General features: G+C 45.2%; 3 protein-coding genes across 7 annotated transcripts; 1 reads left to right on the forward strand and 2 right to left on the reverse strand.

Annotated features, from left to right (window-relative positions):
• The first annotated feature begins 14,890 nt into the window (after positions 1-14,890).
• Positions 14,891-29,314, forward strand: LOC149350989 (transmembrane protein 231-like). Of its 4 annotated transcripts, none has more exons than XR_016290482.1 (8): positions 14,891-15,030; positions 15,304-15,461; positions 16,038-16,166; positions 19,005-19,148; positions 21,353-21,434; positions 21,494-21,596; positions 23,852-24,065; positions 27,631-29,314. XR_016290482.1 is itself a non-coding variant. In XM_089580173.1 (7 exons), exons 1-7 carry the CDS (start codon positions 14,892-14,894, stop codon positions 23,991-23,993), a joined length of 897 nt encoding a protein of 298 aa, XP_089436299.1. In that variant the 5' UTR covers position 14,891; the 3' UTR covers positions 23,994-25,741. The 4 variants fall into 4 exon arrangements, 1 of the variants encoding a protein (XP_089436299.1); XR_016290481.1 differs by having other exon boundaries at positions 27,658-29,314; XR_016290483.1 differs by lacking the exon at positions 27,631-29,314 and adding an exon at positions 24,380-25,741.
• Dysb (dystrobrevin binding protein dysbindin) lies at positions 28,366-50,170 on the reverse strand. 2 transcript variants are annotated; one of them, XM_089580176.1, is made up of 9 exons: positions 49,852-50,170; positions 49,535-49,573; positions 49,390-49,446; positions 49,228-49,288; positions 47,710-47,842; positions 46,636-46,791; positions 44,536-44,676; positions 33,700-33,813; positions 28,366-28,712 (listed from the first exon to the last, which is right to left on the reverse strand). In XM_089580176.1, exons 1-9 carry the CDS (start codon positions 49,905-49,907, stop codon positions 28,663-28,665), a joined length of 807 nt encoding a protein of 268 aa, XP_089436302.1. In that variant the 5' UTR covers positions 49,908-50,170; the 3' UTR covers positions 28,366-28,662. The 2 variants fall into 2 exon arrangements, with proteins under 2 accessions (XP_089436302.1, XP_089436300.1); XM_089580174.1 differs by having other exon boundaries at positions 49,228-49,306.
• Positions 50,171-51,867: 1,697 nt separating this feature from the next.
• On the reverse strand, positions 51,868-66,294 carry LOC149350991 (uncharacterized). Its single transcript, XM_089580177.1, has 7 exons — positions 65,986-66,294; positions 61,683-61,808; positions 59,541-59,725; positions 58,942-59,142; positions 55,907-56,054; positions 54,912-55,006; positions 51,868-52,071 (listed from the first exon to the last, which is right to left on the reverse strand). The coding sequence occupies exons 1-7, from the start codon at positions 66,161-66,163 to the stop codon at positions 51,970-51,972; spliced, it is 1,035 nt and encodes a 344-aa protein (XP_089436303.1). The 5' UTR covers positions 66,164-66,294; the 3' UTR covers positions 51,868-51,969.
• Between the last annotated feature and the right edge of the window lie 4,823 nt (positions 66,295-71,117).

Here is a 71,117-nt window from a genome sequence, read left to right on the forward strand (position 1 = left end):
TGCTTATATAAAATTTCGCCGGATGAAATTCAACATTCTTCATGCTTTGCCTATTATATATTCAACATGATTTCTCCATGTCAAGTCCTCTCTGAAATACACACCATGGTACTTAATTCGGCAACATTTTCCGAAGGAGTGTAATTTAAACAGTACATGGAGTTTACTGCGTTACGTTTACGCGTGAAAAACATATTTTCACTTCTTTGAGTTCAGGGTCATTTTCCACGAGCTGCCTCATTGCTGGATGCATCCCAGGCAGTGTTGTACAGCACGAACATCGTATTCGCTGATTGAGGGGCTGTACACGACGAAGTCATCTGCGTACAAGCGGATTTTGCGCAAATATTTTGAACAATATGATTAATATAAAAATAAAAACAGCACAGGCCCCCCAAACAGGTCCCTGAGATACACCGGATGTAATAGCTGCTGAGTGGGATGTATCACCATTAATTAGGGCGTACTGAGATTTGCCACAAGGTAGTCTTGGACCCATCTAATCACCATGCGGAATGTATCCCATGGGAAGCTAGTTTATGAAGTAACAGTATGTTTTTGAAGTCCGCAAAAAAAAAAATGCAGTAAACTTGACTTCCACACTCATAATACAACAAAAAATTATGAATGAATTCCAGCATTTGTGTGGTACATGAAAGATCAGACCTGAAACCATGCTGCACTTTTGTAAAGAAATTAATATTTTCCGAATGAAGCCTCATAACGGCATTGTAAATAATGTGTTCTAAAGTATTTTGCAGCTTACGCTTGTGGGGGGAAATTGGTCGGTAATTTGAAAGCTCAGCTTTGGAGCCGCTTTTGTGGATTGGAACGGTGTTTACAACTTTCGATTGTGCACAGAAAAAACCCGAGTCTAACGATTTTGTACACAGTGTAACCAAATAATGGGCTACAACTGCAGCGCATGCTTTCGAAACAAAGGATGGGATACGATTTAATGGTTTGAACCTTAAGTGCTTGCAGTTGCTTTAAAATGTCGTTATATGTAACAGTGATTGATGACATAGGCAGGGCTCAAAGTTAGGTCTCGAGGGATCTCAGACCCTCTACTGAGACACCCCGTGCTAGAACGAGGGGCTCCGTGCATACGAAATCCGAGGCATGCGACCATTTTTATTGTTCTTGTCAGTGGTGGTCGGAACATTTCTCCTGTGTCGTTTCGAAAATTTCCCCGTGACCTTTAGTAAGAATCATTAACATGTTTTCTAAAACCCGAGAGGAAGATAAATAAAAAGTCGGCAGCACAACACAAAGGCTGAAAAAAAAAAAGGGAAGCCCATGCCCTCACACCAAGAGTCAGTCCAGAGCTGTCCACTCAGCTCCAAGGCTACACAGCAACAACACACACTGACAGAGCATGGGGATTGCTTGTTTCAGGTCTATGTCATAAATTGAGCAAACGACGATCTTTAAGAATGATTTATATCTCTCCTTTGTATCGAACGATGTGTAAAACAGGCCGTCAGCCGCTTTCCCTCTCTCCCTCTTTGTTTCCTTCTCCACCTGTGCTCGAATTACTAGAGACCCCCCTTTCGATATAGCCAGAATTTAAGCACTGGCCGCGTAGGTACAGAAGTAATTTGAGTGGGTTCAGGAAGTTCTGCACAAAAATGAGTGCTAGAAACAGATAGAAAACAGCGGTTGAAACAACAAGCCTTGTGATAATCATTAGTCACATCAGCTCCCTCAACTGATAGGTGTGGAACGCCCATTTGTTCTCTTCCGTGCGCTTTTAAAAACTCCCATTGCTGCTTAAGGTTACGTTGAATTTTTCGACTCAAAGATGCCAATAATTCATTTTTTTAGCCTTTACTTTTGATTTGATATCACGTGAGAGTGCTTTCAATGCCTGAAACGTACGCGCACATGCATTTTTTGAATATGAGGTGACAAGACGGTGCTGCTCGTTGACCAGCGCACGGATATCCCGATTGAACCAAGATATCGTTTCGCTCTTTGCGAGACAGCACTTTTGACGGAGCGTGTACGTATGTCAACAAGAGATTTTGATTTGTTCTCAAATAGTATCCAATTGCTTTCAGTGTCCAATGATTGACAGCTGTTTGAAAAAGCAAGTAGGAAGAAAACAAGATCGCGTGATAACGATGCATAGTCACCCTTGCTGAAAAAATAAACTTTCTTTAACTGTTTATGCGCGGTCCGTGCAAGTGACAGCGTGGATTGCGCAACGGCAACGGCAACGAAGCTCCCATGCTTTAAATTAATGCGCTGGCATCAACGGCAAACATGAAAAGAACAGTTAATCATGCGACGTTTGTTATCAGTAGGCCAACGAGCGGCTTATATCAGCCGCGAATTCCCTCTTTCTCCTCAGCCTTGTGAGGCTAAGGAGATTGTACCGGAGATTGTACGGATTCTAAAACTGAAGGGCATGGATTGTTCAGCTACGAAGTTTCTGTGGAAGCTGCATAGATTTCCCTTGTAAGGCGTATGGCTGCGCTTGGGTGGATGCCAAGAAGTACTTACTCCTTTATTACAAATCTACTCCACCTTGGGGGATTCCCTTAAACATTTGGGCAATATTGCGCAGCTGTACTCAAAAGGTTCTTGCTGCGTTGACCACACAAACAGGTATGCCGTTTAGAAAGGCGCGCATTATATATTAATTTTTTTTTTTTTTGCCAAAATGGCCGTTCTTAGGGCCAGAAAATACTGTTTCTTATCGACCTTTTTGCGCAGAGCGTGTATTTGTCCTCGAAAAGGATTGATTTTTCGTTCTTCTTCTCCATTTGCTGCGAAGACGCACAATATACTAACAGCCAAAAGCTGTAAACGGAGAAAACTGCAGTGTGTCGCACTGAAGAATAGGATCCCGGCCCGCGGAGAGCTGAAAGCCGGTAGTGAAAAAAGAAAAGAGCCAATCAGTTAATTTTCCTGTTGAGAAAAGCAAAACAGAAAATTCATTCAGCATAGCGCTTCTGTCAACTCGTATCAGTCATCGCCGTGAACGTTACTGGGCTCCTACACCGAAATACTCAGCAGTACTCGCAGATCGCCAAAATTGTTTCCATCGCACATAACGTGTAGAATGTGCCATAACCCACACTCATTTCACAACGGTCATAGTCGACATAAAATGGCAGGACTACCCTCACGCTGTCAGCTGCCTTGTCAACTTCCGCGGGCGCAGTAAATTGGCTTCACTTCCACAACCGCCCTATACGAATATATACTTTAGGGGAACGTCAATACCCGCACGCCCAGCAATCCGTGAAAGTACACATCCACCACACACCTATCCTCTCTAGGCATCATGACGAGCGGAAAGCAAACCCTTCTAACCGCGCCACATCAGCCAAATGCCAGGGGCTGGGGGTGGGGGGGAGGTCTCGAGGGGTCAGTTCCTCCCAGTACTGACAAGGGATCTGAAACTTCTCTGCTAGAATGTAACGACTGCATGAATCCGAAGCAGACCACCATTTCATTTCCTTCTTGTGAGTGGTGGCTGATTAACATTTCTTCTCTGTCGTTTCAAAAATTTCACTGTGATATTTTTAGTAAAAGTCATGAACATGTTTTCTAAAACCCGAGACAGAGAAAAAAAAAAAACTAACTTGGCGGCACTACACAAAGGCTGGAAGAAAACGGGGAACCCAAGCCTCACACCACGAGTCAGACCAGAGCTGGCCACTCAGCTCCAAGGCTACACAACACCGAGCACACTGGCGGAGCGTGGGAATTGTTTGTTCCAGGTCTGAGTCACAAATTGAGCAAACAACGACCTTTAAAAACGATTTCTTTCTCCTCTTTACATAAAACTATGTACAAAACAGGCCGCCAGCCGCTTTCTCGCTCTCTCCATCTTGATTTCTCTCTCCACCTGTGCTCGAATCTCCAGAGACCCCCTTTCGATGGAGCCGGACACTAATGCCAAACGCGTATCCGTATACACATTCTAGCCAAGATTATGACAATGAAAAAGCTGTTCTCGGAGGTGAAATCACTCCCATAAAACTTCACCTCGTACGTTGTCAATGGCTTCCTCTATGGGAATACACCAGTCCAGAGCCCTAGACGTCCGCCAGCCACGAAACAGTGCGTCTGCTGCAGCCGCGAAACGCCGGCGCCTTTTCCGAGTAGACTGCGATGTTGGCCTCTTTTGATTATATGTCAAGCCTCAAGCATAGCCACCGAAACAGTGAGGTCCTATCTGTCTCCTTTCTCTCCTCCCTGTCTCGTGACTTTCATGGAATGTACCACAGTGTCTCTGAAAGTAGAGTGCGGACATGAGCTAGGGACAGGGAGCACAGGGGTTTGGACGGGGCAGATATCGGGGAATTTAAGAATGTGTTCGGGAACATGGTCTAACTCGGAGGGGAGGGTAAAGTGCATAATGATGTGCTAAATGTACGCTATAACGATTCGCTATGCGGAGTGCCCTTTGTCCTTTACGGAAGGTCGGTCAGTTGCATGCTGTGAGCATGTAAAGCGTGCGGTTGGTCTCCGGCTCATCGTCCGACGTCATGATGTGTCGGGGTATAGAAAGAATAGACTGCTTTGGCTATACGTAACCCCAGTCAGTAGAGAGTTTTAGTCCCATCGTACGGTAAAGACGGTAACTACTCTAACTGCTAACGTACGACAAATATAACGAGGCAAGCCTGGCAACGGTAGCAACTGCAACGCGTTACCGTATTTGCCGTACGGCTGTCCGGCTTCTCTAAAACTGTCTAATGACGCTCAGTGCCTCGGACCTAATGGAGATACCGGACGGACCCTGATGATGCAGAAGCGTTCCGGCTGACGCAAGAACGCGAACAGAAGCGCCGAGCCCGGCAAGATCCAGGGAACCTGCAATCGAGGCTGCAAGCAAGAAAGTGCGAAGACAAGATCAAAATGTACAGTCTTTGTCAAAAGTATACAGCCCAAGGGGTCTGCTTCTGAGCCCTGCAGCGCGGCTTCTCTTACATGCTCAGGGACCTTGATCTCACGAAGGTGGGAGGCCCTTTAGCTTCCCAAGCTTATGACATTCCAATGTGCTTAAGAGTCCCGCTACACTGCTTGGAAGCAAACCCCTTGGGCTGTATATTTTTGACGAAGACTGTACGTGCCGCCGATATCGAAGCAAAACGACGTATACGCGAAGATTCACCATTGCATACTACCGAAGCTGTCGATGAAAGTCGCGCTGCAGGTGGTAATCGTGCTGTGAGCTGTATGGGTAACGCTTGGCGAAATCGCGTCTTCGTCGTCTTCCGCGCATCCATCACAAGCGCATCCACAAGCGGACGCGCACCGGCACTTCCGCGACGAGCGCAGCGAGCCGTGGCCGTGCGAGATCGTGACAGGGACGGTGTGCATAACCGTGTGCCACACCTAACCTACACCCCTACACGCACACCGCAAAAGTTACCACACACTCCGGGTGGCATCAGCATTTGACACCACCGCTGCTGTCGTTGCAATTCGTGTTATACCACAGGGGTCAACGGCCGGTGAATTTTCTTCTCGCGACGCAACGAAAGAGATGACAGTGCTGTTCTGTGCAGCATTGCTGTCGTAAATAGCGCAAATGGGCCTCAGAATCGTGTTCCCAAGCATGAGTATGAGGTGAATAATTTATTTATTGAGACCCTCAGCGCCAGGAGGGTCCTCGGCAGCGGGAAGTTGTGGTCAGGTGCTGCGACTTCAGTAGAGAATATTGTTGAAATAATGTTGAGTGACAGATATGTTGACTGTTGAATGCAGTTGTCGCGCTGGCGGCAGCTGCGTGCGCTTTGAGATGCCTGCTACGTTATTAAATAATTTCATTCCTTGAAGCTAGAGATTCTGACAGCAGAAACTGCAATTCTTATTGTTGAATCTGGTGCTGGGGCGCTCAGTATTAACTGGCGGCTGCGTCTCACGCAAATAGCTCGCGAGCTGGCACATTTCTTGTAGCCTTAATTCAATGTATCACGCGAAAAAAGAATCAAACTGGACTTGAATCTCATTGTCAGTGCGTCAGACAAAATATGTTTGAATAGAATGCGGCCATGTCTCGAAAGAGCGACGACCGCACACAACTGCTGAAAAATTGTTTATTCCTCTCACATATTTATTATCTGAGTTCCAAAAGCAATCCCACTGCCAATTACTGCTCGAGCGCAAAGAGCTGAAGCAGTTGGACTTGTTGTTTATGAAAATTTATGTTTTTGCACTTTGTCTCATTCGGTCATGGTGTACGTACCCAGAAAATCTGGACAAGTGCATTTTTCAACCTGAAATGTTTTATGATTCCAATTTTTTCATATATCGTAAGATTTCATTCTAACAATCAATATATCTGCAGGTCTCCCCTCGGCAGGCTTGAATTTTTTTTTATATTAACGTTTTTGCTATCGTCAGAAATATTCCTCAATGATTTTCTACGGCAGTCTTAACTACTCGATGCGAGCGATGGAAAAACTAAAAAAATAAAGAAGTTTTTGCTACGCACCGGGAGACTGCATCATACTTTCCAATATTTCCATAACAGTACCTTACGATATTCCACAGTTACCTCACTATTAAAAATTGATGTCCAAGAATCCTGGAGTTGCCACGCTCGGCGTTGCAACTAGCGATCAAAATGTTCCTAACACAAGCATCAGTGGTGTCCTTTCTTTTGTTTTTCTTTTTCTTTCGCGGTTGCCACCTTCCAGAGGATGAGGCCCAACCCTGACGACGGCGTCTAAAACATCTCAGTTTCGCGCTGGAGGCGTTCACTCGGTGCGTCGCGAATTCGTCGTCAGAGGCGTCACAAGGGTGAACGGTACCCGGTGCGATTGTAATGGCAGTTCACTTACTGCCCGAGCGGGACGTCGGGAAAGTACCTTGCAGGTCAAAACCAGCGCCTTAAAACGGTTAAGCGCGAATATGGAGGGGATCAAAAGGAAACTTGGGGGGTTCTTTCCTACTCTGGCAGAGGTCGCGGGAGACAAGAACGGTGTGGTGCAAAGAGAAACAAAAAAATTACGGGTGCTCACCTCAACGATCGCTATCCGGTTCGCGGAACGATCCACGAAGCGATGACGAAGTGCATAACAAGGTGATTGACGCGGATGCGCATTATAGTATGGCTCCTGCTTTCATTGGCTCTGTGCCTTTATCGTTTCTTGCCTCCTGATTATTTGCCTGCATTGCAGCCAGGGGAATGCATGCAAATGGTCGGAATCGCTTTTACACTGCAATGCCTGCTAAACTCCAGATCGCTGCACGTGTTTCGTGATGCTGACTGCGTTGGATTGGCTTGCGGAGCAAAGCCCTCTTGTATGCGGCGACGAGGACGAACTGCTTGTGCTTCACGACGTTGAAGTTTGGTTAGGTTTGGTTTACTAGGGATTTAACGTTCCAAAGCGACTCAGGCTATGAGGGACGCCGTAGTGAAAGGCTCCGGAAATTTCGACCACCTGGGGTTTTTTCACGTGCACTGACATCGCACAGCACACGGGCCTCTGGAATTCGCCTCCATCAAAATTCAGCCGCCGCGGCCGGGATCGAACCCGCGTATTTCGGGTCAGCAGCCGAGCGCCGTAACCACTGAGCCACCGCGGCGGGGCACGACGTTGAAGTAGGCAGAAAAGAGGATTGGCGTGGAGTGATGGAAGCCCTCGAGGGTGAACTTGAGGAATTTCAGAATGCTTTTCCGAGAGGCGTTTGGCGTGCCTCGCTCCACGAGGGGCGAGGCACGTGCTGTGTGCACGACGTGGAAAGAGAAGTTTATTTTTTTCGATGGCAACAAAGATACAAAACAAAACGGCTGAACTCAAAGGTCTGATGCACGACGTGCATTCCACACGACGAAGGCAGCGGAAGGCACGGGGCAAACGGGAAGTCGCCGACGAAGACTATGCGCAAGCGGGGAATGAATCAAAGACCGAGCGCTGCAATCGATTTAACAGTGACCAGGCAAAGTGCAAGAAACCATCGGTCCTTTTCTTTTATTATTACAATACCTTCAAGGCTCCAAGGGGGCGTTACAGGAGGGAGTGGAATAAAAAAGAAAAGTCAGAATGCAGCAAAACGAAAACGAAATGTAATACAGCAAAGAAAAAGCGTAAGGTTACGCAAAATGCAAGATGAGATTAAGTAACAAAGCAGATTAGTTAAGCAAACAGTTTTCAGCGGCAGTTTTAAACAAACACGGGTCAGAAATATCGGCAGCCAAGGTGGGCAGTTGGTTCTAATCGCTGGCCGCCTTCGGTATAAATGAGAGTTAAAATATGCGTTAATCCGGCAGTATTTGATGCGTGCCTTATGACGATGATCTTTGCGAGGTGGTATGAATGATGGTGCAGAAAGCACTTTAACTGGTGTTTATGGCAGTAAATCTCGTAAAAAGTTAGCAATCGTGAGAGTTTTCTATGGAAGGAAAGGCTAGGTCAAAGTGTTCTTCATTGCAGTTACGGTATAACGGTTCAGGAAAAGTTAGGCAATATAAATCGGGCGCTACGATTATATACTGATTTTAATTGATTAGTAAGAGTTAAGAGTTCCGGGTCCCACACAGAGAACGCGTGTTCTAATTTCGGCCGCCCTAGCGTTTTGTAGAACATGCTTTAAAGAACATGGAGCCATAGAAAAGTTACGACTCAAGTAACCAAGCATGCGGTAATCATTGTTAACAATATAATTGACATGCAACTGCCACGAAGGCTTAGCAGTTATGTATGAACCCCTAAATATTTATTGGTTGTTACTTGTTCAAGTGCAGAGCCTGAAATATGGTAGGGACGAAGAGAAGGATTAGCAGACCAGTGTGAAACACGCATAACCTTACATTTGTTAGTATTAAATCTCATGAGCCAAGTGGTACACCAACTTTACACCTTATTCATATCAAATTGAAGTATGGATGGGTCTGAAACGCTGAAATGCTGACTGCCCCAAATGTATATTTCCTTCACTAGAATTCAACACGTAATACTAATAATGCTTCTTTCAACTATCCAGCTGTGGACATTTTTATTCCTTATAGATTCAAATGCATGATCTTGTGGCATAGCGCTGAAAAAATTGCTGGCTAAACTAAGCTATTTTTTTCTTGGCTTGGTTTGCTTTAGCGCGAGGATTTCTACAACTATAACGGGCTTCAGTTACACGACAACTGAGGGTGAGCTTCCATAAACGGCTCTCGCCGCATCAAATTGTGGTTGCTGGTACCTCACGCATGTCTGACATCCTCCTATGTTTTTATGGACTGTATCATAGTGCACCACTGCCTAAGCAGAAATGCTTTTTGTTCAGTCCAGGTGTGAGCGTCACACAAAGCGCGCTGTGTTCGGCCTGCCATCTGGAAGGAAACTGGAATTCGAGGGTAATTAAAAAAGAAAACGGACGGGATGAGTACAGTGTGGTAATATGCTGAAGACGAATTGCTGGACTAGTTAGTTCCACATGTTTGAATTCACCGCAGCGCGCGAAAACTAACACATGAACCGAGTGACAGACAGCAAAACCGCGCTGTGTCATATAATACTATGTCGCAACATAAATCGTTCCTATAGTGGACTGGAAAGTATGGCGCTAAGCGACGGTTTCCAAAAATTATTGATAGGCTCCTGAGAGCGGGAGAGCACACTTGTGGAGACCGTCGTCTGTAGCGCTTTCTAGCGCTATAGACGTCTAAAGCCCGGGCGGAAGTTGTCCGTGGTGCTGCAAGCCGGGCTCGTGTAGTTGGCATCTCATCACGATGTGCTCGGTGTCCGGTCGGGAACCTGCATGGAGGGCAGAGGGACTGGGAGGAATGAGCATGAGGATGGTAGTGAAGAGCAGCACTATGATGGGTTGATTGATTGTAAAACATTTTATTCGCCTGAAAGACCTTGGTAAGAGGTCGCGTTAAGGGGTAGAGAGTACATAGCCCTCGACGACTTTGTCAGCCCACTCCACCGCCAAAACTTGCGTTCTGGGGTTAGAGCTAGCCAGTACGGTCTCCCACCGCTCGAGAGAAGGAGCTGTAACTAGATCACCCGAGGTGGCTCTATTTTGCAGTCCCACAGGATGTGATCGTAGGTGGCACGTTGGCCACAGTGTTTGCAGTTTGGGTTGTAAAGATCTGGGTAAATGTGCGCGAGGAGTGATGGGGTGCGTATCGATCTCGTCTGTACACGACGCCACGTAACCTCTTGTTCTTTAGTAAGTCTTTTGTCTGGAGGGGGGAAAATTCTCCTCTCCAGTTTAAAATGATTGGTGAGATCCTGATATGTGATCATGGAGTCCTTCGTGAAATTCACTGAGCCAGACTCATATACTGCCCGGTCGACGAAATCTCGGGCTTTAATGTGGGCTGCCTCGTTCCCCGGATTCCCCGAATGGGCTGGGACCCATATCAGTTCGGAATAATTTGGTGAGAATTTGGTTGCGTTAAGGATTTTAAGAGAGGTGTTTGTAATTCGGTCTTTTGCGAAATTATTGATACCCATTTTGGAGTCACTGAGGATGATGCTCTCTTGGGTATGCGCTAGGGCAAGGGCTATAGCCGCCTCTTCTGCCGTTTCAGAGGATTTCGTTTTGATTGTTGCCGAAACGATGTGGTCACCATCCTCGTTCACAGCCACAATTGCAAATGCATTCGTATGTTTGTATTCTGCCGCATCTACATAAAGTGGTGTTCCAGCGCACTGTCTGTATTTATTATGTAAGGCTTTGGCTCGTGCTTGTCTTCTCAACACATACAAATTTCTTGTTTGAAACGCCCGCGCTTCAACGCTGATGACCTCATTCAGGTACTTAGTGCTGCAGCGCTATTATTTGATATGTGCTTGTAAATAGTTTTGAAAAGCGCAGAACGAGATAACTACAGGTTTTCCCACTGAATTTGATCCTTGTGCCAGTGGAAATAATCTACGCGCTGACTGATATAATCTGCGTGCCATGAATTTAATCCGAGTGCAAAACATTTAATCCACGCGCCAGCGTATTTAATCCAAGCGCCAACTCAAACAATGCGAGCTCCAACGAATTTAATCCCAGTGCCAACGCAAATAATACGTGCGCCAGCTGTTTTAATCCAGGTGCCAACCAATTTAATACACACTCGAAAAACGAATGCTGTAGAAGACTCCGAAGCATAGAACACGAATACCAGGAATAAAGATGAGATAATTTTTCAAACCATGCGATGCCTAAGCGAAGTGTCCACATATTGCATAGCTTTCATCAATATTATAACCAACACTACTTTGATACAAGTGTTTTAAAGCGCCGTTTCAAGCGCACAATATCAGCATTAAAAAGCTGCACAGGGGCTCAGTGCTATGGCTTACTGGCTCTTTATTACGACCATAGAACGGAGGAGGGCACAAATGCACACACTGTTTATAATGGAACATTGAATCCACTGTCTTCAATAAAAGATGCGATTATTTTGTCAGATAGTCAAATAAAGTGTTAATAAACCGTACCTTAGATTAGCCCTACGTAGTTTCGTGTGAAAATAAGGTGCACAGGCAGCACAGCCAATGATGGAAAGTTCCAAAGCAGAAGGCAGGTTTTGCGTCTCCATTTCCTGTGGATTGTCGTCTGCTTTTGCAAAATATGCTAGGACAACAGAAAAAGACATAGATATGTGCACTCGTTATATAAATCTGGGAACTTTCCTTTTCAAGAAATAAGATTTATTTCTCAGGCACGTAAAAAAGCATTGATAAAAACACAGAAGAAAAGAAAGTTTCAAAGCAGACGGCTTTGTGTGTGCCGCATTGTGGCTGCATTTGCACAACGGAGTAGAGCCGGACGGTGGTGGTACGCACTCGTATACTATAAGCAGGTGATAGTGTACGACTTTTCTTACATCTCGCATGGACATTAACGCACAGTATTTTCTTCCATGGAAACCGATGAGCCTTGCTCTTACGTCCTAATTGGACACCGAAAACGAGGACCGCCATTCAAGCCCCCAGATGCACCAAGAAGAAAGAACAGCAAAGTCTCTGAACATGACAGGGCCAAAATTCTCGATGTGTCAAGGCGTGGAGGAGATGTGAAAAAAATGGCAGACGCGCTGGGCATCAATTTAAAGACAGCAAGATCAATTGCAGCTACCGATAGAGAGGTGCTGAAGAAAGGCGGAACGTCGAAGAAATTCGGAAATGAGGTTGTAGCGGCTCTCAAAAATATTGTGGACAACAACCCTGCTTTCACGCTAAAGCAAATAAAGCAGGCGGCGGAAGAAGAATTGCCCGGAATTTCCATCAGCACAAGTACCGTATTTTCCGGTGTATAAGACGCGGCTTTTTTTCGAAAATTTTGCTGGTGCGTCCTATACAAGGGTGCGTCTTATATGCGAATTTTTCATCTTTTTTTGCGCGTTCATCGATTACTCCAGTTCATGCTCAAGCTTTTTTCACCTAAAAAATATCACTACCAATAACGCGGTTGTAACACGGTTAATACTTCAATACCGGGACCGCCGTGCGCGACATTCTAGGTGATCTATATTATGAAACGGCGGGGATGACGACTTCCGGGATCACAAACGCGCGGCTGTTTCGGAGGCCCCAAGCAAAAGTAATGAGAAGCGCCAAAAGATGGTGACAATCGCGCTTCTCGCCATTGTCAAGACAAGCCGGCGTTCTTTTTTAGTCACCCTTTGCAACTTTTTTTTGCTCCGTGTACGTAGTGCATGTTTCAGCCGAGTTGCTTCCAGAAATGGGTGAACCTTTTGATAGCGCATCTGAAGATGAAGACTTCGAAGGTTTCAAGTAGAATAAAATGTTATGGACATATGGGGAGCTGTATCGTTTTTCCGTTCTTTTTTGCTAGAACGTGGACGAGTATGGCATGAGTGTTGCCTTTTTCGATCACTTAGCGTTGCTTAAGAATTGCTCACAGGTACGGTGCATTTCGCGATAGTCGCGCAAGCGTATTTAATTAAGCCTCACTGGCCTAACTGGGTAAACTGGGGTGCGTCTTATACACGGGTGCGTCTTATATACGAACTTTTCCAGTGACAGCTTGCATATATGGCAAGTGCGTCTTATACAAGGGTGCGTCTTATACACCGGAAAATACGGTAGCATCAATCGCCTACTGGATGCGCATGGCTACTCTATGAAGTTGGTGACTCAGAGGCCGATCGACCGCAACAGAGATGATGTGAAACGCACCCGCAAAGCATATTCGCAGTGGCTGCAGTGTGAAGGACCCCGCTTGTGCAGGTTTTACGTTGATGATACCAACTATAACATATGGTGTTCAAGTAGCTTCGGCCGTGCGATTAAGGGGCAACCTGCTGTGCAGACGACGACTGGCACCAGAGGCGCAAACCTTAACATTATCGCCTGTTTGTCAGCAAATGGTGTCATACATTGGACGGCTATCGACAAGGTTCACTGGGTCGTGTTCAACGAATTTTTGAGCGATATATCAGCCCGTGTCGAAAGTGAAGAGCCTGGTTCAGAAGCCGTTTTTATTTTTGATAATGCTCCCGCTCACAGCCATGAGGAACAAGCAATCCTGGCCAGTCAGCTGCACTCAATCAAGAGGCTGCCTCCTTACAGCCCGTTTTTTAACCCTATAGAGGAAGTGTTTTCGAAGTTCAAGTCTGAAGTCAAAGCTTTCCTCAGCGAGCGGAGAGACTTGGCGCTCACCACTCCGCCCAGACTGACTAAAAGGGAGCATCGGCGCAGTTCGTTGCGCGACGCTGCTCGACACTGTATGCAGCAAGTACAGCGAGTAGAGTGCGCTGCTTTCGACCGCCATAACTTATCTTTTATACCAGCAGCTTTGCGTGACGATGACATGTAAAAAGTGTGAGGTCCCACTTTGCGCCACCTAATGTCCTACAGAAAATAAAACTGCATTTCAAAGACGGCCCCTTCTGTGCTTGTATAAACCTAGATTGTTAACACCGCTATAAGGCAGCCGCCAGTAGCTATTCTTGACCTAGGCTGCAAGCTCTGGTGTAGCTTCGCTCACTTTCCCTTCTAAAACTAAATAAAACCTTAAAGTGAAGAACCGTTACTCCGGTTCTATGACTCGTCCCACCTGGAAGAACTCTGTATTACACTACTCTCTTTTCGTTTCTACTACACAGTGGTGTTGAATCTTTATCAGAGCCTCCCGAATACATTTTGCACCGGATGCAGGAAAACAGCTGGCAGTATGAAAACAGTATAAAGGCCGCAATTGTAACTAGCATGTAGATTCAGCGCATAAGACAACCCATAATCAGCAGTGCTTACCCAACTAATTAATACACGACAGTCACAAGCTGCAAGAGTTGCATTAAATACTGAGGTTTAACAGCTGCTAATGGCTCTTTGATGTTGCAAGGTATGCGGAAAAAACGAAATAGTGCATGAGAATGTGACTCACAGGCTTGCATGGTCTCAGAAATTATCTTAACTTCGCTTTATTTCTGGCATTCGTTCTCTGTGCTCTGGAATCTTCTACAGCATTCGTTTTCCGCATGCGGATTAAATTGGCTGCCATCTGGATTAAAACAGCTGGCGCTTGTATTATTTGCGTTGGCACTGGGATTAAATTGGTTGGCGCTGGCATTGCTCGAGTTGGCGCTTGGATTAAATACGCTGGCGCTTAGATTAAGTGCATGGCACTGAGATTAAATTACATAGCAAGCAGATTATATCGATCGGCGCTCAGATTATTTCTGCTGGCACTAGGATTAAATTCAGTGGGAAAACCTGTAGAGATGGGTTGCCTTATACAGTAATGTAGTTTTTGTATTAATTCTCCTAGAAGTTTTTTTTGTAGTTGTATAGAATTGAAAATAAGCTTTTGTTTTTACAACTACAAAGATGTGTGAAAGTTTAGAAGATTTAGAATATTTAAAAATGAACAAAAGGTGCTCCTGAATTAAAAGCGAAAGTGACAACTCTGAGGGCAGTCACACCGCTATCGTCAATGCGTAGAGTTGTTTACAAATGGCGGTGTACACAGTTTTCTCTGGAGCCGTTTACCGAAATTACAGAGCCAGCTTATGTTCAAAGGCGACTGTTTTTGTTGTGGTGATAACCGGTGCAACCATTATAATTCCGTTTATATTTGCTTATAAGGACTTAGGTATGCCTCGTATTCACCGTATTCAAGTGTCCACCTGATGTGCACCAATCTGACGTTAATACCCTTCGAACTTTTATGTTTGCCTCTCTCATTCTGTGATATCTTTGTTAGAAATAATACTGGTGATCGTTTTGTTTCGTCCCGTTAATGCCACAGTGAACATGGCGTTATGTCTTTTGTCCTTGGACTGAGCCTTCTTTTCGGAAATAGCTTTCTTCAGTTAGTTTTTATTATGCTTGATGGTTTTTAATAATGTTTTTTTGTTGATTTCAGGATTCTGGAAGAAAATAGACCAATACCAAGAGCAACCAAGTGTGCGGTTTAAGCGTCAACTGATATTTCTATTGGAAGGCACAGAGGGACTTGTTTATTGGAGTTCTTACCCCATGCTAAACTTGCACGTTAAAGGGTTGAACGTACCTTCAATAGAGGTGAGCGCCTGTTAATTTTATTTTCATTATAAATAACGGATGAAGCTAATAAAGGGAGGTTCATTGGTTGCAAAATTTTCTACTTGTTATCAGGGAGTTGTCGAGCCTGTTCTGATTCAGTTGTATTTCGCACCTTTGCGGGTTGCCTTTCTTAGGTGCGGCCATTTCCACCATATCAAGGCTGGTTCGCATGCAACCGACTGAGCGAATTGAGCGGTTGAGCGGCGCGTGGCAGTGAAAAATTTTCAACTTGTTGGAACCTCGCCGCTCGAGCCACTGCGACGACTCAAAAGAGGATTTTGCCGCGGTGGCAGGATTCACTAGCGTTTTCGCTTGCATGTGAAATAGGCTTTCTTCCTTAAATATGCAGTAGCGAAATCGGCGACGTACACTACTTTTGTGTCAGCTAAACTGCAGACATGCTATACTGTCATTTGCATTTACTGTTGCCTTATCAAGTAAAACCCAGTTCACTATATTGCTGCGGGAACCCATGAAGCATTTGAAAGTGTAGTGGAGCAAGTTTTGTTTGTTAATCGCTGTTTCATAATTTTGCTTGTGATTTTTTTCTATTAGGATTTGGAAGAAGACTTCGATTCTGATGGGAAATTGGATGAGCTCATTCTCAGCATTAAGATGCCATTACCAAGGAGTTTTAGTGTGCTTAATATGAAAATATTACTTCTGTTTGATTGTAAAATCGAGGTGAGTTGTAAAGGAATTTCAAGAGTTGTATCCGTATTGTGCTGGTATAATTGTTTCTGTGCAGCAAGTACAACAAAGTGCAACAGAGAAGTACAACACAGAACATACTGCTCGTCCCTTGTCTTTTAGCACTGTTTCTACGAACATGACCTACCAGCTAGCTCAGATTTCTATTTTACTAAAGAATTCACCTTCAGGTCAGTCAGTATGTGCTTATGCTGACCTGTTTTCTACCAAGTGAAAAAACATAAGTTTCCTTATTTTTGAAGTGCATGAAAGGGTAAAGCAGTTTGTCTCAATAAGTGAATAAATGAGCAGGTGACAGAAAATTGAACCTTTATTGTCAGAAATTTTCGGAGCTGATAGGCTCAGCTGGTTAAAAGACCCTTTAAGATTTGTATTTGATAAGCTTAGTGGCTTTTCTGCATTGTGCAGAGAAATTTGTCATATTGTAGAAATATAGTGTAGGTAAAGCAGTCTGGCTCCTGTTCAATACTCTTTAGTCGCACTTATAATTTCATTGCGGGTGCACTTTGGTAGTACAGGATCATCAGAAGGTGTGCCTTCAGCTTAACTGATCTTGGCTGGTCAGACTCCATTCAGAAAAGTGCTTCACTTTCCATCTTTCTGAGCACTGGACTGAATGTGTGTGTTTAAAAGAAAATATAAATCCTGGTGGTACTCTGTTAGAATAAATTTCAATTCTGCCATGTGTTTCTGTTTGCATCGTTTGCTTGATTAATGTCTTTCTTGGTGTCTCATTCAAATTGTTTTCATATTGTTTTTGACCCTTCCTATTTTTTAGTATGCTGCTCCTTTTTTGTAGTGTATAATATAGTGCATGAAAAGAAGTGCAAGATTGTCTTTAAAAATACAGAAAATTGGTGGCCAGTACTGTAAATGAATGGGTGTTTTCGTGAAGGGACATTTTCATTTGTGTTGAATTTGCTTTTAGTTTTTATTGCTCAAGAGAAGTTTCAGTTTGCTGATTTCAAAAATCAGCATTTGATATGCCCGGTTGCAATTCATCAGAATTCATGGGTGTTTGGAAAGTGGGGCAAGGCGAGGCGGCTGCACCCCCCCAGAATTTCGCATATTTTTTATGCACTAGCAGAAAACAACTGCACAGCTTGATTAGCACACTTAAGTGATGGTAACTTTTCGCATTTTGCTTATTAAGTTTAATTCTTTGTTCATTAATAAAATTCAATGTATATTCTCCAAGCCTAGCACTAATTTTCTGTTTTCTAATTTTTGTTTCATGTGTATAGTTTAGACCACAAATAGTGCCTTTTTGGTGCTAACCTACTGCCTCCCTCATCCCCGGCCATCAGGTGCCTCCTCCTTCCCCCCTCCCCCTGCAAAATGTTCGGAACGCCCTTGTCAGAAATATTTATTAGTTTTTTTTTTTACACAATGAGTATGAGGTGATAAAGAACGTGACCACGCATACTTCCTTTTGTTGCAGTGCTTGTACATTTCGTTTCACTGTGTTCCACAGAATGCAGCTGTATTGGTTTACAAGTTGGATTAGCGATTGTCCAAATTTTTGATATTTTGTGCAACTGTTAAAGGGGCTCTGTGACCTTGTTTCACTGATGACTGGTCTGGCTTGAAGGGTTCCTTGTGCCTTTCCGAGCCCAGTGCAGGAGGAATCATTAACTTCAGCATGTGCAAACAAAAGTTGTTCTACTTGCAAAATTCAGAATACGAGCAGATGAAAAGGCAAGCAGTTGTGTTTCACTCGCCCATCTGGCTTAACCTGCGATGAGAGTGGCCATTAGCAATTAGTATTATGTCTTGCACACACATGCAGCGGAAGCATGCATGCCATGGTGGCCTTGTGAGGGCAGCCTGCAGCCCATGTCAATTTCATATATAGCCCCAGTGTGTAGGCGCCTCAGACGGGGCAGATACAAACAGAGCCCGACTTTCCTGTACCTGCTTATTATCCTACGGACATGAGTGTTTTCTTTCCCCTTATCTGTTTTTTTGCTGTGCTGTTGGTTGGCTAGTATTTTATTTTTTTTTTGTTGTTGTCTCGGCATCTGCTGTTTCTGTAGCAATGCTAACCTTCAAGAGAGTCTGAAGTGGTGTGGGAAATGGCGCCCTGGCGTTCTTTGCAATCTTTTTCGTTTGGCCCTAGTGCCTAGTTTCAGTTTTCAGCGTATTCAAAAATGCTGGAGAACTCACAGGCATCATTTTTTTTTGGTTCCATTTGCTGAATATAAAGTAACGGAAGCGCAGAATGCACATGCAACCAATCACCTACACAGCGGCTAATCAAATGTACCACCACATATCCGCTGCCAAAAATCACCTCTATATTTCAACATTATGCCTTGAAAGGAGAAATTCTGTAGCAGAGTAATATGCTAAATATTAAGGTTTTGTTACCATCGTGATTCCTCGCACTGTGTAAGCAAATAAAAACCATGAGCTCGATTTGCACTGCATAGTGATCATTATTTGAGACACCGTCGCACAGTTAGTTGAAAGAACTCAAAAAGCTATTTTTAATGGCTTCGAGGAACAATTGCTTGGTATGCAGACGTAATTCAGTCTGATCCCCACAAGCAAAGTTTGCATTGTACTCTCCTTGTTGCCCCTTGTCTGTTCAGCTCAACTAGGAATGCTGTGTACGCTTTACCTGGGTGCTTGCTCCACCGGCATTTCGTTGAGGGAGAACAGATGTGCTTAAGCTAGCTTGCAGCTTGGGCTGCAGTCCAGCGCCTGTAACAAAGTGTGGAATGTTTAATGGAGCTGAAATTTTATCTTCCCTCCAGAGTGTCAGATTTGAACATGCAGTCTTTTCATTACTTTCTGGATGATTTTCAGACCTACACCAAGGTTTCCTATGAGGGGTTGGCATTTGTAGACCACACGTCCAGCATTCCTGGCTCAGGACTTTCTTTGGTAGGAGAGTTGAGATTGCACCAAAATGAGCTGCTGCGGCGGGGTTCTCACGACCATCGATTTGAGGTATACATTTTTCTTTACGTATGCTCATTCTCCTGAAAACACTGCCTCATTATGAAAGTAGCAGTGGTCCCCAGGTGAATGAAGTCATGACTTAAATGAAACTGTTGAATGCAGAACTGTGTGCACAACCTTGGCGGGGCTTGTTGTGCTTGTTATGATAAAATTAACTGAAGAGTAGAAACTAGGGGTGTGTGAGTATTCAGAAGTTTTGAATAGTAAATTAAATATCCTTATATTCGGTTCATCAAACAAATCAAATAGTGCATGATAAAAATTATTCAAAACGAACCAAATAGGTTTTCAAGTTTTCTAATACTTTTTGAATAATAACTACGAAGTTCGAATAAGACTTGCTGTATTTTCTGCCATGATTATTCCAAAAACAAGGGCCCCGCCGCGTTGGCTCAGTGGTTACGGCGCTCGGCTGCTGACCCGAAAGACGCGGGTTCGATCCCGGCAGCGGCAGCTGAATTTCGATGAAGGCGAAATTCTAGAGGCCCGTGTACTGTGCGATGTCAGTGCACGTTAAAGAACCCCAGGTGGTCGAAATTTCCGGAGCCCTTCACTACGGCGTCTCTCATAGCCTCAGTCGCTTTAGGACGTTAAGCCCCAATAAACCAAATCCAAAAACAAGGACCACGATTGGTATGCATAGAATGGAGGGTTCAGCGCCGCGATGTGGTCCTTTTGCATGGCAGCATTCATAATGCTCATACATGCCCTAAGAGATTGGCTGATGCGGCAGGGCCCAGGCAGGTTCGCCAAACCCGGTCTTGATGTCCGATGTCGGAGGCCATGGCTCCGACGTAGCTCTCACCCATCTCATGTACTGAGATGTGGTGCTAGTTTATTCTCTTCTATCATTAACAGCAAAAGGTTCTTTTCTTATGTGTATGACCTCACAGTGATCAAGTTAATGTATCGACTCCGTGTTATGACCTCCTAATGGAGATCAGTGTTGTGTCTTTTAACAGCTGTAGCTATAACTGCATAATAGCGCTTCACTGTTCTGCATGATTGCTCGTTGAATATTCGCGCGAGAAGCAAATATTCATAAAAATATTCTATTCGTATTCGATAGGCTCTCTCACTATTCAGTTCGTATTCAATTCAGTTTTTAGCTAAACTATTTGTATTTGGTTAGATTTGGAAAGGTACTGTTTGCACTGCCCTAGTAGAAACATTTTTGCTATGTTTGTAGCAATACTTTCACTGATGCTGATGAATGCCATATGTGGACAGTGTAGTCTCGTAACTATAAAATAAGATGTCACAAAACAGCCACAAGCCACCAGGCCTCAAGGCACTTACACTTCAAATTGTGTATTCTTGTTTGGGTTCATTCAGATGTTCAGTTTGCAACATTGCTTGCTGCACAACCTCACAGAAGCACAGTACATGTAAAAGATAAATGTGCCTCCTCAGTGCCATGCAGTTTGACTCTCGGTAACAGTCACAGTTGTGGTTGTATGCTTTGAGATGAATGTGTCATACTTGCATTGAAAGTATGTGTTTAGCTCTGTGACACTCGGTAACTAGCGGGTGTGAACAGGCTTGTACCAGGCTGCGTCCACGTATTGCTTTTGTGTTAGGTCTCCTTTTTTAAGGGATATGAAAGAGGCACCAGTGAAAGAGCAACTGCGTTAGGTACTTTTGCTCGCTGCAAAAATTAAGTCCACCAATTCATTGGACAATTCATGCATACTTTGGCAAACTGTCAATGCGGAAGTCACTACAACGTTCAGTACCATCATATCAACTACACCAGTATATAAACTAAAAGATGGTTTCAAGCATAGCAGGGTTTTCGATGCCTTGCATATACGTTTAGGTACGTGCTTTCAGTGTTATTTTAGTAATGAGCGAATTGTCCTGGTAACATAATGCCATGCTGGGAAATAAAAACTGCTGCACTGTATAGCTTTCCCACTCAAATCTCCACTTTTTGACTCTGGACACCCTTATGCAAAAACAGTTGAAAAATATTGTGGGGAATACCATTGAATTGTCCTCCTCTACTCCTGTAACATCAGCAACACTTCTTCCTTTTAAAATAATAGTGTAGTCGAGATTTACTTCCCTGCAATAGGAATTCAATTAACTGCAACTAATTACCCTGTAAATTTATGTTTAACCAGTCAGTATTAGTTGAAATAGTCATGCATTTAATGTTACAAGTATTGAAGAGAATGCTTTGTTTTCAGCATTCCATTATTGAAGGGGATAGCTCTGCTGTGTCTACATTCAACCTGGACCACATCCTAGATGAGTATTCAAAACGAAATGGTCAGTACTTGCAGGTATGTGTTTGGATTAGTCACAATGCATACTCTCCCATTGTGCAGTGACAACGCAGCTCTCCAATGTTCAGAGCACATGGAAGACTGCTTCAGGTGCTACACATTTTCTTGCCAACCTGAGGATCAAATACCCAGTCGAGATTTTGTGGTATCCTTTGTATGGTTACTTCACAAATATTTCCTGTCCTGGCCAGTATGTATTAGCACATTTATTTCTGCCAGGTGCTTTTGCTCAAGGTATGTAGATGCAAAAAACATGCATCCAAGTTCATTTTTTTAAAACTCCGAAGTACAGTATTAAATTGTCTGAGGAAGCACTTGCACACCTTTAAGCAAACAAGGGAAGGGGAATGAGGGGCTCGTTATAAATATGAGAGAAGCCAACAGCCACAGAAACCAAGGAGCACAGGGGATTTTTTTTTAATTAATTTATTTTTTTTGTGGTGTTGATCAAGTAAGAATATTACTGAATATGTTGTCGCTTAAAGCTAATTGATTAGAAAAGCAGAAGAAAAAACAACCACATGCCGCCGGTGGGATCCGAACCCACGACCTCCGAATTACGCGTCCGGTGCTCTACCTCTGAGCTACGGCGACGGCTGTCAAACCTTCTGCTTTCGGGGGTATTTATGTTTACAAATAACCTAACCTTGAGAGTGTTCATCAGTGCCACCCACGTTCGTAAGCGGCGGACGTGGAACGTCCTGAGTTACCGCTGGTGTGACGTAGAACGCCATCGAACGGCGAGGGTGGAAGCTGTGTGAGAACCCTCTTATGCTTCCTATGGCGTCAAGGCTGCCAGAACCGAGGCCCTCGCTAAGCAATTAAGCAAACAAGGGAAGGGGAATGAGGAGCTCGTTATAAATATGAGAGAAGCCAACAGCCACAGAAACCAAGGAGCACAGGGGATTTTTTTTTTAATTAATTTTTTTTTTGTGGTGTTGATCAAGTAAGAATATTACTGAATATGTTGTCGCTTAAAGCTAATTGATTAGAAAAGCAGAAGAAAAAACAACCACATGCCGCCGGTGGGATCCGAACCCACGACCTCCGAATTACGCGTCCGGTGCTCTACCTTTGAGCTACGGCGACGGCTGTCAAACCTTCTGCTTTCGGGGGTATTTATGTTTACAAATAACCTAACCTTGAGAGTGTTCATCGGCACACCTTTAGGCATATATGCAGCAGCCTTCATTTGACCCAAGTTACGTGTTCTTGAATGAGTGAGTCAGTGCATATCAGAGTAGTCTTATTTTGCATAAGTGCGGTCATGGAGGTGTAGGACAATGATATGGACTAGTCCGTATGATCTCTGCACATGGTGTCATGTTAGAAATTTGAGGTGTATTGCCATTTCAAGATCAGCAGTAAAACCAGGCAGTGCATGAAAGGCAATCTAATTATTGACCCATAAAAGTTGAGGAATGATCTTTGTGGAAAGTGAGCTTTTTTAGTACGTACAGTAGAGCCCCGGTGTAGCAAACTCTGATATAGTAAAGTGAAATTGTGGTCCCATTTCACCTCCCATAGACGACTGTACAGTTTTTTTTTTTTTGGTTATATAGTAAAGATTTTTTCCAAGAAAAAAAAAAAAAAACGGCTGTAGTAAAGAGCATCTGACCGTCGTGACGTACTTCCCGCGGAATGATGACAACGCGGCTCGCGCGAGGCCGACATTCTGAGGCAGACAGATACCAAAGACGAAAGTGCTTTTCTTTTTTTTTTTTTTTTTTGAGATAGCTTCACCATGACGCTTGGAAGCTCTGAGGAGAAGCCAACTTCTTGACCTCTTAGCGGTGGCGAGGCAAAGCGCGTGGCGCGCACGGGAGAAAAAAAACTAAGCTAGCTGTGCACGCAGAAGGAAGGCGGCGCGGGTCTCTGAGAAAGGAAAGATTGTAAAAATGCAGGGAAGAGTATGGAAAGGAAGAAAAGGGCGAAGATTCGCAGCGCGGCAGCGTGAAGCACAGGGAAGCGGCAGCAAGAAACGCGGTACTGCCGCGCGCGTTTCTTAACTATGTGCTGCTTAAACGACGCTGAGGCTACGGAAAATGACGCCATGTTCGCGCAAAACTTTGGTTTTACATGAAATCAAACTTGCGTTCTATTTGTAGCTGCATTATATTTGTTCAAATGCGGTACTTGAGATGTGATTACTGAAAATAAATAATTACCGCATAAACGGATGATTAATGCAGGATGGAAGGTATTTCTGAATGTTTCTTTTATAAGCCAGCACTGTGTTTAGTAAGTAGCCAATTACCAGAGAGCGTCCTCAGAGCCATGCCATCGCCAACAACTGATATAGTAAAGATTTTTGCTGTTCCGAGTCGCTTTACTGTAGAGGGGTTCTACTCTATTGGACTTTGTATTTGCAGAGTTTCTGACCTTGACCTTGCTTGAAAGGTATCGTCCTGGCATATGGCAAGTCTTGAAGCATGCTTGGACCCAGTATTTGGCATTCCTTGCAATTTTTCTTTTCTTGGGTGAAAGGACAAAGGAGTTCGTGTTTGTAAATCAGATACTGGAGACATACCAGCTGTTCTAGCTACTGCAAGCAATGCACAATTATGTATGTGGCACCAACTGAGCACCTTGCATGAGAAGGCTCCCTGCTCAGGTTAGTATCACCACTGTTTCGATCATTTGGCACGATATGCTGAGTAGCTGCAGCCTGGATTTACAACACCCTTGTGGCTAATGTGTAACTGATCAGTTTTGGGAAGTTTGTTGTCATTTGCTGCTAAAAGCACGTGTGCACTTGGGTAGTATCTGCAAGGTTGCATGCGCATAAGTGAATACGCATTTTCACTGGCAAAGCCAGGAAAAAACAAAGCCTTATCCAAATTGATTTCCCCACTTATGTAGAATGGAGGAGGCAGTTGTTTAGAGAACATCAGATATGCAGTATCACAGCCACTTGATCTCCCGTAGGAATGGCCTGCCGAGTCGTGGAGCGGACAATATGGAGTGTGTGACGCCGCAGTTTGCGGTTGTGGCCGCCAGGGGCGCCACACATCAGTGATTGAAGCTCCTGGGGGGCCGGTGCGTAGGGTGGTTTGGAAGCTCTGGCCATACGTGCCCCTAGCATTTGTTTAGTGTTTTATTTTAAGTTTCGCTGTGCACATGTACCCCCTTTGCCAAAAGTAACCAAGCAGCAGGTTTTTGCTTCTCTACCGTATAACGGAGCCTTTACGGCACCTCTGAAGACCGAAAGGAGTCAAAACGTGAGGACAGGGGTTCATATTACTTTACAGAGATTCAGAGCTTAAGGGTTGCCATAAGTGCCCCGCTACGAGGCTAAGAAACAAACAACCGTTGCTCGGTTACTTTTAGCAAAGACTGTGCATGTGTTGAAAGCAAGCACGTTTGAAAGGTTTCCGCAGCTAAGTGCCGCAGACAACTTATTTTTTGCGAGCACTAAATTTCGTGAAGCGAATGTGGCAATGTGCAAGCTTCCAGCGCTGACAGGCCGATACGTGGCTCATTATACATGGTGCCACACCCTCGCTAAACCCACCTTATCACGTACTCAGCAGTAAACATTAAAAAAAAAACATACTGATGGCTAGTGCCCTTTGAAGAGGACAATTTTGGAATCTGCAGCCTTGCCGGTACTGAACTTACATTTTCTTGGTAAACCCCTCGCCCACATGGCCAGAGCAGAACATTTATGCCCACAAAAGCCTTTTCAGCTCGTAGTTCGGTTCTAAAAATTTCACGGAAAGGAGATGGAGACGAAGTGAAGCTGCAGACCAGCAGAAAAGAAAAAGGTAAAATCTTGCAAATGCCTACCAGCATCGAGAAGCAAGGAAAGTAGTTTATTTATTTATTTATTTACAAATACTGCTAATCCCAATTGGGATTGTGGCAGGAGGGCTTAGTAAGGTTAACAGAACGCGGTCAAGCATAATTGGAACATTCAACTGGTCAGCATGTTAAGAAAAACAACAAACGGTAAAACGAAAATACAACCGAGCTGTGACGAAAACAATCAAATAACGCATAAAATAAGGCTAATGTCGGTAGTATTATACAAAGAATAACAAAATGTTGAAACATTGCTAGTTGTTATAATACGCAGACAATAAGTAAACAGTAAATATTTAGAAAATTTAAATGTTTAGAAAAGGCGATGCATTTTTTTTTCAGGAAGATCATCACGAAAATTAGGCCCATTACAGATGACTCTAGAACGCTGCCGCAGATGCCGCCCTGATGTCTGGCCAATGGCATTGACAGATTCTCATGATGTTGTGGTTAATCCCAATGGACTGATAGCGTGACATCTCAAGAGGGGGGGGGGGGGGGGGGGCAGTTGAAAGGGGGTTAACCATGGCTCAATCGGATTGACTGCGATGGCATGAAAATCGGTTGGTGCCATTGGCTGGGGGATCTCCTTTGAGGGGCACCTGGAGCTTGGTCCTTAAGTTGTATCCGACTATAGTTATCATTTTTTATCTTGTGTATGCTTATTTTTTAATGCACATGTATAAATGTTAAATGGTATTTCAAAAGAATTTTATCACATGTGTGGTATTCCATGCTGCTGCCCTGCTACGTGCTGTTGTGCACCACTCTTGCGAAGAGCTGGACTGGTGCTGTGCTGACATAGATTGTCGTCAAGAAAAAAAGAACGTGTTAAGTTCTCCTGTATATGCACCCCCCATAGTAATGTAAGTTACGTTTCTTCCATATCCTCCACGGGATTTTCGAGAATGCCTGAAAACCATTGCGTGCCGTACATGTTGCAAATCAAATGCTCCAAGAGATCCCAAATTTCTTGCCATCAGCTGCCGTCCAACGTAAATGTTCAGAATGTGTGGCTATGCAAAATTTCGTGGCAAGGCAGATACCAGGCCATCCATTAGCTGTAACGCTTCACTGCTATTATGTGCTCGCTAGGCTTCAAAGAGGAAGGCTACAGGAAAGGAATGCAGCACAAGATGCCAAAGCCAAAGGCGGTTCTGATAGTTTCACTTTGTACCTTACATACAAATGACCAGTGCTTTCCAAAAACCGAAAAATGCTGATCTGACGCTCTCACATCTCATGCGTGCGGTGCATCAAAACACGGTATACTGAAATCACTGTAGGCCGAGGAGAAAAGTAGACATACAGTTGTGACTGTGGCAAACGGGGAAAGAGCACATCGCAGAATGCTGCTGGATGTAGAGGAAAGCCATGGTGCGGACGAGTGTTTCACTGTCGAAGTATGTCAGCTAAAAGAGAGAGAATTAAAAAAAAAAAAAAACTCCTGCGCTAATTAATACCACGAGCTTGGCATGTGGCTCTGAACATAAGCGGTTACTTGGCTGAAATTATTCCCGGAAGCTAAATTACTACTCTCCATCTTTTACAGACGTCCGCAATACTCAAAAATATATAGCTCGGGTTGTTCGATAACACGCTTTTGCCCACAAAAAAAAACAAATCGTTCTCTGCAAAAGCAAATAAAAGACAAACCTTTAGCGAATGTACTTGAAACAGCATCAATAAATAATACAACACGTTAGGTTACATCTCCTGTAGTACTTCATGTGCTGCAAGTTGAAATTAACTGCCCATGCGAATATCATCCATGTGCGAATTCGTGTTCATTTTAATTGTTCTGCTTACAGAAGTTACTCGACTAGTTCCCTGTTCTTAGTCATTGCAAGTATAATTAATACAAAAGAAGCCATTTGAACAACAAATGCTTTTTATCTCCAAAATCACAGGGCACAAGGCGACCCATGAAAGCTAGTGGGTTCCATGTGGACATGTACTTTCGTCGTATCACATTAACTACGTTAATGATAAGCATCGATCTGGCAGGGTTTCAGAAGACATTTCATGTACTAGAACAAGCCACGTTGGGAATCGCGATGCATATCCCGAAATTAAAGGCGATAATTCGGTTACATATTCGGCCGCTGCCTCGCCAGCGCTTCGACTCCTTCACCGATAGCCAGCGCCACAGGTGGTGTGACACACTCGGTGGGCTGCTCCTACGGGAGATCGAGCGGCCGTGGCAGTATGCTGCACCTGCAGTCTATTTCGAGTTCTCAAGCTGTACATTGTGCTACTTTAAGGGACTCTGAGGACAACTTCTTAAAATTTTGATTCTTGGTAAAAATAGATTATGTGGCTCTTTATGGGGTATGTTGGCATTTGTCCGGCAGCAAAAAACATATTTATTGCAGAGAATACTGCATTTGAAAATTTTCCAGCCACTCGATTCAAACTCGCGACGTCTCTGAAGAGAACTTCGTGATCACTATTTTGAAGTGAGTTGCAGACTAGCCCAGCCTTCGAGGTCTGCAAAAAACTGTGTCGACGCACGCAGCTTCCGTGTGAAAGTGGCCGGCGATGGTGAGACCTCTATTTTTTTTTTTTTTTGCATTTGATAGCTTACGAAAAGCTCCGCCTTCAGTGAGAATAGTCATTTTGTGATTAGAACACAGTAATCTATCAATAGAGGCCAACCTCAATTTGTCAACGTTATATGTTCGGGGTGCGAAGAAAATGGAGAGTTTGTCGAAAGCCAAAGGTACGCACTGATCTGAAGCAATGACGGTGCCAGCTCATTCTGTGGGGTGGTGCAAAAATGTTGGAGAAGGTGGGCGTTAGTTAAGATAAATGAAGTAAAGAAAATGTAGCAGCGAGAGCTTCACATACTCGATTACCAGAAATTCAAGGAAGCATTCGGGAAATTTTTGTTGTGGCCGGAGAAATTTTGCAGGTGTTAAACGCCACCCCCTCGCCTCCTCTTGGTGCTGTCACTAACATGGAAGCCCATTTTGTTTTGCGTAAATGACCAGTTTGTTGAGGCTCTTGCAGGTGGCGGATTCTCTGTCCTGGCGACGAGGTTCGAAACAGACACACAATGACATTGCCCATGTTGACCAGTTCTGGTTTAGTCAAGGATGAGAGCTGCATGACAGCACATTTCACTCCTTTATTTATCTCTTGCATCGGAGTTTGGTGATCATTACATAATGTCATTTTTCTCTAAAGCGCATGCAATCAAAGCAGGCTTAGTGCACGGACTAGAGGAATGGATCTGTTCTTGAAGTCAAGTTTCAGCATGTGCATGTGAACACAGCAAAACTTGAGGGCGCAAGCTGCAGTGTTATGAGCTGCACCATATTTTGTTCTGCATTCTTAGTTCATTTCTTGTGCAAAACTTTCTGCTTATGAAACAAATGTCATAAGCATGTAAAAAGAGGCAATTGCTACTGCGCTGCTATTTCTTCAATGCTGTCCTCCACTGCTGCAGAACCATCTGTAAAAGAAGAAAATGATTGTTGACATGAAGGGCACTTGTGTTGTGAAGAGGGAGATGGCAAGTGCATTGCAGTTAACTGCCAGTAGCAGCATTGTGACGCTGATCTTGCAAACGACTACTAGTTACGACATTTCGGGAAATGAGTAGCTTCAGTTCAGCAAAGGTTACATCTGCTCATCAGCCAACATGATCTCATTTAGCTGGAATGTCACAAAGTGTTGAACAGGCTACAGTCACGCACCAATTAAATCCTGTTCTAACAGTCCTTGGATGCTGTATTATTACTGAGCCCCCATCAGCCAAGTGCTTGAAAGTAGTACGGATTCAAAAGTGTGTTCTGTCACCTGCAATCTCACGATAAACTTCCCTTTGTGCATTGTAGCTCAACCAGCACTGAAGTGCTGATATGCTATTCTGCTTTTATTAGCAGTGGTAGAAAATATTTATCTGCAAAAACTGCCCTGTAAATCTGCACTTCACTGGACACACGACTCTACAGTCATGTGTGATACCACAAAAAGGCCTACTGTTCTGCAACTGCAACACTTATCAAGAGTGATAAACTGTGGTACTTGCAATAAAAACTTCTGCTTTACTGCCATCTGTGTAGTTTTTTTAGACAGCGCATTACTTTTCCAGCTTCCACTAATGTTGCTTCCGAACGCCCAGAACACCCAAGTAAAATTCTCCCCTTTACCACTGTCACCCATGGTATTGTCGCTGCACAGAAATAAAAATGCATTTCCAGTGTGCGAGATTGCTACCACAACTAGAAAGCTTGAGGTCTAAATTACACAGTTGTAATGCTGTGTACATCATTTCTGAATGAGTATGACATAAGACAGTGGCACTCATTAACTTGCACCAAGTTGTATGCAGCAAAGGTGCACGAAGAAGAAGTAGAGACTTGTTACTGCATTTACAGGTGGCAGTAGTGTTTACAGAAGGTGGGCATTATGTGTGAAAGCAGTGATGCTATTGGTAAAATGCAATTTGGAGTCTCTTAGGCTGGCAAACAGTGTTGGAAAAGTTTGAGTGTGATGTAAAGATGTGCTACACCAATAAGTTAGTCATTATAAGCAGAGAGTTGCACCTGACAAGACTACAGTTCAAGAGTTATGCTGTATACAATTGAAGAGGAAACACCTTTGTGAAATATGTCGTACAATGTTTAGTTGAATAGCTCAAATGTGCTGCTGTGTGGCTGTCCACTTTTCATCACAAACCTTAAAAAGGCCTTTTAAGGCCTTCTTTTTCATTTTCCAGTCAATTGTCATTTTTTGCACACTTATCTTGCCTCACTCTGAAGAAATTAATCAGACTCAGTTGCCTCCATATCTATGAGAGTCGGACCAGTCTTGATCAATGCTTGTGAGCTCGCTGAAGCATTGTCTTCGACAATTCTGCTTGGCCTCACCAGCAGATTGCAGCCTGCTGTGTGCCACCCACCTCAACAGCCGCCAACATACTGAATTGTGTGAAGAATTTTCAAGCAGCACATTCCAGCGAAGTGTTGCATGAGCCAGCCTCACTGCATGTGTGCCTTGTTGCAGCTGGTGCAAAACGCAAGTGTTTGCTTTTACTGAAAGGACTACAGTCACCAAATTTTTGTTTGCACGTTTTCTTCTTTCAAATGATGCGCTAGACATTAATATACAAGGATCACTGTGTGATATTTGCTTACGATCGCTGTATTCTAATTTCTAATTCATCCTTTGAAAGAAGAAAACACACAACTAAAATTTGGTGTCTATAATCCTTTAACAGGGCCCCAGTGATGCTCCATACAAGTTGGGCCAGAGTCGAGGTACTGCTCTCGTCGATGAGTATATAACTTGAGTCTCTTTGGCGTTTATTGCAACACACAAGCCATTGTCTGCTTCCATGGTGGCTGCAGCTGCTCAACTTCGGCACTGAGGATGTGGACAGTTTTCTTGAACTTTTAACGCAATAGTGCTAAGGCTCCCCTTCTGCAGAAAACCTGGTGTTGGCGGCGGCGGTGTTGTGAGAGAAAAAGCAGGTGGTCCACCTGCCACGTAGGTTGCGTGACCTTGTGACGTCATCACTTCCTGCCCACCGTGGCAGGTGGTAGTTACTTTAATGATTGGTCACGAGAGGTTACTCGGGAAGAGGAACCCAGGTTTCACAAGCTCCACTGGTGGCTGTATTTGAAACAGCCACATGCCGAGGCAGTGGTGCATCACTTAACTGCTGCACCACTGCACCAAGAGGACCCCCAGCAATTTAGGAATGTAAAGTAGAGAATGACCAATTCTGCATATGTGGGCATCAACCCACTAACATTATTAAGTCATACCCTTAAGGCAGAGCTTAAGTGTCCCTTTCAGTTTTTCTGAAACAGACCTGCATGACGTCTGTACTTTTTTTAAATGAATGGCACTGCGCAAAGGGCACCATGTTGCACTGCGAGAACCAGTACATGTGGTGCGCGTGAATCGAACTGACCTTATGCGCGCCTGGAAAGCTGGCGAACGGTGGCACCCTATTCAAAAGCAGCGACTTTGGAGCATTTGGCGCAAGGGTGGTGTCACTGGTGAAAGGTATGGAAGTGCAACACCACACTGGCCATGAAATCTTGGAATATTAAAAAATGTTATCTGCCACAGAAGCTGTGAGTTTTTTTAGAAATGGCATGAACATGAGCCACACTGTACAACACTCCCTTTTTCAAATGTATTGTGCATTATGACAGGGCAGTGACTGGCTTCTACTCCAATATGCTCCAGAACAAAATGGTGAGGCTAGAAAGGCACAACAATCTTGCTTTGCACTGTGTGCTCCCTTCATGTAGTACCAAGTGATTTCTCTTGTTTCCTGTGACATGAAACATGCACATTTCTTAACTGTTCAAAGGAACTTGCCTTGAGCAAATACAGTCAGTACTGGCACAGACACCAAAACTGTGTGCTGTCATTTAAGACAAATGGGTATATTTCTGCAAATATAAAAGGCGAAAGGTGCCTGAAAATCAAAATTTTACTGCAACACTCGGAGGCATTACCAGTCTGGACAGCACCCAGTGCGGACGCCCGTTGTTCCCCTCCTCATATCCACTCCAGCATATTCTCATGTCTCATGACCTACTTGTACGTGGAGCTCGCTCATGGAGTAAAACATGAAAGAGCTACTTGGTGAAAATATTTAACTGCTTAATCCTTCAAGGAGGAGCAGAAAAACAACCACTTGATATGAAAAAAAGCTCTAAGGAAGGCTTAAATTGGCGCTGAAAATTAACAGGGCAAATAAAGTGGGAAGAAAAGGGGAACACTGAAAGTGTAAAAATGTGAATCAATATGCATGCCAATGTTCGCCACACAGATTGCAGCATGACTGCACAAAAGTGGAAGGAAAGCATGTTTTCACTGCCACCTGCAATATTCTAGACTCAAAGGCTCGAGTGACTAGTGCAGCGTCTGAATTCCATAATTGCATAGAATTTCAATCAAGGTGCACAAAACTGATTTTTCTGAAACGTGTGGCTTAATGAGGGCAACATTTTTAACACCCTCCAAAAGAACTGACGGTCTTGAATTACAGGATATGTGTGGACCTGACAAGCCCATTGATGTCTTTTGAGAAGTTTTGTCCACTTAGGTGACTAAGATGAGATTGTAAAACCATGCACCAATGTGAAGACATCATTAAGCAAATGAAATATCTGATAAAGTGCGGAAAATAAGGAGTTGCTGCTGCGTGCTGTGACCATGTCAACAACTGCTTAAGTCACGCCCCTGGAACATCCAGTCTGAAGCAGAGCCTTAAGTGATAATATCACAGCCTTAAAACTGTGATTACCTACCAATGCAAGGGCTGAACAATTGACCAATAATTTCTCAAAAACTCACTTCATTCTAGGAAGTTAATTTATCAACAGCACTTGAAACTATGTGTCCTGCACAATGAGCAGGTTTTGTATAAGTGGACTCGACTCTAAACTGAATGGAACAGTAGGAGGAGAGGCAGCCTACCATGCGTCTCTGGCGCAAAAGAATATTGACGAGAGTATTATGATAACTCACAAAAAGAAAAAAAAAAGAGACCCTGACTGGACTAGAGGTACATAAATATTTATGTGGCTGTTTTACTCTATCATTCAGTTCCAATACTGACAACCTGCACAAAACAATATCTAATTGTATTAGTCCTCTGAATTGTTGCTACTTATGTTTCTGATGCAAGCAGAACACTAGAAACAATAGGCAGTTTTAAACGCCCTGCAAGTTATATACCCATTATAAAAATAACAAAAAAATTTATTCAATGACTAAAACATCTGCCTTTATTTTCGAATATTGCAGCTTTGCATGAGGCTACGGCAGGAGGAGATAAAAAGAATGCACAAACAATTGCAGTACATGAGGCATAAACTGCATGAGAATGCAATGGCTCTGGTCATCCAAGTTAACGTGTATAATGAAACTACCAAAAAACGTACTCCCATGAGGACAGAATTGGACAGACGCTGAAGACAACTCCATGCAACCTTTGTTATCAGTAAAAGCATATTCTGTGGCTCTGTCTGGTTATGTTTACATTAGTCCGGCAGCAAACAACACATTTACTGCCAAGAAAATTAGACGTTCAATTTTTCCCGATGCTTGATTCAAGCTCTTTGACGTCAAGACGAGAATGGACATTGTGATAACTGTGTGGAAGTAAATGGTGCTGTAGACAAGCCTTGGGGATCCACGCACAAAAAACTGCCTTGATGCACAACAGTTTGCTCACAAAAATTGCAGGTGATGGCGACACCTGCGTTTCATTTTGTTATCTTTTCTAGCTTATAAAAGCTCTGTTCTAAGCGTCTTTGTCATTGGAACATGGTAAACTCTCAATACAGGCCACCTTGAATTTGTCCTCGGCATGCCTTTAATATGGGTGATTACTGCTAGGGAAAGGAAAGCATGGCGACATGTTGACATGTTTTTGCAAGCTTTACTAACAGAGGAAGCCGGGCACAAACCTGTTGTAGAGATTACGTCAGCCAAGAACTCGTCCAGTGCTTCGCGCTCTTCGTCATTCCCTTCCAGGTCTATATCTTCCAAGTCAACTCGTGCATCTTGTACAGCCTCGATTCCTGCACAAGACAATGATACATTGCCATCTCCACATGAACACTTCCTGAAATTTTCGCCACTGCAGCACATATGGTGTCTCGTTACCAAGTCACATGAATCTGATCATTGCCTATAATGTTAATTAATGCTGCACTGGGACTACCAAGTTTATTTTGAGCACGAATCTCCCCCTCGCACAAGAGCAAGGCTTCAATTAACGTACTCAAGTGCACTCAAGAGCACTCAAGCGTGGACTGAAGACCATGTGTGCAGCCTGTAACAAAACACAGCATTCTCCTACAAATATAAACATTCTTGACAGATGTAGACATGAAAAAGGCTTGCCAAGTCTTTTGCACTAATTCTTACCGGAAACAGCAGAAAGATTACTAGTGTTCTTGGACAGAAGTGAGAGGCTACACAGCAAAACTTCACTGTAGAAGCTTCAGACTTATAAATGTAGCTGAATCATTCTTTTCCTGTTCTGCACTGGCAGAAGGTACCCTCGTGTTAGAATCACGGTTGCACTACATTTGGGTAAATACAGTATAAGGCCCACATTGCGTTTTTTGCAGGACTGTGAAAAAACTGTATGTCACAATTTGCCACTTCTTTTTTCGTTCCTTGTAAGTGCAGCTATATCCTGATTGATGCGGAACCCCACACCTAGTTCTCGTCTGTCCGCTAATCCACGACAGCATAGTACGTGCCTGCCCTTTAGCACTGTATACGCCTCATCTGTACTTCTAACCTCACTAAGCCTAGTGACATCCCACTGAATACCCGCTAGTTTGTCAAACAGCACAGCTAGACTAGCCTCACTGGCTAAGGTTCTAGCGTTAAACGTTGCCAGGCTCAGTTTCCAATGGTGGCTTGTCTGGAGCCACAGATTCTTGGCACCCTCTGCTGCGTCACAGGTCTGACCGCCACACTGGTCAATTTCTCCACAGCTGCCGAGGGCCAAGGGTAAATGGTCTGTTGGTGTATTAGGTTAATCGATGAATACTGGAAAATATCTATAACGGCTCATAGCCCTCCATAAAGTCAGCAATAAAATTCCAATAACGAAGGGTGTCAAGCAAGGACACACGACCTCTCCAATGCTATTCACCACCTGTTTACAGGCGGTATTCAGAGGACTGGATTAGGAACGGTTGGCAATAAAAGTTACTGGAGAATACCTTAGTAATCTGCGATTCGTTGATGACATTGTGATGCTTTGTCACTAAGGGATGAATTGCTAAGCGTGATCAAGCTAAGCGTGACTTAGGCAGAGCAGAACGGTGGGTCTAAAAATTAATATGCAAAAAAATCAAAGTAATGTTCAACAGTCTCTGAAGGGTACAGCAGTTTACGACTGGTAGCGAGGCACTGAGGGTGGTAAGAGGATACGTCTGCATAGGGCAGGTAGTGACTGCAGATCCAGATCATAAGAATAAAATAACTAAAAAAATAAAAATGGGGTGAAGCACAATTGGAAGGTTCTCTCAGATCATCAATTGCAGTTTACCAATATCCCTCAAGAGAAAAGTATACAACAGCTGTAAGCGCATGAAGTTGGGCGAGTTGGTTTTCCATTAAAGTGAATTTAGTGCAAAAACGGGTCTGCTGTTCCTTCTCATGTCCCGTTTTTGCGTTAAATTCACTGCTATAACAGCTGTACCTTACCAGTAGTCACCTATGGGGGAGAAACTTGGAGGCTTAGGAAAAAGAGTTCAACTTAAATTGAGGACAACATAGCGAGCTATGGAAAGAAAAATGATAGGTGTAACGTCAAGGGACAGGACAGAGTGGATCAGGGAACAAACGCGGGTTAATGACATCCTAGACAAAATCTAGAAGAAATGGACTTGGGCAGGGTATGTAACGCAAAGGCAAGATAACCGATGGTCGTTAAGGGTAACGCACTGGATATCAAGAGAAGGCAAGCAAAGCAAAGGGCGGCCGAAAGTTGGGTGGGCGGATGGGATCAAGAATTTTGCAGGGATAAGGTGGCCACAGCTGGCACAGGACAGGGTTAATTCGAGAGATATAGGACAGGCCTTTGCCCTGCAGTGGGCATAGTCAGGCTGCTGCTGATGATGATGATGAAGTGTAACATGTTTCTCTAGAATTTGCAAGGCTTTATGGCTCTCTTGCGATCATTCTGCTTGTGCAGGTCGTCCGAAACGTCCTAAGCGGGAGTTTCACAACGAGTCATGTTACAGCACTTGAGTGCTGTTTTCGCAGTGACCACTTTAATCCTACACAATCCTTGTCTATTTGAGCTGTTTTTTTTGTTTTGTTTTGTTTTTTGGAATGAGCAAAATGCTGAGCCAAAACTATGCAAATTTCTTTTTCTTATAAGAAGTGCACCACGAGGATGTAGCAAATAGTGCCACCAGATCAAAATCAGCCAATATAGGTACACCATATCGTTGGAAAGAATGCGTTTAGAATAATAAAAAAAAAGCCAGGTACAAAGCCTATTTGAATCAGTATGAGCCACGTGCAGATAAGACGATGGGAGGAATGTCACGCGTGCCAACAAACCAGGCACCGCATCAACCATTTTTCGTGCTATACTGGGTTCTGAGCAAATTACTTTAAATTTTCCGCATTTGTTTTGCAATAGTGGTAAATGGGTACGAAGGAATAGGAAATATTCAAAATTCCACAAGTGTGCTTTTCCACATAACAATGCTGCCTAAGACAAGATGACTGATTCAGTGCTGTCACCAGTACCACCTTGCTACACTGTTGGGCTAGGACAGTATGTAAGTGCAAATGAGAATGTGCAAGTGGGCAAACCCAGATAGGTTGAATGCCCCGTGCACACAATTTACACATGCACAATATGTGGTAGCAGCTCTAGCTTGTAATAGGTTTGAAGACTGCAGTACACACTCTCACATCTGAAAAAATAAGTGAAAAAAGCAAGAACCACTATGCCAATGAATGACAAGAGCAAACATCCCTACCCAATACCTCTTTTGCTTAACCCGCCTCGGTGACTCGGTCGTTAGGGTGCTCGACTACTGAGCCAGAGGAGTTGGGTTCAATCCCGGCTGTGGTGGCCGCGTTCTGATGGAAGCGAAATGCAAACGGCGCCTGTGTGCTGTGTGATGTCAGTGCATGTTGACTCCCTGGTGGACTTAGACAAGCCAAACTCGTCATAAGCCAACTGTCATATCTGGCTCGTGACGAGTCCAGCTTGTCGTGTGTTTTCTGGTAAACTCTGTCCGGTTAAAGGCGAGTAGGGTTTATCCAGAGCATTTTTTTTTGTTTGCCGACAGATGGCAGCGCAGATACTAAATGACCATTTTGGAATCATTTTCGAAAAAAAAAAACGTGTCCATCAGGAGGTTAAAACATTCACTGCAGCATTGATTTTTGGGACCCTAACCCCTGTGTGTCGTGGCCCACCGGTGGGTGCAGATTTTCCTGGTGGGTGGGTGCAGATTTTCCTGGGTGCAGCGTGACACATCAGTGAGCCTCTGGCAATGTCAACTTATTGGAACTGAAAATAGATGGCAGTAGCAACCTGGCATGTGTGTTTTTCATAGGCTCTTTTAATAATCTGAGCGTCCCAATGCCTTAATAGCGCCACTCAATATTAAGGCCGCACCGCAGGAATACACGATGTGACCCACCGGTGACCCATAATACAGTGAACGTGTTGAAGAGCCTTAGGGTAGTCAAAATTAATCCGGAGACCTCCACTACGACGTAACGTAGGTATCGATTTTGGATGTAAAACCCTATAGTTTACAATTTACTTAATGTTGAGAGCCACAGTTGGTACTATGAAATGGTAAACAAACAGATCTACCCGACTCATTACGGCACTCCACTATGACAACTCTGCAATTTCTCAGCACTTATGCATTTCTGGCTTTTGCCACATCGGCTGTCTACATGCAGTCCAAGCTCTATTTCAATGATGCTATACTCAGTTTCATACATCACGTTCAGTGCTGTGAAAGGTACAGAAGTAGCCGGCATGAAAGAATAAAGGGAAGTGTGTTACTCCACGCCTGTTATGTGGCCGAGCAGTCTAAGGCACGAGAAAGCAACAGCATGCCGTCACCAATAAGAGCGCACTAAAATCAAGCTCAAGGCAAATGTATCATGTAATAAGCCTGCAGACAAAGCATTTCATATTTTTTGGTCACCACAAGAAACGCACTACTTTTTGATCACGGATGTAGGCAGCACAATCAACAGCGCTAGCTTTGATAGCATTGCACATGACATATGAAACTGAGTATAGTTTGGGGTGTTGTAGCTGACCAGTCTCGTGAAAAATACTTTACAGGTTCAAAGAATCCAGGCACACTGTACTACATGCGTAAGTACATAAAAGCACAACAGAGTGCATAGCATGGTCACTGCAAAAAATCTACAGTGGCTTGCTTTACCACAGACACAATGCCATGGCCTTATGCATGCCTTGCTCTTATAATCTAGTTTGTTTTGTACTACCTGGCTGAATTCAAATCTGAACGTACCCATTTTTTATTCCTCGAATGTGTGCCATATATCCATTATTATACAGACGATGAATATGTCCTTCGCAGGACCTTTAATGTAGGAACATGAATCATGCTAGTTGCTTATTTTAATTGAACACAGACATGCAATATGGTTTGTTCAATTTGTTCACAAGTGGTGGATAAAATGCTTAGTGCTTCATTCTGGCCTAACAGCATATGTTCATTACAGGTAGGTTAAATGCTTGAGAACACTAGTGAGCTGAACGCACTAGCTTCGTTAAACCTAAAACCCATTTGCATAATTCTGATGTTAAGTTTGGTGCTTTTTATGCATTGATGTTCAACCTTGATACTTTGTGGGTACCGTGCAATGCAATAGAGGAGCTGAAGTATGCATAATTTTTCATTCCAATCATTTTCCTGAGTTAGGCATCATCATTCACTCCAAACAAGTGCATCGCCATGCACCTTTACGTAAAGCAGCACATGTTTTCTTTGGCTCTGGGTACACAACAAACACTATTTGTTGTGGATAACAAGAAGTCCACAAGGCCATAAAAAATTTTGCTTTTTAGTTATGCCGAAAATAGCCTAGTCTTCTGTACCTAAAACACTTGCCTGCCAGATAAAAATTTCACACAAAGTAGTTGTGTGATCCTCTGTAGCTGGGAAAAAAAAGAATTTCATTTACTTAAAGAAATGTGTGCAAGAAAATGACACAAGACATCATAAGCCAAACTTCTAAGTAAAATGCTGTATGCTGTTGCAGGCTACCACACATCAGACACTGATGAATGTGGCTTAGTACAACGTGGCATACACTGACACTGCAAAGTGCTTTCCTAAAGGGCTGCAACAACACAGGGGCAATGTATGAAAGTCTGGATTGGAACAGAGTGCTGTCATAAAAGAGACCTAAGTTCAAAATCGCCATTTTGCCACTAAAAATTCCCACATCCCTGACCTCATGTCAAACCCATTCACAGGTTATTTGCAAGTTCTGGTAGACACAGAGAAGCGCACAAATTATAAGATTGATGGGTGCTTTGGCATGTGCGCAAACAATGGCCACCACTAAGTATGCGAGAATGGACAATGGACATGAACAACTACAGATCAGTTTCCCGCAAAGTAAGTACTACCAAGATATAGATATGCTGTGCCATTTGTTACTGGGACATCACGGTTACTCTAACCAAAAACCCAAGCAGGCTTTGCATTTTGTAGAGCTTAAGCTAAGTTTGATTTCTGAGTCCGTACTTTTCAGACAGAAAAAAAAGAAGCAAAAACTCCCATACTCCGTCATAGTAGTTGCTAGCAGCACTACCAAAGCTGCAATGAGTGCAGAAACAATGTTCTGACGCTCCGGAATGTAGCGCCAGAATAAAATGGGCATATAGGATAGCGTATGCTAAAAAAATAGCACGCTTCGTAGTGTACATGAGCAAACGCTATTTCAAATCGAGCCTTACTGCATGCTCACGTTACATGTGCTATTCCACCAGTTTAGCATGTGTGGCCCTTACATGAGCTAAAATATTGTTTCCAAACTGGCAGTGCCCTTTGAAGCAGGACCCCTCGCTTCGGAATGGATTTGTCGTTTTCCTGCAGTTTTCAGTATGTTCACTGGCCATAAATCGGGCACTGAGCTTTCGCTTCGTCTCATTTTGCCTATTACAAAACATATAGGCGATAAATTTCCTTTAAATTTTATTTGAAGCGACAATTCTGCTACTTCTAGGCCTAAAGAGGAATGTCGGTTTTGTTGACAAAAAGGGTTCCTGTTCTAACATCCGTATGGCGTCACTAGTTAGAGTAGACAGACTAGCTGTTGGTCTTGATAATTCGAATGCATTTTTTCCGCGCAAAATTAGACTGTGCAGGAGAAAGACACATGCAGGACAAACGGTGATCCTACATTTGTCCTGCATGTGTGTCTTTTCGACATCCTGCCTAACAGACCAATTTCACAAAGCCCACTGCAATGCGCGCGCTTAACAGAAGCAGTTAAGCTGCCATCTTAGCCGCAGTCCTTCGCAACGCCACTTGTGTGACAGCCCACTCTCTTTCACGCTTTGTGGCATTCTTCGGACTCCTTTCGCATTAATCGCATTCACTAGGGGGCTGTGGAGGGTGGGGCACAATATATGTAGCTTTCAGAGGGGCAGCAGCTGCTGCGACACGAGGAGGTGGTGACTGCAGTAGTGACTATGCGCTTGCCACTTGAGGGTCTTTACTTGTCACTCGAACCTTAGGGCTTGGAATGTTGAAGGTGCCAATCAAAATGCGCTTCGATGTGCACGTCTTCACGTATTCCAACGATGTTTGCATTGCTGGCCACTTTAGTTCCCTGGTAATCTTCTCAGTGCCAATCCAAGTAGTCGTCCATGTCACAAAATGTTTTTTTGTTTCTTCATTCCTGCTCTTTATACATACATATATATATATATATATATATATATATATATATATATATATATATATAGTGCTCTCAAACGTTCCGCATAGGAACAATCATTTAGCCCGGTGTGCTGCCACTTAAAAAATGTAGGGCAGCAACGTAGCAGCTGGCGATTTTCCCTCGCGGCTGTTCATGATAGCGATAAGCAGACGCAACCCATATCGCTTGCGCTGGCGTAAATCACACAGCCAGCACCTGCATCGCAGCCCAGTCACCTTTTCAGCGGCAGCACACCCGGCCAAATGAGCTGTGCGTTTGAAGGTGGAACGTTTGAGAGCACTGCAATCGTGGTGCACAAGCAGACATGTCACGTGGTAGCTTTTTGTATTTCATGGGCACCTACAGCAAGTGAAGAAAGCTAATACATAATAGATGGAAAGTTAGAAACTGTTTAATCGGATGCTTTGCAGACTGTTCTACAACTTACTCACTGGAATTTTTCGCCTATCTTTATTGCTAGTGAGGTTGGTCAATTAACCTCGACCTATATATATATATATATACTTCTCAGAGATTTCTTTCATGAAAATGGCTTGACTCGCTTGTACTGCCCAGGTCTCTTGGTGTTAAGTCGCAAAACGGTGAAGCTCTCCTCAATATTTTTAAATACTTTTGCTCATCCATCTAAGCTACAGGCATTATCAAAGCATGTTAGTGATGTACAGTAAAATTAAAGCACAAACGCTAAGCACATTCATCTCAAGTTGCAAAGAAATGCGACCACAATTATGCAAAATTATACCTATTGTCCTGCTCTAATGTGGGACTCATTCAGTTCGATATGATAGATAATTCAGTAAAGATGACTTGAAGAATCTTCTTATTGAATAGATTTATGTGGGTTTCTGAGAGAAAAAGCAGAAAAGCAAGCACCAATTCTTTTCTGCTTTTATATATATATATATATATATATATATATATATATATATATATATATATATATATATATATCACAAGAATTGGTGCTTGCTTTTCTGTAAAGCAAGCGCCAATTCTTTTCTGCTTTATATATATATATATATATATATATATATATATATATATTACAAGAATTGGTGCTTGCTTTTCTGCTTTTTCTCACAGAAACCCACATAAATATTCAATAAGAAGATTCTTCAAGTCATCTTTACTGAATTATCTATCATATCAAACTGAACGAGTCCCACATTAGAGCAGGACAATGGGTATAATTTTGCACGATTGTGGTTGCACTTCTTTGCAACTTGAGATAGATGTGCATAGCGTTTGTGCTTTAATTTTACTGTACATCACTAAAATTTTTATCTTTTTTGCAACAAGGACTTGCAGCACGTTACCGCATGCACTTCAGCTGCATTTGGTAATGAGGCACGAAAATTTCGTGTCCCACTTAGCTGGCTACATAAAAATTCCCATGCATCTGTCTGCTTAGGCATGCTTTTATAATGCCTGTAGCTTAGATGAGCAAAAATATTTAAAAATACTGAGGAGAGCTTCACTGTTTTGTGGCTTAACACCAAGAGACCTGGGCAGTACAAGCGAGTCAAGCCATTTTCACTAAAGAAATCTGTGAGAAGTTCGAGCATTCTGCGCAAAATTAGAAAGGAAAAGAAGACTGGACATTTTGAGCGGGCTACGTTTGGGCTGAATGACGATTAGTTGTCTGGCTTTTCAGCTGATTTTGTAGCTGCTTGTTGCAGAACTGTTCTTTCTAACTTTAGAAAAATTTCATTTTAGCGGCTGTTGCAGCATCGCGTAGCCCGGTGCTACTTAAGTGCTTGCCTGACCATGCTTTACAGCGCCGCATCAGTGTTGTCGCAAGCTAGGGTTTTTTCTTTAAAGTGGGAAATAGTAAGATGCTGGCAATATTTCGACAAAAATGCGCGCTCTAAATATGCGAGTATATTTATGCATGGCCAAAGCAGACAAGAAAAGATCAGGAATTGATTCACATTAACACACAACTGTCATCCCACTGCTCTTGTAATAAAATAAAAGCACTTTCTTGGGTTTGGCAGCATGAGTATTGAGCAGTGAATAGACGCTGTGAGTGATTACGTCTCGTGGAAGCCTGAATATGGTACTAAAGCTTCACAGACTTCTTCCTCCACAGCCTTACACTAGGCAGAATGCTTCAAATACGGTTCACGAAGTAGCGCGAAGGTGAAATCGACCATGAACTTTGCTTGCCTTCAGCAGAACTTGATGACGCCTAATTAAAAGGCCCTTCTGCATGTAGTGCCAAGCTTATGACCTTGAAAATTAATGCTATGCCAACTTACACTAATTTGCAGGAATAAGAAGCTAAACGCTGAACAGAGTCTCGCCAGTTGCCCCTCTGTCCAACAGAATTCCACATGCTCCTTTTGTGGACCATTCTTCTTTTCCACTCAATGCAAAACCTGCTGCCATCTGCTCGGTGCATCTGTCACAGTATATGGCGGTGTTCAGATGAAGCCACCTGTCCTATAGAACTTGAATATGGACAACAAAGAACAGTGTGCAGACAGAAACAGCACAGCTACCCACGCGGTGTGTCGGCTGCTGGCCGGAGTACCACAACTCCCAGGGTGCATCGCAGTGACGATGGTGTAGCGCATCTACTCGTGAAATAGGTCTATGTTGCGCTGGAAAAATGCATTCGAAAGGTCCCACTAGGCTGAGCTTATCGCTGCGTCTCCATTTGCATATGCTGAGATAAATGTGTGAACATGACAAATGATGTGATGTCCTGCAAAATGCTTCCGTTTCGCATACATAACCATGTATACGCTTATGGTATTTAGACAGCGTTGATTTATACTCTTTTCTAACCAAGTCTGTGTACGCCACGAGCAGACGAGGTGAGCAGGAACACCTTTAACACTCTCTTCTGATTGGCTGAGGGGGTCTCTACCTTCCATAGTGCTGCAAGGAACTTATGAGATGGAGTAGACTTTTTGCCGTTCCCTAGTATGAAGAGGTGATGGCAATAGCTACGTGGAACCCCCCTTTTGAGTGGCCATTACCTGGCTCACGTGGACCTTATGTTTGGAGCATGCATGGGAAGCTTTCGTTTCACACACACTAAATGGCAATGTTGATGCTGGTGGCAATAAGTCTGTCACAGAGGAAGTTGACGTAAAAGAAGTAACAGCACTTTTTGAAGTTGGAACAAAGAATAAGACAGACACCTGCACTTCAAAAAGCACTGTTACTTCTTTTTTGTCAGCATGTACCAACCAGCCCGTATTATCCCTCTTCTGGACAGAGAATGCTCCCCGTACTAGTATCATTGTTACAAGCAATTCTTTCATTGCCCTCTGTGGGGCTTTTTTTTTCTTACTCCCAGCAAATACAACTCTGGTGCAGTTGCTTAGCTGGACTCACTTTTCTCTTACTAAGTTTGTACACAACAGTGGTTCTCCATGAATTCTGCACCAACGACAAATGCATTTTAATGAGCCAAAGTAACACTGCAAACTAAGACATGCTGTAGTGCAGGGCTTTGGATTAATTTTGACCACCTGGGGTGCTTTTACAAGCCAAAAAATATCAGTGCGCAGGTGCTTTTGCATTTTACCTCCATTGAAATGCAGCTACCACACCCGAGGTTGAGGCGAACTCGTGCTCGTCAGCTGAACACCATAAGCAGTGGGCTATCATGCCAGATTTTGTAGCAATGGGGCAAGTAACAGTGGCAATCTGTTGTTAAACGGAAGAGATGGCAGTGGATGAAAATGGAACAGATTGAGGCATGAATATACAAGGGGTAAATCACATATCCTTGCTTAAGTTGTTGAACTACTCGTGCAAGTTCCTGTACATGTGACTGACGGTGCACTTACGATGCAGTGTCCCTTGCTCCTTGTATGCCTCAAGGTCCCTGCGAAAGACTTCGCCAAAAGCCTCCTGTCGCTCTCGCAGCACCTCCCTCTCTTGCTCCTCGAGCTGCCGCAGCAGTGTTTGGTGGTCCTCTTCCAGTTTTTCTAAATAAAACAGCGGAAGATGTAGTTTTCCAAGCTGCCTTTCAGAAGTTGTCATTATTTGCTATGAGTGTAGAGACCTGGCATCACAGGTGAATGGCCTATTTCAAATTATATCCATTAAAACCCTGGGACAAGTCATTTTTGAGCAACTCTAACTGTCTTTTGAGCAAGTGCCATTTTTAAAAGCTGATCTCTATGCAAATGCTTTTCAACTAACTTGCATTAACTGTCTTCAAAATGTTAACTAGCAGTAGGAAAGATACGCAGACAAAGACTCAAGATTTGATTTTAATTAACTGGCTTCTCTCTACTATTGCCACACTGTGGGAAAAAATGCACACTATAACAGACAGCTCAAGATTAATCTTGACTACCCATGGCTCTTTAAAAAGCACTAAAATCTCAAGCAAAAGCTTTTTTTTTTTCTCCTAAATCAATATACAGCTGCTGATGGCTGGGATCGAACCTGCAAACTTGTGCTCAGTAATCAAACGCCACAGCTGCACAGCCACCAAATAATTATCACATTTATGCGAATGAAACTTTTTTTTTCTGATAACAAAAGTATAAAGTCACCCATCGTGCTACAACTGAATCAATGTTATTGAATAATGTAATCACATTTTCCTGTTCTGTGCTAACAAAAGGAACCAATATGTTACAATTACTGTTTCATTGCATTGAGAAAAATACAGTAATTACCTCTGATTTCACGTAGCAATTCAACTACCTTTTTTTTTCCTTCTCACACAAAAGTGGCATGTAGGTTAACGTTTCAGTGGAGGGCTCAAGGACAGTCTATGACTTAGCACACTCAACATCAACGAACAACCAGAGCACACTGCTTCTGAAGTGCATCTTGCAACATCAGTGAAAGGTTATTTCAAATTTAATTGCGATCAAAATGTGATGGCTGCAGGCAAGGTTGAACTCAGTTCCCATGTTGCACAGCAGAACATCTCAGCCACCAAGATTCAATGCCATTCAAATCGAAACCGATCAATTAATGATCACATTTGAGTCCTTGATCATGGTCCCCTACTTCAACATGCAACTTCCTCAGTACAGATCCAACTCTGGCAATAACAGCAGCAGCCAGATACTGAGTCAAGATAGGTGTTCACAGATTACCAAGGAACACAGTCACAGAAAGACAAAACTTTATTGCTCCACTCTTGCTAAATAATTAGGTTCGGTTTATAGGGGCTTAACGCCCCAAAGCAACTCAGGCTATGAGGGACGCCGTAGTGAAGGGCTCCGGAAATTTCGACCACCTGGGGTTCTTTAACGTGCACTGACATCGCACAGTACACGGGCCTCTAAAATTTCACCTCCATCGCAATTTGGCTGCCGCGGCCGGGATCGAACCCGCGTCTTTCGGGTCAGCAGCCGAGCACCATAACTACTGAGCCACTGCGGCGGGGCTTGCTAAACAATTAGCATGCATTACTGATAGACCAGGTAGTTATGGCGGGAACTATACTTGCTTAACAGACATGCTGTTACAGACTAGTGGCCACTTAGCCACATTGGCTCACATGTGGCATGTATACAGATGACGGTGCAAGAAATAAAGGCACAATCATGCTACGCATGAATTACAAAGCCCAGGAAGCAACATTAGCATGATTTAAGCTCGAGAACTGCAGATGCACCATGATACCCATAGAAGGAAGCCCTACCTACGGCGGTTACTTGCGTACTTTTACACTGCCACTTTGTGTAGCTTTTTACTGCCGGAAAATGCAACCAAATTTTGCGGTTTGCAAACCATATTGAGAAGCTACTGCCCTTTTTGGAAGCTTCACATTTTTTAATCCCCTGAAGGTTTTTTGCCACTCAGGCAAATTAAAATACAGGGTTGCATTGTATTCTCAAGTTAATACAATACAACTGCTGTTCATCTTGTGGCGTAGCCCATAACAGGAAATGAGAGCCATTATCAAACTAGGCAGATACCTTTGAGACTTTCAAAATGTCCTTTCTTCTTTTCACCATATAATGCAAGCTTGAAGCGTTCATCTAGTTGTTTTTCCTGCAGAGCTTGCGTCTCAATGACATCCTCCAAGCTCACCAGGCGAAGTTCAACCTCCTCAAACATGCCTTCCAATTCTCCTACGTGAGAAGACAACATGAAAAGCAGTGAAGAGAAAATCAAGAAAACGCTCTTGATGTGACAACATGCTGTGCAACCTTCCTCTAAAGTAAGCTGACATGAAAAGCAATAGTTAACCAGGCACTCCATTTACATACTTGTGTTCAGATTAACTACTAATGATTATTACAAAATTATTTTGGTAATGAGCACAATGCAATAAATGCCATCATGCTGAATGGCTGCCACATACTGCAACAATGTGGACTGGCTAATGCACTGAACTTTTCAGCAAAATTATAAACACCCAAAAGTGAGGAGCTGAAGTGCAGGTTCATATGAAAAAGGAAAAGCACGGCACATGCCGTGCTTATCTTGCCTTGCCTTCGCAGCCCCTTGTCTGAACACAGGGCTTTGTGTGCATACCAACAATTTTTGTTCTTAGTAAAAATAGATTTTATGGTTTTTTCTCACTACGTTGACATTTGTCCAGCAGTGTGAGACTCGTTTTTGACAAGAAGATTTCATTGAAAATTTTTCCCGCCTTGCTATTCAAGCTTGTGACGTCTACACAGGAAAGAACGCTGTGATAACTGTTTTGAAGTGTATGGCAGTGTGGCCTAGCCTCTGGGATCTGTGCTAAAATAACTGCTGACGCAATGGCAACACCTTTATTTTATTGTTTTCCCTTTTTTAGTTCATAAAAGCTCCATTTTCAGTTAAAGCAGCGTCTCTGTCATTCAATGCAGTAATTGATCCATACAGGCCAATTTCATTTTGTTCATAGTGTCCCCTAACACTTGCATCTGCTCGAGCTCCTATATTTAGGAACAGGCTACTCTCTATATTCAATGCTTTGTGAGCTGCCATCTAAGACCTAAATGGATCGTCTGACTGACAATAGACTATGGCCACTGTCCCACTGTTTTGAATTGTACCTATGGTATTCATGAGGTCCTGGACGCCCTGCTGGAGCTTAGGCAGCTGTGCTAGCTGCAGGTTCAGCTGCTGGACACTGACCAGTTGCTGGTGGCAGTAGGACTGCAACCCTGTAATCAGGGCATCCACCTCCTGTGCAAGAGAAAGGTTGCTGAATGGCAGAATAGCACTCGGCAGCTGGACTTTACAGTATAGTGTAGCTAATGGGCATACCAGTACACTCGTTATTATTGCTGATGCCCATATGTGAACTGCACAAGTTCAGTGCCTAACAAAGAAGGAGCAACACAATACTCCGTTTCATACATCAGGTGCAACGGTGTGAAAGGTATGGAAGTAGTCCAGGAAAAAATCAAGGAAGGCATGTTACTCTGCGCTTGTTTTGCGGCCGATTGGTCTAAGGCACGAGAAAGCGACAGCACGTCACTAACAACAGTGGCACATTTTAATCAAGCTTATGACAAATATATCATGTAAAAAGTCTGCAGGCAAATCATTTACTATTTTTCGCTCACCAGAAGGAATGCACTACTTTTTGAATGCAGATGTAGGCAGCAAAACAAGAGCACTTGCTTTGACAGTGTTACACCTGATGTATGACACAGAGTATACATGCATTTCTCCAAAAGTTCTAGCTTCTCCCTATTCACACATTTTCTTTATCCTCAGCAGCATTAAGTTTAAATCAGTGCCTTTACAACTCATTCACATTTTTTACTTTATTTATTTGCTGCTGTTATCATGACAAGTATTGAATACTATGCAGATGAACACAGAAAAATAATGCTGATGTCACTGCTGCAGTATATTTATTAGTCACCTCAAGATGTTATATTGTTTCTGGTAAGAGGAACAATGCAATAAAGTAAAGCTACATGAAGGCTTATTCCTACATCAGCAAAAGCTCATTTTAATAGCACTATGCACCATAAGGAAAAATTTCTATGGTTACAATAATAACCATTGCCTGTGACCTGCATCAGAAGTGTGGAGCTCAGATCTTTCAGCAGTGAAGTGCACCTTTCTGAATTGTTATTCGGAGACTCTCAACCCTCTCAGTAGACCAAAAACGAAACTAGAAACGGTCACCGTGACACTCTGGTGCTAAAAATGGGCACTGACACTGCTATTTGTATTATTTCTCCTTCTCTATGAAACTTTAAAGCATACAGACAAATCATGAGCGTGACACACAGTTTACACTGCTTCTTGTGCTGTCAGCTAACAAACTTTTTCGGACCACAAAAATTTGTACTGAAGCTCTGCACAAACTTGTGCACCTTCAAAACTTCTGCATTTACCATCAAGACTTGCGAAATAACCCTGTCACAAGTCTTTTCGGTAAAGCAAACAAAGTCAAGCATTACTGCTCAGCTCTCAAAGCAATAGATGCACTTGCTATGGCCACTATATATTTGAATCACCTGTTTAGATAAGTACGTCCTGTTCAGAAACAGCGCTGCACTAAGAACTCCGGACGTAAACACGAAACTAATCATGCAGAAAAACCGCAATACCTCTGCTCTCTTTGCATTGCCTTCATTTTGACTGTGCAGCTCTTCCCACTTGGACTGGTAGCTGAAATGCAGGTGAAAACTGTATTACGACCTTCTGAAGTGATCACTTCAAGTGATCAAGTGAAACGGAAGAGTTTGCTGTCAAACAGGAAGCATACTCACTAATGTAAGAAATCAGCTCCAGCATTTAAAAGCCTTTTTTCGCATTCCTGTTGAGATCTGCATGGAGACATGAGGGCGTTTCGGAGAATTAGAGAAGCCCGTAGGACCTACATGACGAACATAGGAAATATTTAATACTTCTTACTTTGGCAGCGAGGTATCGCCAAGGCTAAGGCTCCGGAGACTGAAAGAGAATTTTGAAGTTGTCAAGCGCGCTTTGTGGAGCACATAAGTTTCACCTTCTAATCACTATTGAAGTCTGTAATGAGAACGTATTGTCAAATGAGGAGGTAAGATACAAAATGGAGACTATCAGTAATCTAAAATGTTCCAACCTGCTACACTGACAGCAAAATCGAACTACAACAGGATCTTTCTCAACCCCAAAATCGCGTGACGCTTGTCAAGGAATAATCTCTGTGGTGGTGGCAAGCAGGCCACGTACAGAACGGCATTACCAACCTGAAACTGAAGTCTTGCTGCACGCTGTACAATTTGTCCCTTAAATTTTCCAGCATGATCAGAAGACATAGAAGTTTTAGGATTGAGTAGTTGTCCAAGATGGCATGTGCAAACACAGACTCATATGCGCGCACAGATGACGGAAGAACAAAAAAAAAAAAATCGCCCCAGCCGATGGGCAGAAAGAGGACCACCACTCAGCACTGTAGGCTGCAGTAGCACCAGTAGCACCGCGTCCCAGGCAGTCACAGCTTGCACAGCTGCACCAGCCGCACTATGTCCCTAGCCGCCGCACGTCCAACGCGCACCCCGATGCTAGCGCCGCTTTTCTGCTATTAAGTTTTTTTCATTGTTGCTTGACGTTTTGAATAAGTGGCTAAAAACAGAAAATTACTGCACTAATACTTCACCGTACTTGAAGATAATAAATGAAAGCTAGAAAAAAAGAAATAGATGATAATACACCTTACTTGGCTTGAGCAGCCCCTCCTGTATTTTTGGTCCTGTCGGTGCTGTCGTGTCGTGCTGTCGCTGTTGTTGCAATGGTTGTTGCGCGCCTGTATTTTTCTGCGCGGTGTTTGTCTGTGTGTGTGTGAAACCTCTGAGTAGTAAGTGCAACTGACTCGCTGGGTCAGTGGGCTCCTCAATCGCGCTGCGAGTAGGCGGTGGCGTTTACCTACAAACTGAGGCAGTTATGCGTCTTTCCTTTTCTCAAAACCAGTGGAAGGAAAAGACTCGGTTGATTTTGAGGAAAGGAAAGGCGCATAACTGGCTCACTCGATCAGTGGACACCCCAATCGCGCTGCGAGTAGGCGGTGGCGTTTACCTACAAACTGAGGCAGTTATGCGCCTTTCCTTTTCTCAAGACCAGTTGAAGGAAAAGACTCGGTTGATTTTGAGGAAAGGAAAGGCGCATAACTGGCTCACTGGATCAGTGGACACCCCAATCGCGCTGCGAGTAGGCTGTGGCGTTTACCTACAAACTGTACGTTATGCGCCTTTCCTCTTCTCAAAACCAGTGGAAGGAAAAGACTCGGTTGATTTTGAGGAAAGGAAAGGCGCATAGCTGGCTGACTGGGTCAGTGGGCACCTCAATCGCGCTGCGAGTAGGCGGTGGCGTTTACCTACAAACTGTGCCAGTTATGCGCCTTTCCTCTTCTCAAAACCGGTGGAAGGAAAAGACTCGGTTGATTTTGAGGAAAGGAAAGGCACATAGCTGGCTGACTGGGTCAGTGGGCACCTCAATCGCGCTGCGAGTAGGCGGTGGCGTTTACCTACAAACTGAGGCAGTTATGCGCCTTTCCTTTTCTCAAGACCAGTTGAAGGAAAAGACTCGGTTGATTTTGAGGAAAGGAAAGGCGCATAGCTGGCTGACTGGGTCAGTGGGCACCTCAATCGCGCTGCGAGTATGCGGTGGCGTTTACCTACAAACTGAGGCAGTTATGCGCCTTTCCTTTTCTCAAAACCAGTGGAAGGAAAAGACTCGGTTGATTTTGAGGAAAGGAATGGCGCATAACTGGCTGACTGGGTCAGTGGGCACCTCAATCGCGCTGCGAGTAGGCGGTGGCGTTTACCTACAAACTGAGGCAGTTATGCGCCTTTCCTTTTCTGAAAACTAGTCGAAGGAAAAGACTCGGTTGATTTTGAGGAAAGGAAAGGCGCATAACTGGCTCCCTGAGTCAGTGGACACCGCAATCGCGCTTTGAGGTACATAGCGGTGGTGTCCACCTGCAAAAAACCGAACTTTTGCACAATATTTCGTGCTTAGCAATGCAAAACAGCCAGTCATTTTTTGAAGCTGTGGCGGTTACAACCCATGGTTACAACGCTGTGCGTCATTACACCCGATAGAGGTTTTTTAAAACTGTGTCCTCCCACTGGTCGCATATTTTTCTCTATGGTGTTAGCTTTTGTGACAGAGTGAGAAAAGAAAGTCTTGAGTCCTATCCTTCGTGTTCCGCGTGACGTGCCAAGCAATATTTTGGGCTGATAACGTAAGCAGTGCAGAAAGCAAACGAAGTGGGCACTTGCTTTATTATTAACAAGACACGTTTGCTGCTTCCCACAATTAAGGAAGCACATCCGGGCTGCTAGAATGCGTTTAGACCTATTTCAGTGCTAGTCCAGGCACTTCACTCCTGGAAGGACGCAGATCATTTCGAAGAGCAGGTTGGCGGCCGTCAGTGCTGTGTTACCGCTGGTGTCGTACGGTGGCGAAACCTGCAAATGATTCATACGAATACAAAATTTTTGCAAATGCATACCAAACTTTCACGTCGACTGTTTTCGTATGACGTTTCCGAAGGCCTTTATTAGGAATTTTCGTTTTGTTTACCACTTGCAATGACTTCTTTTTTGATTGGGGCTATTACGTGCAGGGGAACAACGATTCCTTTTTCGAGGACCAAGAGAGAGAGAGAAGCAAAGCACGCAAAGTAGACGCAAACAGGAAGGCTATTTTTTATAATGCAGTTTAGCCAAGCAGAAACAGTAACAAACAGGTTTGAAACAAACTACGCACACAGAAACTCACAAAAATTTACAGCCGATTTAGCTTACTTGGCCAAATGCGAAGTACGTGCACTAGCACATCGCGTTTAATTCATTTCACTTTGGGTTCGAGGCTATGTTTGCAAGGTGAGGCTTCAGGCAAAGATTGGCGCAATCGGCGATTGGGAACCATACTGGTAGCGCCCTATAAAAGTTGATGAAGACGATGGCATGCATGAACAGCGCGAGAAAGTGGCAGTTAAACAGCACCATACGAAACTGACCTGTGGCTGGCTGATCATAACGTCGTCAAATGTACTTTGTGTATATATACGTTGAGTTCTGCGCGCTATTTTTTTTTCTTTGTTGATATTGCAACGGATATTCACAGAAGACGATGAGAAGGAAGTGCCTGACTGGTGTGCTCGCGCTAGTGTTCGGTGTCTCCTGTGTTGTTCGCTCTGCGCTCCGGTCGCCCTTGCTTGTGACTAGCCTTTCGGGAAACGTAACATCTTTGGTGGAGGTGCGGGGTACGCTACTGCCTACTCCTGCTGCTCCGTCCTCTGAATACGCCCAAGACGCCATTGCCCGTGCTGACTACGCCCGTCAACTTGCACGCTCCCGACTTCTCGCCTCGCAGGCCTCCCAGCAGGAGTGCTACAACCGCCGTCACCGCACAGTCTCTTTCTCTCCTGGCTCCCTCGTCTTGCTTTGGTCCCCATCTCGCCGCGTCGGCCTCTCCGAAAAACTTCTGTCCCGTTATGTTGGCCCGTACCGTGTCCTGCGCCAGGTAACCGCTGTCACTTACGAGATCGCTCCGGCCTTCCAGCACGCTTCCTCCCGCCACCTTCAACATGATATCGTCCACGTCTCTCGCCTGAAACCCTACCTCTCGCCATGCCCCTCAACGTCATCCAGTACACCGTGACGGTGTTTTTCCGGACGGGGGGCCATGCAACGGATATTCACAGAAGACGATGAGAAGGAAGTGCCTGACTGGTGTGCTCGCGTTATAGTGTTCGGTGTCTCCTGTGTTGTTCGCTCTGCGCTCCGGTCGCCCTTGCTTGTGACTAGCCTTTCGGGAAACGTAACAATATGTATTGTTCGTTGTTTTTGTGAAATTTGGCGATATGCCGAAACCCGGTAATAAAGAAAAGAAAATCGAGCGGTGATTGGTTGCGGCGATAGCATAGTGCTCTGTGCAGTGGCCGCGGGTTCAAAGCCCAGGCGCGGCGCAGTCGCGGCGTTATCTAATTTAATTCTGCCGATATAGCTGGCTTCAGACACTCAGACAACGTTTTTTTTTTTCTAGATTGGAAGCCTTAGTGCTAACACTCTATCCGAATGTGACGGTCCTTCTATGCACCGCTGCCAGGAGGACATTTAATTAACCTTTCTGGCCGACTCGCGGTGAATAAGCGTAATAATTTAAGCTGCCTACAAGCAAAGGCCTTCCGGCTAGATATCGAGCGTATGGCATGCGGTTTCCAGTGGCCTGTAACTTGCATTGTCACAGGATGCACATAGACCCGGGACTAAACAATGCGCACGCTCGAGACTTTTCCGATACTTGAAAATTAACTGACTCACTTAACTTTTTTGCAACCCGTAAATCGATACTGACTGAACAAAAAAAAATAACTATTGGAAGCGGGCGAAACACATTTTGAACCAACTGTATTTTGGCTTCTCCAAATGTTTTTTTTTGCCTGTTAACTCAGCCATTTCTATTTATAATTTTGCAAGGGCGATCAGAATCGCTTCCCGTCCATTAACAACACAGATTTGCAATTTAGAAAAGAAAAAAAAACTTGGGAGACGTTTAAGCTGATAGCGTTCCCTCGTGGTCGAGCACCCGTCGATGTGGATGGCACATCAGCATTGAAAGGTGGCGAGACTCAGAAGAAAGCCCCGCACTATAGTCGCCGTGACGTGCTCCATCACACACGTGTGTCAGGAGCAAGCAAATGCCTGTTGCTTATACCATCCATATGACGGCATCACTCCGCACTGCTCCTAGAGGGCCCCGTGCGCAATGGAAACTTTCGACTCCGCTTCCTCAAAGATGAACGATGACGTCACACTCACAGCGCTCCTGATGACCTCCGCCCCGGCTCTTCCGCCTCACGACCTCCTTAACGCTCTCGCGTTAATAACTATATTTTTTTGCTAATATACTAACCTACCCTGCAGAGGTTCGAAATACTCCTCGGGGATGTGAGGAGTACCGGAAGTTCATGTGTGCGCTATACAATTTCGGCCCCGTGACGAACATGACACTTGGGAAACGGAAAACTTTCAATCGTATTTCAGTTCAGAAATTCATCTTCCGCAAAGGCGGAGGAAGAGAAGGAGAGGAGTCCTGAAATATGTTGGTTTTTGAGGAAATAAAAGCTGAAGTAACTGCCTCACTTCTCGGTGGACACCTCAGCCGCGCCCTGAGGGAAGAGAGGAAAGTGGGAGTGAAAGAAGAAATAGAGCAACGCCTTTTGCGTTTCGTCTCCATCGAAACGCAGCCGCCGCGGCCGGGTTCGAACCCGGGAACTCGCATTTCAGCGATCACAACTTACCTCAACTAAATCGGCACCAACGATGTTGAGTCCTTTGCAGCTGCGTATGACCTCGAGCGCTTGTGCGCTTGTCAAACCACCAATTTCCGGAGTCCCTGAAATGAGTGAGGAACATCGCAGAGTAAAGGCACGTTTTATATAGCGGACAACAGCACAGCAAAATAGAGCCATCCTCGCCGTCACGTCAGTGCGAAAGCCGCCAAGCTCTTTTCAAATTTGAAGTAATTACTTTCATTTGATCACGTAGAAACTACATGAGTGCATGCAATAACTATACGGCGAGCGATATGCGTAATTTGTTACATGATCGGCTGATCGATCGACAGCCCGCCTGCAAGCGTCAAGCGGATTTTCAATTGCTTTACCTCATTCAAAACGATATGCAAAGGGTGTACGCTTAAAGTGAAGCTCACAATATAGGGGGCGAGGCCAAATTTATTATAATGCGTCAAAGAGCCTTTAAGATATATCACGCGTGCTTGCGTCTGCAAGTGCAAAACTGTTCCATGGTTGAACGAACAAAGAAAGAGCATAGAGAAGGGGAGGGGGGGGGGGGGGGTACGATTTTAACTGCGCCTTCGCTGTATGAAGTCGCCACGGCCGCTGACATCTCGGGCAGATATTAGCGAGCGGCTGGGCTTGGAGGCCCTCCGCGGGCTCCAACAAGCCCATATCGTCGTCGCCTCGTCATTGCATTTCGCCGCGACGCTTCCGGGGCTGCTGCTGCCGTGCGACTTTCTTTTCATCGCCGTCCCTCTGGCCCATATATTGATGGGCCGCGCGGGGCGCGCAAATTCACAAGGAAGAGCGAGCAGCGGAGAAGAAAGGGCGCCCGGAGGCGCTGCTGCAGCAGGGAGGCATTCATAAAGTAATGCGCGTTAAAAGCGCGCGAGCCACTCGAATGTCGAAAAAGCAATAAACGGGGGTGGGTCGCCGGCAGCCGCGCCGGGAATGGTGCCCGCGCGCGCGCGCGCTTAATTCCTGGCGCCTCTCACCAGTGCCCGGGGCGAATGCGGGGTCCAGACAATCGATGTCGAAAGATATATAGACGGGGCCGGCGCCCAGCACGGGCAGCACCTTGGTCTCCATGATGGGCACCATAGATTTGAACCAGCATTCCTGCGCCTGGATGATGTGGAAGCCCTGCACGCGGAGCACCACCGCACGTGGAGTAATGGCGGCCGGGGCGCAGAGCAGAGATGTATGTGGGGGCCCCGGCGCGGGGCAGAGTCGCAGGCGCTGGCCGCGTGAGGAATTACCGTCTTTGCTTAATTCTGAGCTCTCCCGTCCCCACCGCCGCATTCCGACTCGCCCTGCGTGAAGGTGGCGGCCGCCACTCGCAGAATGCGGATGAAGGAATAAGGCGCTTTTTTTGCTCAACACATGTGGAGCATGCAGGGAGGTGGAGCTATAGAACTGTGCGCATGCGACAGTTTCGCCTGCTTTGCTTTTTTTTTATTAATTTCCTAACCTTTTGCTATGAGTTAGCTAGGCCATTGAATTAGCTAGGCCATTGTCTACCTCGTTTCTTTTGTGTCGTGTCTTTTGCGCAAAAACCCAGAATGCTTAGGCACCAACTAGCCTGCAAAAACATACTCGCAAGTTATAAATGACGTATTCCGAATGGATAAATAACATCGGTCACGTTTTTTTTGTTGTTTTTGCAATATTTTAATGTCAGACAAGTTGCAGCACTTTCCTTTTCGAACTTCCGAAGCGCCTTTGTATGATCGTACTGTCTGCGGCATGTAAAGCTTAGTGAGCCACAATGACTTGCACGCTAAAGACACCTCAAGGACCAGAAGCCAAACATTATTTGTTGCTCAGAGAAAATCGAAGAAACATTTTCGCGGCCAAATCGCTGGCTTGTTCGCGCTCAGATTTCGCACAGAGGAGGCATTTGACGGTCATTTTTATTTTATACTACGTTTGGGTGGGTATTTGCCTGAATCTGCGAGAATTAATAGAAAGTCCCCATCGCATGCGGCGATGCCGAACGGTTTAGCAACGTTTTCACAATGATGTCGATGATGATGGTGAATGGGCTTTTCCCTTTTAAGAGGGCGGTCACATGCCGCCTAGCCAAAGCACCAACATTTTCACTGGCAGCGCCAGCTGTTGTCGGCCGCAGAACGACAAAAGCAGATGAGCGCGAAAATTGAAAAAGCGCTCCCGAATCTTTCGAGGGCGAGAGATGGCGCTGCTAATACAGTTGTTGCGAAACCTTTTTTCGTCCGGAATCGCAGCATACAATGCGGACTTTCGACTAATTCACATTGAATGAGGCAAGTACCCGATCCAAATGTAGCATAAAACTGAACCTGCGAAATCTGAGGCCGACCAAGCGTTAAGCAGACATAATTTTTTCGATTTTCTTTTTCTGAGAGACGCAATGCTCAGTAGTATTTACAAGCTCAATGTCCTGAAGATTCTATGTATTAGGAGGCGCGCTACAGCAGCCAGAACTGCCAAGTTATGCTATTTGACATATCCCCGTCAAACCCCGCGTACATTGCGATTCACATCTATCTCTTACGGCTTTTTTTTTTTTTTTAAAGCATTTCACTTCTGCAGCCTAAGTGCCATTGGAATTTGGAGTGTACTCACTGTGGTCCAACGTAGCCACCTTTTCAAGAATTGTGCAGCAATAGGGGCGCTCTGGGCAGCCTTCCATAGTTATTTAAAAAACAGCGCTACCGCGAGCACATGACAAAAAAGAAAAGACACACGGCGCTTAACCACCGTGTGTCTTTTCTTTTTTGTCATGTGCTCGCGGTAGCGCTGTTTTCTAAATAACTATGAAAAACCCCAGCTCGCCCAATCTGGCGCCCTTCTACAGCCCTCCTAGTTGGTTGCTTTGCGTAAATCAGCTTCCAGCGACCAAAGAGCTCCCAAGTTTCTCGCGCATCGCTGTGAGATTATCTGTGAATTTGGTTAAAAAAATGTTTTCTGCCGCTTGTGTATTTGAATAAATGCGCGTCGTAAGACGTGGTTGGATGCTTGTGAACGCAAAGACCCACAGCACAGAGCACGGAGAAATTCCTCAGCGACAAAACTGCTGCGCCTGTGGCAGTACAACGTTTTTTCTTTACGTTCATGGGGACACTATAGAAATATTTCAATGAACGCTGGCGAACACTTTTGCCGAGGTCTGAAGAGGTTAGAGGCTGGCTTGGTACAGCAGCTGCTCTTGCATCTCGCCGGCTACGGACACACATCTTTTATCCGCGTACCTAACCCGCTGCAGAATGACGAGGGTTCTACAACGCGAGTTAGTGCCATTAACGAAGCTCACTAGTTCGTTGTTGCACGACATGCATGCCCGTGAAATGCAGCGGCTGTATATTGTAACGATTATTTCCTTTTCTGCCGATTCAATCTTTCTCCTCTCTGCCGTTAATTTGCACCTACCATTCCCCCCTGTGATAATGGAGCCAGATAACTGACATTGCTCGCTAGCTATACCTATATCAGCGCTGACGTCGTCGCAAGCGATAGCCGCCAATCGTTCCCGGGAAGGTAACTAACCGGCGAAAAAAGAAACGCAAAAGTTCTCCTCTTGCACTAAACTCTGTCATTAGACGGGTCAAGATGCACGGAGTCAAGTCGGCAAGAGCCCACCATTTGAACTGCACAGTTCGCAGTGTAGCGGCTTTTGTGCCGGTCAGGTTCCACAATCAAAAGGCGTTGTTCGAGTTCGCGCGAGGCGCTGCCTGCGACGAAAACACTGGTAAACGCACACACCCTATTTTTACAGCTTGTCTACGCTCTGAGGTAACATGAAATGGAGTACAGGAAGGAGGGGGAAAATACGACCATTGCAGATGCCATATGCCCAGAAGCCTAGCTGCATAATTCTTCAAGCTTATATAACACTTGAAAAAGTTGGCAAGCAGTGAAGTGTTTTGCTCGAAAAGTGACTTCGCGCAATACATGAAACTTCTATCCGTGCGCGCCTGTTCGTACGCAGGGGCGTGGCTGCCGGAAGGCCGGCCGGTGCCCCCGGCGCCTCACGCCGGCGTATACGCACGTGTTGCAGGCTCCAGCGCTCCTCGTTAGGTCCGTAGACAGAGCCGCGCAGGCCGATCTGGACGACGCGGCGCGTGTCCAGCAGGCCTTCCTGGACGGCCCGGTAGAAGGGCGTGCCATGTGCCAGCTCGCAGTGCATCATGGTCGGGTTCACGTCCGCGTGCGCGTCCAGGTGCAGCAGCCCCACGGGTCCGTGCTTCTCCTGCGTCGGGCACCGGCAGCTGCAGCATCGGGCGTATGGCCATTGCTAGGAGAAATCCGTATGTGGACGACAAACGAGACGAAAATGCCTCTGCGGTGCCCATGAATGCTTTTGACCAGCTCAGCTGTTCGTGCTTTTGTGATTTGCGATTAAATGAAGACTCCACCAAGACCTCCACGGTGCTCGCTCGGACGGGTCCTTGCTGCCAGTGACGTCACTAACCAGACACACGACGTTGAAGCCACGGTCACGTTAGCCACACTGGTCACGTGACATGTTACGCCAACGCTGATCACGCCTCGAATAAGTTACTAACAGCTTCGCTGTAAAAGGACTTCGGGATGTACGCTCTTCGTAGCAGGCTGCTTCCTCAACTCTCAGCACAGTGGCGTCCCTACCTTGATGGCCCTGAGCACGGGGTACGTCGTGGTGTGGTCGCCCCCGATGCCGACGGGTATGCAGCCGTGTTTTAGCAGACCCCGCACGAAGTGCTCGATGTCTTTCACGGCCCGCTGAGTGTCATACATGGTGACCGGCACGTCGCCCACGTCGGCCACCTGGAGGGAGTCGTAGGGCGCCGCGCCTGCGAAGGGAGCTTGCTGCCTAACGATGCCCAGCTGGAAACACGACCACTGCCCTGCCAAAACGCAAGCGCTTAGGCGCATTATACCAGCGAATTAACTTCACGGCGACATTTTCGTAGTTGCATGCACGTGGGCGCCAATTTCCCACCGCCTCGTGCAGTGTGCGGAAATCCCGCAATAAGGACCAGCGTACACGACGGCAACAGTGCCTATGCGAGTTCCGTTAATATTGTTTGTACAACACTCGCAGGCAGGCATTGCGGACCGCCTTATTGCGGGGCCTCGTTCTGCACGCGGGGCGGATTTCATGGAGCTCTGCGCTGTAACTGTTCGCTCAGTTCCTCGCAGCGCACGCGATTCGAGGCTGGCCGGCTCGGCGGTTTTCCCGGCGTATATGAGCGGCTACCGGCCAATCAAGTCAGTACCGCTGTATGGCTATTTTCGCAGCGTTCGCACCATTCTCGAACTGCGCAGTTACATGCTAGCCGTGACTATCAGGGTCGCCTATCGGAAACGGACAATACAGCTTTGTCATCATCTCGACCATCATGCATTTTGTCTCCACTTCCATCACATTATTGCCGGCGGCGTAATTAATTTCACATTTCGTTAGCTTCGTGCTGACTGTCTTGACCATTGGGACGTACTTCGTTTTGTCTTGCTTTATAGAAGCACTGTTCGCGCCCACACTAAGGGGATGATGAGGCGGACTTTTTATGGCTCAGGGGCAGTGATGGCCGAAGAGTGCCATGACACAAGGGGTTTTCGTTTACTCGAGGTGCAGTCAAAGACCCATTTCCCAGGCACTTCACCCTAATTCAGCCGAGCACCAGGCCAGGATAAAGTTTGTACCCATTGCACCACCGGTGGGTACCCGGCGGCACTGGGGATCGAACCCTGCATCTCCCGCATGCGAGGTGGATGCTTAAACCGCTGCCACGGCTGCAGCCATACTAAATGCAAATGCTATTTCTAAATAATAAAAAAAAAAACGTTTGCTGCAATATTCACGGTATTGTGTACTTTTCGAAGTCTGCAAACTTTAGTTGGGTACGTAAATTATACTGGGTGTTTCACCTAGACAGTTAGCAATTTTTAAAGATAGAATATTTTATAGAAGAGCGCTTTTTCGGCATAGCATGGTGTAGTGCATCAGAATACGGCCAAGACGTGCCAACTAGCAGGCTGGTTAACTAAAATTGAATAGTTAACTGCTTAACTATTATTGCTAGGCTCCTTATTTATTGAGAGGCTTTGTAGCTCATTGTAAGCAATATCCATATCATTTTTTGGATTTTTGAAAATGCCATCCTCACCGCTGCTGTAACGCGAACAGTTTTGGAGCTGCACATAGCCGAAAGCCGAGCCGAGCGGCCAAAAGCCGATGTGTCATCTAAATGCCACACACAGCTGGTGACCGCACTTCATGGCATCTGATATGCTGTAGGAGAGCAGCGCACACACCGCATGCAGGTTGTCCTGCACGCGCGCAACTCCGCAGACGTAGACTATATTTTGCTTGCGGCTGCCAGGCCGCCAGCAGGCATGGAACAGTTAGGCTTGCTTTTGTTTCATTGTCTCACGCTGAGGCGGCGCTGTTCTGTGATCACCGAGAGACTCACGCTCGATTGGAATGTAAGTTGCCAAACTGTTATCGCCGAGACGTGCAGCAAATACCCTTCGCCCTGGAGAAAGAATGCCAGCTACGAACTACGCGCTGAGGGTTCGTCGAGGTCTTGCTTGAAGTCGATTTCGGCCCGCCTTAAGGTATTAAAATATCTGTGACCTTCAAGTGAGCGCCTTAGGCGGGTGTACAAAACACCGCGCGCGCACAAAAAGTAGATCAGTATATTATGGCGAGCTTTAGCACACTAAGATTCGTTGGCTCTGTTTAGACAAGCTGCGACAAATTGCACGAACTGGCCACGGCATTAGCCCACTGCGGGCAGGACTCACGAGTGGCCATGTTGTGGGGCCTGAGGAGCGATGACTCGCAGCGCACTTGGCGGGGACCAAACCGGGCACCGCTGCGGTTCGATGTGCCGCAGTCGAAGGGGACACCGTACACGGCCACGTCCAGACCTGCAACGCGCGCCGCGAGCGCATCAACAAGGGCTCGGCCGGGCTCCTGTCGCGTGCACTTACAGTTGACATCGTCAGAGTACAAATACTTTGCGGAGTGCTGTAACATGGACAAGAAAATGCGTAAATAAAAACAAAACTGGAAAGTAAGAATGAGGATTAGCAATGGGTATTTTGAAATTTGCGCACGGACACCAAGGTGCGCGAATGTAAATGCTGAGGAAATGCGAGGTTGCATTTCCGCAACGCATTGCTTCGAGCTTGCAAAAGAACATGGGGTCTGGTGTTCTTGGTGATACTGTGGGGACACGGCCGCAAGCACTGCGGCGTTTACTTGAAGCAACAATGTATGTTCTTAACGACGTTGTAAAAATGGAATGCAGGGCAGTGACGGCTACGGAGGTGTATACGAGATAAGTGATGCTACGCATATCAGTGAAAACAGACGTCGCGGCGATGACAGGGAACTTTATGATGGCGAAAAATACGATAGCGTTTCCTCTAAGTGACAGAAGGTCAGAGGGTGAGGAGGTAAGAGATGCCTTTGGGAGAGAGAGAAAGAATAAACTTTATTTGAGTCTTTGAAGGGGAAGGCTCCCTTCTGGCGCAGGTAGGCTGCTGTCGCTTGGTGGCCTTGATCATTTGGGTCTTAGCGATCTGGCCAGCTCTGTCTGTGAGCAACTTTTGTCGCCACATGTCCGAGCTGCCCAGAGCGGTCTCCCAGTGCTCCTTTGTGGTTATTCCGCTGAAAGGGTTCTTACTGCAGGCCCACATGATGTGGTTGAGGTTAGCATACTCTCCGCAGCTTTTCCATTCTGCAGAGTATATCTCTGGGTGAATTTTAAGTAGTATTACTGGGCTTGCGAATGTGTGTGTTTGGAATATACACTGAAGTGTATCGCACACGCACTTAGTGGCACGTGACAGATGGCGCTGTACGCGCGCAACGCAACTTTCCGTGAAGACAAGGTGTCCGACGAAACTAGCTACAGGTAAGCTGTAGTTAATTACTCTGGCATTAAACGCTGCCTCCACAACTGTGCGTAAAAAGATTAGCTGGTCGTGTCACTGATGATATTTTGTCCGGAATACCAGTCTCCCTTAGTGTACGAGGAGCGACCGTGAACCGCGCTCTGAATGTCCGCTACGAATAAAATTTAACGAGCTTTCGTTTCGCTGCTTGCGAAAGTAGCGAGTTCTTTCACCTCGCTCTCTATCGGCTCTCAGTAGTTCGTTGAGTTATCGTGGGCGGCCTGCAGCCAAACCCACCACGCAACTCTGGTAAAGGATGCGCACAAGTTCGCGACTGACTGCGTGCGCGGACGCCACAGATTAGGAAACCATTCGCTTCGCGATAAGACGGGACAAACAACTGTCAGAGACTGCGCGTAGGTTCTCCCTAGGCGCTCTTTGTCGGCCGGCTGGCGTTGGCCTGAACCATAGAAGGCAGGCAGCCAGGTTGCTGAGAAAACACAAGTCTCGATGCAGGGGCGCGGTCTGTGCCTTCCTTCATGAGTTTCTTACAGAGAGCGACGACTACGCGGCCATCGAAGCTGCCCCCAGAAGGCACACTTTTCCGCTACCGCGTGCACAGGATGAAGAATAAAAGATGGGAAAGCAGGGGGAATGAGAGGGGGGGTGGGGGGGGTGGGGGGTGCAGCTGAAGCCACGGATATGTGGTTGCTACTTACCAACGACAAATGAATAGCAGCTGAATTTCAACCAGACTGCCATCGACGTTGTTTCGTGTCCTTCTTTCTGCAGCGTGCGTTCTCCGGTGTGTATGGCAATTATTCCCGGCGATATCCCAAAAAACGCGAGATTGGCCGTCTTCCATATTGCACGCGTAGTAAGCGTAGATTACTGAGCAGATTTTTTTTTTTTTAAAGAAAAGGTCACTTAAGGGCTGTCGCGCCATTTTCTGATGAAGGCTCAGGCTGCTTGCACGCTGGCTGCCTACATCCTGCGAGCTGCAACGTCACTCATTTCATATATCCTTTAACATTATTTTATCACTCGCTCTTGTGCCGTCGTTACAATTTGTATGATTTCAGTGTTTGCTTTCTTTTTTTTTTACCGCTTTCATAGCGCAGGGAGATATAGTTATTAAAAAAGCTTTCCCTGTTTTATTTTACTGTTCCACTTGCTTTTGCTTCAAAACAGCTTAGCGTTAAAGTTACGCGTATATCCTGTGGTTGGCACCGGTGTACGCTGTTGGGAATGCCAGCGATCACGCGCTCGCTTCTGCCAGGTGGCCTGCGGAACACTTGTGTGACTGCAATGAACTGCGTTGCTCACTGTACTCCGAAACCAGTATAATACGTAGCGATTCTTTTCATGCTACTTTATGCCATTCTTATCAACAACCTCGGCGAGTGGCCGGGATGGAGCGATAGCGGAGACATGGCTTTGACCACGCAAGGAATCAAAATCTAATTAGAATGGTTCTCCCCGCTCAGTGGAAGTGAAGGGGGGGGGGGGGGGGGGGTAGGCAGTTTTGCAGGGTTGTGCTGTTTGCCAGCTCAACGACGCCAACTTCGAGAGGAGTACTCGCGCTCAGCGGCCTCACCTCTCGGAACGTTATGATCAGCGAATAAATAGCGTAGTGAGAAGCGCCCTTGATAGCGCTGATTTAAATGGTACTGTCCGCTTCGGTCTACTTTGTTCTGCTCTATACACGCAGCACTCCTATCGCCATGTGTATACACGGTATACATGAGCGCTCATGAAATTACGTTTTCTAACCTGGTCGCTCACGCAAAATGCATCCGCGTGCTCCTCAACCGTAAGTCGCCTTCGTGTCAAACTGTGGCGTCACTACAGGTTCAAGAAGAACAGCGCGAAAAGACAAGGACTAAAGGAAGATACACAAAGACAAGCGCCTGTCTTTGTGTATCTTCCTTTAGTCCTTGTCTTTTCGCGCTGTTCTTCTTGAACATGGCATACCAACTTGCCCAAGCATCAGTCCTAACGATTCACTACAGGGACAGTCGCCTCAGGGTATATGAAACGAAGCGCGACAGACAGATGGGACCTGGCTGCTGGGCTGATACATCCATTTCGCCGCTGTAGCGCCTAACACACAGCGCCCGATTCGCATAGCTTCGTGACGTGAGCTTGTACCACCTGATGCGTGTTGCAAGTCATACTGAGCGCGAGAATACCTGTGGCGGAGGGGCATCACTATTCGAGGAGTGGTAGTCTCGAGTTTCTACAGTTTCATTGGAAAGCAACGTTGTTCAATTCCATTCGATATAAGAAAGTCCTGAATTCGTCTTGTCTGCCTCTCTTCTCAGCGCCGTCTGCTGGCACAGTTTCCGCTCTTCTGATCGAGAGTTTCAGCCCAAGAGGCACGAATTTTGAACATCCATTTTAAATGTTCAAAGGTATGTCAGAGTGGGGGCCTACAGCTGGCTGTTTTCAACAGACTTCAAGTGTTATCAGTTAACACGTGTTTGCTGGGATGCATGGGTTCCTGCAGCCACTGCTTTGCGGTACCATCTCATGGGTACGCGCGCGCTGGGATCGCCGATCGTGCCTGGTATGCGTGCATGTGCGGGATAGACCCTTCGCCTCGTGGGAGATGCGTGTGCACCTAGGCACTCAACGAAAATTCCTCGCTTAGAATTCGCGACATAAGGAGTACCGTATACCTTGAAAGCGAAACGGATCGCCGGAGAATTTATGACGGCTCAACAGCTCAGACGAACAGCCCGACAGTTTTCCGTGGCGCGTAAATAGCTACTCGTAATGCTAGGACTTCGAGATGGGAAAAAAATTCTCTTCTAAGCTTCCTGCCTGCGTTGCAAATTAAGTGTGCCAGATTTATGGATCAACATCCAAAGCTGGCGGGTGCGCGCTTGCGTAATGTCATTCGACCTTCAGCGGTTCCTTAGCTGGTACTGGAACTGCATCCACGCCTATAGGGCGCCAACTTCCGAGAACAATTATCTTCCAGGAAAGTGTTTCCGTTTTTTTTTTTTACCTTTCATAAGCCCATGGTATTTTCACGTTCAATAAATCCGCATTTACACGCAAGTGAGGCTGCGCCGCCACACTATGAAGACAGCAGCCGCAGCGTGGAGCAAACACGCGCCCGAAGCAAAGCGTGTTTCGCGGGTTTGGGTTGTAAGGAAACGGTGCTGGCGTCTCCGCCTGGCGCGCGCCCCGCACTCACCGTGCGCCGAGGCCGCGTACGGGAGGCGCATGAAGGTGGCGATGCCGCCGGGTCGCGGGCAGTCGTTGCCCGACAGCGGCTGGTTCAGGCTGGATCCGTGGCGCCGGCCCAGGTGCCGCAGTTCTCCGGCCAGCCGCCGGCCCAGCAGGGGGGCTCGCCTCGCTAGATGCTGCATCATCGTGAGAGCCGCTCCCGCGACGTGCGTGATCGCCACGCGAGAGGCAACAACAGAGTGGCAGGCATGTGGTCGCCCCCCTCACCCCGCAGCCTCGCGCGCCTCCGAGCGAGCGCGTCCAACAGCTGGCCCGGCGCCCGCTTCCGGGCGGCGGCGGCGGCGGCAGACCGCAACGTGCTACTCGGCGCATCGCGCCTGCCGTCCTTGCGTTCATCGCGCCGATAACGCACTGCTCGCTCGGAAAGAAACATGCGGAGAGCACTGTAAACGTAAGAGATATAAACCAAGGCATGCGCTTCTGCGCATGCTTTAGTTTTCCTTATATTTGCTGGCTTCTCAGCGAATAAAGTTAGATGAAGTTAGCGATTGTCCCACGTCGTTCTTCGCTGTGTTTGTCTTTGTAGGCGCTATTGTTTCCTTTCTCACGTATGCCGTAATCGTCCCGAAAAAAATTCCCACTGGAGAAGAAGCCCTGTCTCTTTAAATGCGCAGCACAAGAAGGGCCAACTCTTAGCGCTTTTATGATGATGCCCGATATAGCTTCAGCAGATAGATACGTCCGTTTTAGTCATGGAATATGCCACTGCTTTCGTGTATGTTTTTTCCATGTGTTCAATTCTTTCAGTCTCAGTGCTGCACGTGATGAATGCGCTTTCTGATGTATGCATATATGAGCAACTGCTGGGATGTCTATATATAATATGCAGTTTATGTATTTACGACTGTTGTGTGACTTGTTGCACGACCGACTGTACCCAGCTGCACTGCGCAGTTGCAGCAGCGAGTGTTACGGAGTACGTGACCCGAAAACTGGTCTTTGGTGTATGAGGGTTTAACATCCCAAATCGATTCAGGCTATTAGAGATGCCGTGAAGGGCTCCGGAAATTTCGACCACCTGGGGTTCTTTAACGTGCACTGACGTCGCACATCACACGGGCCTCTAGAATTTCGCCTCCATCGAAATTAAACCGCCGCGGCCGGGCTCGAATCGGCGTCTTTCGGGTCAGCGGCCGAGCGCCATAGCCACTGAGCCACTGCGGTGGCACAGCCCGAAAACTGCAGCGGTGGTTTGTCACGTTTAAGGGGTCAGAGAAGAACGTGAGGCCCGACGCGTTTGCGGTACAGGATTGGCTTTTGGCGAGGCAGGGCAGGTGTAAGACGCTTGTTTTGTTAAATAATGCCAACTCTACAGTTTACCTTAGAGTTTCCTCTACCGGCGGTCATAATATTGATGGTCAGCATTCACGATTCCTTTGGAGACATCGAAGAAGCAGCCAGTCCTTATCTTTGCCAGACTTATCCGATAGCGATGCGTCTACCTCACACAAATTTTCTCACAGGTAAAATTGGCGAAGCTTTTGACGTAGAACGTGCTATGTACAGTATACCAGGTGTTCCATCGAACACACTAAAAAATTCCGAAATATAGAAAGCTCCAAACAGAAAGAAAATCTTTTCAGAAACAAAGTGTCAACGGCGGCAGACGTTGGTTATCATAAAATTAATCGTATTTTGATAGTTAATGAACAAAAATTTACAAATTACATTTTAAAATAACACAGTCTGGTTAGCGTCAATAATGGATTCGAAACCGCGTATAAGGCAATGCCGTATCAGTTTCTGAAAAGAAGAAAAAGTCATTCTCTAAAGCCGATAAAATCCGATGTTTTTTTTCTTCTCAAACCGAAACAGAGTGCACGAGGCAGGCAGAAAGTTAGTGCAAACCACGGTTATGCAAACACATCTGCTGGAGACGTGTCGGCGTCCTATTCGAACTGCTTGCGCTACTGTACCACAGCATGCACTTTTTTTTTCTAAGGCTTTACTAGGGCACTAAGCCTGCCACTCAGCCGAAGAGCCGTTTGTGTGGTCCCCGGTCTGACCAGTCTGGCCTTGATGAGCTGGGTGGCCTTGTGGCGTCATCACAACCTTCCCACCGAATTGTGAGCAAACTGACCACCGTGGCAGGTGGCAGTTCAATTGATGAGTGGTCGCGAGAGTTGCTCGGGAAGAGCAACCTGGGCCGCACAGGCCCCACCACGGCAGCATCTGCCATCGTAAGGCAGTGGCGCATCGCCTGTAACTGCTGCACCTCTGCGCCAGGCGCGTAATGAGGACTCCTAGCTATGTATGAATGTAAAGCAAATAACGAAAAACCGAAACCGAAACGTCTTTTATTTCAACTAGATCGGTCGGCGCTCGATACTTTCCCGCCACCTTCGGGTTGCGAGACGAGCGCGTTACCGATAGGCCACGAAGACTGGTTGGTTCAAGCTTATTAAAGGCGGACCGAGTGAATGCGTTGTGCTCGTCGATTTCGTGAACTTTCTTAGAGACACGTACTGATGCGCACGTGAGTAATTAGGAGCATACTAATTAGGAATTAGGTCATTGTGTGAGTGGTCGGCGCTCGATACTTTCCCGCCATGAACATTCCCGACCGGACGGGTTTCCGTCAGATCCTGGATTTAATCCGAAGGTGGTGTGTTGGAATCCCACCAAAATAACCAAATTTTCTTTTCAACTCAATTACTATTGTTTAGTTAAAGGGAAACTGAAGAGATTTTAGAATTTTATGAGTTTAAACGATCCGAATGTGTGAAACTTGCCGGTACAACATGCGAAGTCTTTTTTTGCGGTAGCATTTGAAATGGTTACGTAATCGCCGACTAAAGCGGCGTCGGTGTTCAGGCTTCTCTGCAGCGCACAGCGACATGCAGAGGCAGCAATGATGACGTCACGTACGGCGGCCCTAAGTGTTCAACGAAGAAGCGGCTGTTTCAAGGAAGAAAACGAATACCGTCGAAGGTGGAGCTCACGAAGCATTGTTTGGCGGCATCAGATGACGCACGGCAGCATGAAGACGAAGGCAGCGGGCATCTGAAATTTCGGCAACAGTGACGTCACCCTGCACTCCACCGCCGCAATGAGGAGAAGCCTGAACATCGTCGCGTTTTAATAGACGATTTCGTGTCTTTTTTTTGAAATGCTAGCGCAAAACTACTTTGCACGCTTTACCTAGAAGCTTCAGAGATTCGAATGCTTGAATAACCCCGAATTATCAAAAAACAATTTCACCTTCCCTTTAAGGAACTTCCTTGAGAAATCTGGCGGCAATCCTAACATTCTTTATCAATACTTTTTACGTACACGATTGGATACAACTTTGAAAGACTTCAAAACCCTTCGGAATAAGTTGAATGCGGAGCTGCGGCGCGCGAAGTTTTCATATTATGAACAAATCTTTGCTAATATCACTGAACAACGCACTAGCGTCGCCTGGAAAGTAATGAATAGTGTTCTAGGTCGTGTGAGCAAAAATTCACCGCCAGACACTTTAATGATAAATGGCCGTTGGCTTGGCGGTAAGGAAGTCGCTGACTGCTTAAATCATTTCTTCATTAATGTCGCTGTCCCAATTCAAACGGAAATCGAGCCCACCGAAAACAGAAATCACCGGGACACCATCATTGACAGCATATTCTTACAGCCAACCGATGGTTCTGAAGTCTACAGTATAGTTATGGCTTTGCCAAACAGCAAGGCGTTAGACACCGATAATATTCAGATAAGACCCGTTAAATCCGTCTTGAGCATAATAACGCCTGTACTTGTACATATATTTAACTTAGTATTAGAGTCCGGAAAATTTCCAGATGCTATGAAAATAGCTAGAACGTCAGTTGTGTTTAAAGGCGGAGATCGCAACTTGCCAACAAATTATCGACCTATATCTATTCTTCCAGTCTTCTCCAAAGCGCTGGAAAAAATCATCTCTGTTAGAATAACTGGGTTCTTTGATAGACATAACGTTCTGAGTGACGCGCAATTCGGCTTTAGGAAAGACAGGTCGACGGAAACGGCTCTATTAACAATAAAGGAAAGTATTTTGCAAAACATAGAAAACAATATGTTCACACTTGCAGTTTTTGTAGATTTTAGCAAAGCATTTGACTGCCTGAACCACCAAATTTTAATCAGTAAACTCCAATCTTACGGAATCCGCGGAAAGTGCATTGATTTACTCAAAACATACCTTGAAAACAGAGCTCAGTTTGTGCACTTAAACAACCATAATTAAATGATTCTACCTATTAGATATGGAGTCCCGCAAGACAGCGTTCTTGGTCCGCTATTATTCAACGCCTATATAAATGACATTGTAGACATAGATAATTCAACAGATTTTATTATCTATGCTGACGACAGCACTCTACTTATTTCTGGAACAAACATAGATAATTTAATACTGAAATGTAACGAAGTACTTGAAAAACTGTCTGTTTGGTCCAAAGCAAATCTACTGAAGATAAATGCTGTCAAAACAAAAGCAATGATTTTTCGCGCCAGGAATAAAGAAGTTAAAACGAACCTTACAATTAAGTTCGAAACTCTAGAAATAGAAGTTGTTGACGACCACAAAATTCTTGGAGTATACTTCTCTTCTAGCTTAGGCTGGGATACTAATATCAATTATCTAAGTAGAAAACTGTCTTCAGTTACAGGAGCTGTAGCACACTGCCGCAGTATACTGCCTTTGAAAGCGAAACTTATAATACATCAAGCGTTATTTAATTCTCATCTAAATTATTGTACTTTAGTATGGTGCACAACAACAAAAAGAAATTTAAACAGGCTTCTAGTAATACAAAAGCGAATAATTCGACATATTGCGAATATGGAGCCAATGGCCACTACAACGAGTACCTTTAGGTCATTTGAAATACTTCGTATTGAGGATATTTATGAATTCCGACTATTGAAAACAGTTTACTTTTCCTCCCTTACTACAATAAATCAACTAATGTCATTAGCATCACTGCAGCGCCGCGACGCTAACGTACCCACAAGAAATAAAGATTTGTGGGAAATCCCACGGTTCCGAACCTTTTATAAGTATCAAGCGTTATCACACAACCTCCCAATTATACTAAACAAAAATACTCACACTTTAGG

This window comes from Amblyomma mixtum, chromosome 3 (assembly GCF_055824585.1).
Source record: "Amblyomma mixtum isolate Tamu chromosome 3, ASM5582458v1, whole genome shotgun sequence".
In the NCBI taxonomy this organism is placed as follows: domain Eukaryota; kingdom Metazoa; phylum Arthropoda; class Arachnida; order Ixodida; family Ixodidae; genus Amblyomma; species Amblyomma mixtum.

Bases quoted from the DNA above. Each gene is read 5' to 3' on its own strand.
- LOC149350989 (XM_089580173.1), top strand. From the start codon at position 14,892: ATGGCGGTGTACACAGTTTTCTCTGGAGCCGTTTACCGAAATTACAGA. The intron at 15,031-15,303 runs GTATGCCTCGTA...TGTTGATTTCAG, and splicing joins ATTTGCTTATAAGGACTTAG to GATTCTGGAAGAAAATAGAC. The intron at 19,149-21,352 runs GTATACATTTTT...CTTTGTTTTCAG, and splicing joins CTCACGACCATCGATTTGAG to CATTCCATTATTGAAGGGGA.
- Dysb (XM_089580174.1), bottom strand. From the start codon at position 49,907: ATGCTGGAAAATTTAAGGGACAAATTGTACAGCGTGCAGCAAGACTTC. The intron at 47,843-49,227 runs GTATTGCGGTTT...TCTCTTGCACAG, and splicing joins GCAATGCAAAGAGAGCAGAG to GAGGTGGATGCCCTGATTAC. The intron at 33,814-44,535 runs GTAAGTGCACCG...TGTCTTGTGCAG, and splicing joins GGAGCAAGGGACACTGCATC to GAATCGAGGCTGTACAAGAT.
- LOC149350991 (XM_089580177.1), bottom strand. From the start codon at position 66,163: ATGATGCAGCATCTAGCGAGGCGAGCCCCCCTGCTGGGCCGGCGGCTG. The intron at 55,007-55,906 runs GTGAGAGGCGCC...CACTCATTTCAG, and splicing joins CGCATTCGCCCCGGGCACTG to GGACTCCGGAAATTGGTGGT. The intron at 52,072-54,911 runs GTAAGTTGTGAT...AATCATTTGCAG, and splicing joins TTGGTGCCGATTTAGTTGAG to GTTTCGCCACCGTACGACAC.